We start from the raw sequence: 72,089 nt of genomic DNA on the forward strand, positions 1-72,089 counted from the left end.
AACTTAACAGAACTGAAGAAACGGTAGACGACAGAAGGCATAGGAAACTGCCTAAACCTGTCGTTTATCTACCTACTGTAATGTGCATAAAATCAAGAAAATCTAAAGATGCTGAAATCATAATTGGAAACAGTTCAATTCGATTCAAGGTCATTGATCTCAAAGCAGCTTTACAGAGTAAAAAGAAAAAATATGGAAATGAAATGGCCTCGCACCTCCAGGGTCCGGGTTCAATTCCCGCCTTGGGGTCTGTGTGCATTGGTAGGTTTCCTCTGAGTACTCCGGTTTCCTCAGACAGTAAAATGACATGCAGATTAGGTTAAATAAAATAGATTAAATTACAAATCGAATGCTACATTGTTTTTTTGTTTATTTATGCATAAGGAATTATCTTAATCCTCAAGGCGTCGTTTTTGTCCAGGGAATATCCTAAGCTTTGCTTGTTATGTTAAAAGAAACAAATAGTTATTGTTTACAGGCATTACGTTTCATGTTAGTATTTTATATTTTTTTTAAATCCACTAACAGGCTACCTGAGAACATCATCCATTGTCTACAAAACACACAATTCCACAAATTTCCTCACTCACACACTCATTGTCTATACCGCTTTATCCTTTATCGCCTGGAGCCTGTCCCAGGAGACTTAGGGTGCGAGGCGGGGTACATACACCCTGGATCGCAGGGCACACTTACACACACTCAGTCACACACTACGGACAATTTGGGAATGGTAGTTAGTCTGATCTATCGGCATGTCTTTGGACTGTGGGAGGAAACCAGCGTACACGGAGAGAACATGCAACCTATATACACACACCAGACCCTAAGGCGGGTCGAACCCTGGAAATCCATATTCTACAACAAAATTCTTTAAAAAAAAAAAAAAAGGACTGACACACACGTACACCCACTTTACTCCGACACAACTCCTTCATCTAGCCTTAACTCATCTTATCCCTTTAGCAGTGTCTACGTAGAAGAGAAGATAAACCTAAATCTAGTCTTCAGTGTGTGTATCGGGCTACATATTGAGAAGAGTTTGTTATGAAACTAAATGACAGAAATATTAAAGAAGTGAGAGTGGCTTGTCTCATATGAATCTTTTTGTTTTTCCTGGTCAAATGTGTATGGCTCTGGGATGCAGAGGGGTGGTGGGTGCTAGAAAACTGCTCTGGACTGCAGTTCAACCCACACTCAGGGTTGCCAGATTGAACACTTTCACACAGGGATGAGCTAAAATGGAGTTGTTTTTAGGTTCACAATGAAATCAGTCAAAAATCTGTTCTGTTTTAGTTTTAATCAATGTACCAATAAATATAGATTAGATAAACCTGATAGTGTGTATGATTAGCGTGAACTGGAACTACCACTGGAATGAATAAAGTACTCCATCTATGCACAACAAGATCGTATTTTTAATATAATTAATAATAATTGACATACCTTCTTATTCAATGGTCTTTCCTGATATTAATTTCTTTTTACACTGTAACACAAAGCTGAAGGCGTTCCAAATACACAATAATCTCCTTTGAACAGTTGATATTGAGATGTATCTGCTACTCCGTAAATCCTTCAGAACGGCTCTAATCGGAGGTGCTGTTTGTTAATTAGTGATTTCGGAGGCTGGTCCCTCTCTGAATGGGGTAGGGTGGAGAATTCTTACACTAGCCAATCATGGGCGTCTGTAAGATCTTACAAGTGGAAGGGGCGGATAGCGCTTTCATTCCTTAACATTGCGTAAGCAGCCGTTCAAAAAGTTCCATGTGACGGAAGCATGTGGTAGTCTTCGCCCTCTCTGATTGGTACTGTAGTTGTCATTTTAATGGGAGAGTTTCTTTACAGTGAGACGGGTAGGAGCTGCTTTTACTAAATAAGGGAGAAGATCAGAAAATCATTGTTTTTTTTTGGTTTTCAAATGTTTGGTCTGCATCACACAAAGAAAGTGGTCATAAAACAATCATAAATAAAGATAACTTGAAGACTTGGTGAAGTTGCATGAGCTATGTTAATAGTGAAAGGAAGAACATTTACATACACATCCTATGTGATCAGAACTCACAGCATTGGGACTAAACAGCTACGTGTCCATGAGAAAACCACTTGTTAGTGAGACGCATCAGAAAAAAAGCTTCAGTTTACTAAGGAGCATAAAGATTGGACTTTAGAGCAATGGAGAAAGGTCATGTGGTCTGATGAGTCCAGATCGAGTCTATTCCAGAGTGGTGTCAGGATTTTCAATTCAATTCAATTTTATTTATATAGCGCTTTTAACAATGATCATTGTCTCAAAGCAGCTTTACAAAAATGGAAAGGAAATTTAAAAAAAAATCTTTATGGAAAGGCGAGGGTGAAGGCGACAGAGGCAAGGAAAAACTCCCTGTGATGGCAATAGGAAGAAACCTTTGAGGAACCAGACTCAACAGGGAACCCATCCTCATTTGGGTGATAACAGATAGAAATTATATCACGTCATGTGTGTTATGCAGCTGAAAGTTCAATATAACAGAAGTTATTTAAATTAACATGAAGTCCAGTTCAGCACAGGGACGAGTCAGTAGGTGCAGAGGGCAGATGGGGTCTGGATCACTGGGAGCACAGGAGCAGCATGTGTAGGTCCAAACCATCAGGAAGCAGAATCCAGCTGGAGCTGGTCCTTCTCTGGATGCCTCAGGAACCTCTCAGGGTTGGCCTTTGTCTACTGAATAGGATAGAAGGGAAGCACAGTGCATGCATAGTGTCCACTGTACAAGTCTCTGGAGACAGTGTTATGATCTGGGGTTGCTTCAGTTGCTCAGGTCTAGACTCAGCAATGTTATGTGGCAATAAAATTGAGTCAGCTGACCACCTGAATGTACTGATTGACCAGGTTATCACATCTGTGTAGTTTTTCTTCCCTGATGGAACAGGCATATTCCATTTTCACACATGACCTGGGAATGCCAATAAGCCTAATCTGCATGACTTTGAACTGTGAGAGAAAACCGGAGCCCCCGGAGAAAACTCAAAAAGCACGGGGACAACAGCACTAACCACTAAGCCACCGTGCCGCCATATGATATTATATATGCATATGATACATGATATATGACTTAAAATGGCAAATGTAAGTATGTATTGTATTGTACACCTTGTTCTCTTTCACTCATTATCCCAACCCTGGATAAAATGGAAGAGGTTGCGTCAAGAAGGGCATCTGGTGTAAAACCTGTGGTCCGCTGTGGTGACCATGTGACGGGATCAGCCAAAAGACCAACAACAACTCTCATTCACTTATTCCCTATAGCGCCCCCCCCCCCCCCCCCCCCCCCCCCAGAGGCCTTGCAGAACTAGGTGGACAGGGTGCCAACCTCTTGTAAGGCACAAGAAGGAGGGAATCCACCAAGCACGAGAAGAACATGCAAACTCCATGCACACAGACCCCAGGCGGGAATCGAACCCAGACCCAGGAGGTGCGAGGCCACGGTGCCACGGTGCCACAGTGCCATCGAACCATTGTAATTCAGATTTGTTTTTGTGTGTGTGTGTGTGTAAAATACCTTTGGGAAACCCTTCTCTTAATGACTCGCTCACAAAATAGGAACCGATTCGTAGTAGAATCAAACACGCCAAGAACAGGAGGGTTTATGTTCCAATCTGGCAACCCGGTGTTCATGCTCCACTACATTACACAGGCTCCTCTCGACCAGCGCTCCACCATCTCACATCCCTGCTGGAAGGAACATCGCACTCGTGTGCTTTTAAGCCGACTTCTCTTCCCAAATGCAAGCCATCAAATGCGTGGTGGTCGGCGATGGGTGAGACTGATGCGTTTCTCTGGGGCGGGATGGGGCTTGTTGTTGTTGTTGCAGGGTAGAGAGAGATGCAGCTGGTGCAGGAGAGGGGCTGGGGCTTGGACACACATCACTGTGTGTGTGTGTGTGTGTGAGCGAGCATAGAGATGGGATTGAGCACTGTGCAAGAAAAGAAATGAATGAATCGGGTATTTTCTATAGTGCAGAATTAAAACAGTAACTAATTAATCAATCAAGCCATTAATTAATTGATTAATTAATAATCATCATTATGAACATTTATGCCAGCGCTCGAGGCGGAGGTATGATTAATTATTCTAGAGTTTATTTTGTGTCTCACATGATTGTGTTTCCATCGTAACAGTCATTATATATATATATATATATTTTTTTTTTGCTCTTTACGCTGTTGGTATTTCGAAGGAATCCTCCTGACGCTAGCGGTTCTGCGCCCCCCTACCCAGTTCACACCGCGCATGCGCGAAAGCTTCACGCATGCGCGGTGTGGCGGAGAGCTAGAAGCCCCTCTTATTCAATGATGTCATGCTTTTACACACCTTACTCATTATACCGCCTTTATAGCATCTGGTGCTGTGTTTTGTTTTAATTTAAGCTCGCATTTAAACAAACCAATCGAACAATATTCAATAAATAATCGTTTTTTAAAATAAATTCTGCATCCCTTTGAAATTTAGGGATGTACATTATATAATGCAAGTATGTATATGTTTTGTACTATATGTTTTTTTTCTATTATGTTATTATTATTATTGTTGTTGTTTTTTATTGCAACTACGACTACAATAATAATAATCATATTAAGGAATATAGTATTCAATTTATTATTATTTTTATTATTATTATCATAACCACTACTACTACTGAAAGATTTAACAAAAATCATTACCATAAAAACAATATTGTATCTTTAATTGTTAATATTTTAATAATAATTAGGAATTATTTCTTCTGATTGATTATTATTATTTTTTTATTACTAATACTACTACAAAATGTAACAATCATAACAATTAAAACAATATTGAATCTATATTGAATTATTAATAATTTAATATTAGTAATGATGATAATAATAATAATAATAATAATACGATGAAAAAGCTCAGTCTCCTTTTTTTTACTCCATATTTTGATAATTTTGTCAGTCTCTACTCAATATTTTATCATTTTATTATAATGTCAGGGTTGAAATGTGCGAAAAAAAAAGAAGCAAAATTATATAATGTATATGCATACCTTTCAGTTATTTAACAGTATACAGAATGTTTATTTATTTATTCAATATTGTTAGTATAGCACATTATACCGCCTTTATAGTATCTGTTGCTCTGATTTGTTTTAATTTAAGCTCGCATTTAAACAAACCAAACGATACAGAAACAATATTTTAAATAATTGTTAAAAAAAAATTCTACATGCTTTTACAATTTAGGGATGTAAATTACATAATATAAGTTTGTATATGTTTTGTGTTGTCAAGATGTTTTTACAGTTTTGTTTGAACTATAGATATTTTTTTATCCTGCATATTTTAATTTACATCCTGAAGATCTGGAGTTTATTAATGTTACTGCACGGGTGGGGGGTAAATTGGCAGACTAGGCAAGCTTAAAGTTAAAAATATAAATAAATCAATGAATACGGATTTACAGAAATGTGCAAAAAAAAAAGTTAGCCACTTGGTTTATTTTATGACTTCATTATTAAGTAATAAAATAACATTTCTGATTTCCAAATATTAGAATTCCAGTAAAAGAATTGTAATCTTACAGGAAAATATCTGTAGGCCAAAAAAGATAGCAGGATATAACGATATGTAAAAGAGCAATTTTCAGACAAAAAACAAAAACAAAGAAAAAAGCTTCCGGGTTTTTGCTGCATGAATCCTCCTCAGAAGGCCTGTGTCTGGTTCTGTGTCTGGTTCTGTGTCTGATTCTGCAGGGTGTTCAGTAAAACTTCCTTAAAAGCAGCTCATTTCCTTAAAAAACTGCACAACTGTATGACTTTGTTTATTTAATTACTGTTTACTGCGTTTTATAGTATATTGTTAAATGTAGAGACTTTTTAGTGAAGGCATCCTTATTCTACAGTAGTTATCATGTGCCTTTCGCTAGTCACATACAGTACTGTATATTAAAGTTTATCTCAATACACTTTTCACATGTTCATCTTTTAGAAAGAAAATATGTTCGATTAAAAAAAAGAACTACCATCAGGTATTACATTAACTTAAATAATGTGCAGTAAAAAAGCTGTCCGTGGTCCTCGGATTACTTTTTGTCTACTTTGAGAAACTTTCAGCTTTATATCTTGTACAGTATGTGGTTAATCAAAGATTCACTCGGGACAGAAGGGAGCGAGAGTGTAGGAGTGTATGAGTTCTGGCAACCCGATCAGCCACGTCGCTTCATTTCATTTCCACTGTAACATTCCTCTCATGCTGTCTCTTATCACTCGTCCTCACTTTTCCTTTCCTTCTCTGTTTACAGTGTCCCTGTCCTTCATCCTTCTTTATCTTACAAAACCAAAACAAAAAACAACTAGCAGTCATGCTTCCTGTCTCTCTCATTAGCAGCACACACACACACACACACACACACACAGTCATGTTCTAGATCACTTACATTTATAGGAGCTCATTTACTCCACATAAGACTTTATACCACCCAATATGAAAGCTTACCTCATTTATTCTCCAAAGACTGCTTAAATATAAAAGATTTTTCACTCCCTTGCTGCTCTGTTTGTCTTAATTGTAAAGTTTTGAATAAAAGCATCAGCCTCGTCATTAATTGTAACTGTTAATGTGTCAGACTTGGTCATAAAGGTTACTAGTGATCTTTTTCTGAAATGCAAATTATTTAAAAAAAGAACCAGATCTTTGAAAAAGAAAAAAATGTTTTCAGCTAAAGTTTCAACACATGTCTATTAAAAAAGTTCAGCTGCAAAAAAAAAAAAAAAAAAAACGGCGATTTTAAAAAATAAACATTTTGCAGGCGATGCAACTCGCATGTTTCTGCTGTATCGAAAAGTCTTTATACATGGAGAAAATTAAAACTTCGACAAAATACTTCATTAATATTATATAAATTCTTTACAGTTAGTCTTTAAGAATGCTTTTGAGAAAAGAAAAGCATCCTGTAATCATTCTCGCGGCTCGATCAGGAAGTTGTGAGAAATTTGCAATGGGATTTAAAAAACTGCTAATATGCTAATATAACAATAATTTAATATCATTAGATAAATGCATATGGTGTTTATTTCCACTATATCTGGAGACATTTGTGCCACCCTGTAGATACAGTGGTGTGAAAAACTATTTGCCCCCTTCCTGTTTTCTTATTCTTTTGCATGTTTGTCACACAAAATGTTTCTGATCATCAAACACATTTAACTATTAGTCAAAGATAACATAATTGAACACAAAATGCAGTTTTTAAATGATGGTTTTTATTATTTAGGGAGAAAAAAAATCCAAATTACATGGCCCTGTGTGAAAAAGTAATTGCCCCCTGAGCCTAATAACTGGTTGGGCCACCCTTAGCAGCAATAACTGCAATCAAGTGTTTGCGATAACTTGCAACGAGTCTTTTACAGAGCTCTGGAGGAATTTTGGCCCACTCATCTTTGCAGAATTGTTGTAATTCAGCTTTATTTGAGGGTTTTCTAGCATGAACCGCCTTTTTAAGGTCTTGCCACAACATCTCAATAGGATTCAGGTCAGGACTTTGACTAGGCCACTACAAAGTCTTCATTTTGTTTTTCTTCAGTTATTCAGTGGTGGATTTGCTGGTGTGTTTTGGGTCATTGTCCTGCTGCAGCACCTAAGATCGCTTCAGCTTGAGTTGACGAACAGATGGCCGGACATTCTCCTTCAGGATTTTTTGGTAGACCGTAGAATTCATGGTTCCATCAATCACAGCAAGCCTTCCAGGTCCTGAAGCAGCAAAACAACCCCAGACCATCACACTACCACCACCATATTTTACTGTTGGTACTGTATGATGTTGTTCTTCTGAAATGCTCTGTTACTTTTATGCCAGATGTAACGGGACACGCACCTTCCAAAAAGTTCAACTTTTGTCTCGTCGGTCCACAAGGTATTTTCCCAAAAGTCTTGCCAATCATTGAGATGTTTTTTAGCAAAATTGAGACGAGCCTTAATGTTCTTTTTGCTTAAAAGTGGTTTGCGCCTTGGAAATCTGCCATGCAGGCGGTTTTTGCCCAGTCTCTTTCTTATGGTGGAGTCGTGAACACTGACCTTAATTGAGGGAAGTGAGGCCTGCAGTTCTTTAGATGTTGTCCTGGGGTCTTTTGTGGCCTCTCGGATGAGTTGTCTCTGCGCTCTTGGGGTAATTTTGGTCAGCCGGCCACTCCTGGGAAGGTTCACCACTGTTCCATGTTTTTGCCATTTGTGGATAATGGCTCTCACTTTGGTTCGCTGGAGTCCCAAAGCTTTAGAAATGGCTGTATAACCGTTACCAGACTGATAGATCTCAATTACTTTTGTTCTCATTTGTCCCTGAATTTCTTTGAATCTTGGCATGATGTCTAGCTTTTGAGGTGCTTTTGGTCTACTTCTCTGTGTCAGGTAGCTCCTATTTAAGTGATTTCTTGATTGAAACAGGTGTGGCAGTAATCAGGCCTGGGGGTGACTACAGAAATTGAACTCAGGTGTGATAAACCACAGTTAAGTTATTTTTTAACAAGGGGGGCAATCACTTTTTCACACAGGGCCATGCAGGTTTGGATTTTTTTTTTCCCTAAATAATGAAAACCATCATTTAAAAACTGCATTTTGTGTTCAATTATGTTATCTTTGACTAATAGTTAAATGTGTTTGATGATCAGAAACATTTTGTGTGACAAACATGCAAAAGAATAAGAAATCAGGAAGGGGGCAAATAGTTTTTCACACCACTGTATGTCTAAATGAAAGTTTTAAATGTTCAAAAGGATCAAATGAATGAATGATGATTAAAATTTACATCTGTCCATTACATCATTTTCTGCGCACTGGTGAAAACACCTCTTTACCTTCTCGTATTTATAATAATCGTACGAGTTTCACTCGATCATACAGGATTGACAGTACTGGCTTGTTTTAAAAATGTGTTGTAAATTTGCAATGACACTGTTATTGTGTAAATGTGGCGTTCATTCAAAAATACTGGAACACATGCAGTAGGAAGTATAAATATTTAAGACAATGAAATGGCAGACTAAATAAAATTGAAAAAAAAACTGAATAAAACCAATTAGTTTTTCACGAGGACCTTTAATGCAGCAAGTCACTTCTTAGTCATTTTAGACATTGAGATGGGTCTGAATCTGCATAAACAAATGTTGTCTTTCCACCTCCACTTTCTAACTCCATGATGGTTTCTGATTTTTATTTCTTTCTACATTGTAAAGGAATGCTGAAGGCGTCCAAAAAATGCATTAATCTCCTTTGAACAGTTAATGGTGAGATGTTTCTGCTACTTCTGCTCTGTAAAGACTTCATAACGCCTCTAATCTGAGGTGCTGGTTGTTAATTGGTCATTTTTCAGGCTGATAACTCTAAATGAACTTCTGGTCTGTGGCAGAGGTAGGTTTTGGTCTCGCCCTCCTGGGACGGCCTTCATGAGAGACAGTTTCATTATGGTGCTTGACGGATTTTGCAAATGCACTCGACAATACTGTTCTTGCAAGAACTATTACAGAAAGGCTGACCTCTGTGTCTTAAAATAACAACTAACTGTTGTAATTACCTAATTCCATATGTGTTATTTTATAGTTTTGAAATCTGCCAAATGCCTAAATGTAAATGTAAATGTAAATGTAAATGTAAATCCCCAGTATTGTTGTGGAATGTAGAAAATAAATCACTAAACAAAAACAAAAAAATTTGCAAGTTACCCCAAACTTTTGAACGGTAGTGTATATTGATCTGTTCTCCCTGTGTTTGGTGGGTTTCCTACGGGTACTCTTGTTTCTTCCCACAGTCCAAAGACATGCAGATTAGGTTAAATGGCACCCCGTCTAGGGTGTACACCACCTCGTGCCCTAAGTCTCCTGGGGTAGGCTCCAGGCCCCCTGCGACCCTGTATAAGGTAGAGGGCGGTATAGATGATGTGAGTGAGTAGAATATGCAACCTTTTTGGAAAATTGTTAGAATATGTATAAAAATGAAAGCTTCCGTTTGGAGGTCTGATCACATGGAGACTAAAACCTGCTGATGTGCATTTCTTGTTGTGCAATTGTACTTCTGACCTCCGTTATAGAAGGGATTTATTTATGGTCATGACGATTGGGAGTCTGGTTCCTCTCAAGGTTTCATTCTCACGTCATCTCAGGGAGTTTTTCCCTTTTTCCCTCACCACTGCCGCCTCCAGCTTGCTCATCAGGGACAAAGATATATATATTTTTTTAGAACTTACATTTCTGTAAAGCTGCTTTGCGTCAGTGTTTACTGCACGTGGCTTTTGTGCTCTGTATGTGCGCTCGCTCTCGCTCTCTCTCTCTCTCTCTCTCTCTCTCACTGTTGTGTTCTTAAATTTTATTTTCAACTCACAGCAAAGTTCATTCCCCCCAACACACACACACACATGCGCGCGTTAATATACCATATTCGCCTCATATGTTTGTCCCTTCACCACTGACTTAATCTCAGTTTTCTTAACATTTCTTAACATTTAAGCTTTAATTAATAGTTATATTTTATTGTTTCTACTTTTCCTTGGTTTTAGAGTTTGTTTCATCAGGAAAGTTCATTAAAAGACATTTATTTCTTCATTGTTTTCTTTATTTCTATATCTTTATTATCTTTATGGTGAGTTACCACATGCACAAAATAACATCGAGCTAAATTTAAAAGCTGATAGCTAATTATGGGCTATCGAGTAAATGCGCCATTTTTAATCTGATTAATCTGTGAATTGTTTCAGTAATTGAAACAGAACCGTATGACCATGATCTTTGTCACCTTATGGATGGAGAATCTTGATGAAGTCCTATTTCATATTAAGATTATAGTTCCTATACTTATATTATACTTAGTGCTTGTTTTCCACTTTCTCTCTGTTTCTTTACCAAATACAATAGTGTGATTGATCTCTAAAATATTTCAGTATGTATAAATAAATGAAAGGTCTTGTCTGTACGTTGATCAGGACTCGCTCTTTTAATGATATTCTTTACGTTTCATACACCGAAGGACCAGAAACCCAGAAACCCAGTGTCAGAAAACTTTGTCAGTATGCCTGTGTGTGTGTCTGTATGTCTGTCCAGACAGATTTTGTCACATTATCACACAAAGTTTTCCAGTCCTTTGGTATTTACCTGAGGTTATTAAACGTGCACCATGAATGAAATCAAAATGTTCAGTAGAAGGGAAGTTATAAGCATTTATATACGTCACAGCAACTGGCCTTTTTTTTTGTTTTTTTTGGGACAAATTTAGCGCCTTTTCCCTTGAAGTGGGCATGGCCATACTCATTACTCAACAGAGTTAATCAACGCGATAGTTTACAGTGTATAGACAGAGTATGTGGAAGAAATGACCGTAATGCCCCTACAAGCCACCAAAGTCCTTTGAATTTTTAAAGTGCTGAGATATAAAATATGTATATATATATATATATATATATATATATATATATATTTTTTTTTTTCTTCAGATTTTCTCCCTAATTTAGTCGTAGCCAATTCCTCCCCGTCACTAGGGGGAATTTTAACAAAATCTAAGACAATTTATTATCAAATCTGGATATTTATGCAATTATTATTTTTTTTTTTTATAAATAATTTTTTGGGTTTTTCCAATTTTTTCCCTAATTTATTCGCGGCCAATTCCTCCCCGTCACTAGGGGGCTCCCACATTAAGGCTACTACTACCATTCAGCTGGGAGGGCTAAGACTACCACGTGTTTCCTCCGAACCGCGTGACGTCAGCCGACCGCATCTTTTCGAACTGCTCGCTCACACACCGTTAGGGGCGGAGTAACACACTCGGAGGGACAGCGCTATCCACTCCTTCCGCGTGCGCGAGCTCACAGACGCCCCTGATTGGCTGTAGAGCCGTGATTAATGTGGGAGCACAAAGTACCTCTCATCCCTCCCCTCTGAGAGAGCTCGGCCAATCAGCTCTCTCTAGACCTCCAGCTGTGAGAGGTAACAGCATCACCCTGGGTTAGAACCAGCGATCCCCAGATGATGGGGCGATTTTTTTAAATTTAATTCAACACATTCATTTTGAGAAAGTGTGACATAGCGCTCAGACTCCCAGACCGATAGCTGCAACACGACATGAGAGCGCTAGCTAATAAGAAGGCAAGGGCTACTACAGTACATTTGGAGAAACAATGATACTGTAGGCAAAATCAAGAACTCTAGAGTGAAAAGTTCAGCTGTAGTTTGGGAGTCGTCTCCTTTCTTGTCGTTCTTGATGAACCGGGAGTGTGATGACATCACGACGTCGAGGAAAAGGCTTTATTTCACACAGCGCGAGAGTGAGAAACTGTGATTGCACTCTCTGTGTGAGAAATAGAAAGAGAGTGTGTGTTATTTTCTTTACACACAGATCTCACTGTCCGCATTTTCCATTCAGGACTGAAGCAAATGGACTGAATGGAGGTGTGTGTGTGTGTGTGTGTGTGTGTGTGTGTGTGGAGTCTGTGTAAGGAAATCCCATGCAGAACGACTGACTTAATTAGGGATAATTATCATCTCAGGGACCGAGCACTGTCATTTAGCCTGACACGGCCGTTTAATAAAAACCTCTCGCTCTGTAACGTGTTCATCCTCTGAGGAATTTTGAACCACCACATCGAAAAATAATAATAATAAGACAAGGATCATGAAAAGGCATAAAGCTCTCGGTGAGGTGTTGTTATTTTTACCTCGCGTCACTGCAGTCGCTAAGTCTTTCATGGCTAATAGGCTCTCTTCTCTCCGGCTTTCTGCTGGTTGCCATGGTTTCACTGGTGTTTCTGAGCAGCTTGTGTAATGACTGACTTCTCTCTCTGTCTCTTACTTACATAAAACACTTCCTGATGTGGTATGGAAAAATGATCAAGCACGGTGTTTTGTGACAGTTACCACAACAAAGTGGATTTTTTTTTTCCACAGGAACAGCAAATGCTTTATTCCTCTTTTATGACAAAAGTTCTGTATCAACAATTTTGTATTAATTTAAGAAAAAAAATAGCTTAAAATCCTTTTAAAGACTCGTTTCATGTTAATTAAAGTAGTAGAAAAAAATCTGATCTGTTCAGCTACATATGGGTGATTATTTTGTGTGGCAATTGACTGACTCCAAAACTGATTTTTTTTAAAACTTATAAATATATATATATATTATACTATAGTATATGTATACTGTATTTTCGCATTTGAGGTGGTAAAATGTTGCAGTTCCTCAATCATCCTACAGGTGGTGCACTCTAAACTATTCACACATTGGCAGGCAGCACAGTATCCTGTGTGGTAGGAGCGATTTATTTATTTATTTATTTTTTTTTGAATTTTAACAAAATCTAAGACAATTTATTATCAAATCTGGATATTTATGCAATTATTATTATTATTATTTTTTTATAAATTATTTTTTGGGTTTTTCCAATTTTCTCCCTAATTTATTCGTGGCCAATTCCTCCCCGTCACTAGGGGGCTCCCACATTAAGCTACTACTACCATTCAGCCGGGAGGACGAAGACTAACACGTGTTTCCTCCGAACCGCGTGACGTCAACCGACCGTATCTTTTCGAACTGCTTGCTCACGCACCGTTAGGGGCGGAGTAACACACTCGGAGGAAAGCGCTAGCCGCTCCTTCCACATGCGCGAGCTCACAGATGCCCCTAATTGGCTGTAGAGCCGTGATTAATGTGGGAGCGCAAGTACCTCTCATCCTCTCTGTGCCTCTGGCTGTAAGAGGTTACAGCATCACCCGGGGTTAGAACCAGCGATCCCCGAATAATAGGGCAAGCACTTTACCACTGCGCCACTCGGAGGCCTTTATTTATGCAGTTTTGGTACTTGTACATATGCCCCGTATGTTCTGCAGTTAACTCCCACTACAATAAAGCAATCTTCTTTGTCTTTCGGCTGTTCCCTTTTAGGCGTCACCACACCGAATCATCTGCCTCCATCTAACCCTGTCCTCTTCATCCTCACACCAACTAACTTCATGTCCTCTCTCACTGCATCCATAAATCTCCTCTTTGGTCTTCCTCTAGACCTCCTGCCTGTCAGTTCCAACCTCAGCATCCTTCTACCGATATATTCACCATCTCTCCTCTGAACATGTCCAAACCACCTCAATCTGGCCTCTCTGACTTTATCTCCAAAACATCTAACATGGGTTGTCCCTCTAATGAACTCTAATGATTCTGGATCCTATCCATCCTTGCCACTCCCAAGAAGAACCTCAACATCTTCATCTCTGCTACCTTCAACTCTGCCTCCTGTCTTTTCTTCAGTGCCACTGTCTCTAAGCCATTGAGCATCGCTGGTCTAACCCCTGTCCATTGCCCATGGAGACTCCTGTCTAATTTCATCTGTCATCCTGTCAATCACCAGAACAAACAAGAAGGGGCTCAGAGCCGATCCTTGATGCAGAACCACCTTCCACGTATGTGTAATCGATTGCATTCCATGCGATGCTGGAAGTGCTGTTACGGTGTTCCTAAACATACCAGAACCAGTGAACGTATTTAAGTTTTTTTCTTTATATCACTTACTTTGAGCTCTTGAATGACGATGAATGATGCACATGCCCTTTTTGCAGATCTCTGAGATGTCGAATAAGACATTCCCAGTCCCCTGTGCGAGGCGTCTCAGAGATTTTACAGTACAGGTTGGAGACGAAGTTGCACGTCTCCGATTGTGTCCGACGACATTTATGAGAAGGGATCAGTGCCTGTCGTTTCCAATTTCCGTACCATGCTCTGAATAACACTCTTTGGGGGGTTCGGACATCGCGAATTGGTGACCCAGTAGGTTCGCACTATGAAGATGCGCTGCGTTTATTACAGAATATTCGAAGCCCCTTTTGCTTGAATCACCCTGTAGTATCGCAATACAAATGGAATCAGCACAGTGATATCTTGATAATATCGTATCGGCTGGTCCCTGGTGATTCCCATCCCTGCTATCTGTGTTCACGTAATTGTATTGAATTGTGCAAAGTTAAAAACTTGCAGAGTTTCGATAAAAAATTAAGTATTGTTAAAAAATAATTTGTGGAAATTTATACAAATGTATGCAAGGTGCATAAACATCTCCAACTTAAAAATTTCTATCCTATGTGAATCCTCCGATGAACTCTGATCTTAACTTAATAAAAAGTATTCGGTGCCACGTTGTGTCTTTTCTTCATGTCAGAATCTGTTACCGTTCGCTTTCTTTTCTACTCCATCCTCAAATATTATAATCAGCCCTAATCATGTGACTAAGTACAGCTTAAAGAATTTGCATGTTCAAAAATCTAAACTCATAATTTAAATTGTTATACATATATAGATAGATAGATTCTTTGATGTAAGATATAACCCAAATACCAAAGAAACACGGCTTATCCTGTTACTATAAAAGCACCAAGCTACCTGACTGTTTCTATTTTTTTATACATGTTTAGATTTATATATTAATGGGAACGTAGATCATAGTGTGTATACAGAGTGTGTGATGATGTCATGGGACTCAGCCTGAAGCTTTACTCCTGCTGTATGGATATGGGTGGGGTCTATTGACCTGATGAAAATTTCTAAAACTGTGTGTGTGTGTGTTACAGAGCCGTGGGTAAGACATGCCTGCTCATCAGTTACACCACCAACGCTTTCCCGGGAGAATACATCCCTACAGTGTGAGTTTGCTGAGTCCTCTTACATCTGTGTGTGTTATCATCTAGGTATTTTTTCCCCTATGTCATTACTCCCATCTCTCACAGGTTTGATAATTACTCTGCCAATGTGATGGTGGATGGGAAACCTGTAAACCTGGGATTATGGGATACGGCGGGGCAGGAGGACTACGACCGTCTCCGACCACTCTCTTACCCTCAGACGGTAAACCGCCATCCATCCTCATCTTCATCTCCCTGTTTTATAATCTTAAATCTCCATGTTTCCTGGTCTCTTCGAATCAGTCTGTGTTGGGATTTTAAACCTGAAAGAAAGAATTATAAACTCATCATTTATTTGACAATTGATGGCACCATTCTGCAAGTTGCTGTGTTAAAAAAGTCTTTAATTCCTTTAAAATCTGTTCATATCAATAAGAAATCCAGTGCAGAGGTAATAGAATAGAGATGTTCAGCATTGAGACTTCAGCATTACCAGAATGCTTTGCAGCTTCTTAACGATCTATGAGGTGTAATAAGTGTTAACATTAGGGCTGAATCTTTGAAAGCTGATCTGTTTAAGCAGATTGAACAGATTTAGCAGTTAAAGAGCTTGAACAGACTGAAGCACTTAAGCACAATGTCTTTATGTAGATATGAAGGGACGGCTAAATCCCACTGCTGTTCCAATCAGCGGGTGGTTAAATGGTATTGTGGGTAACGTCGAACAATATTAACCAGACTGTGTCACTAAAATAAACACGTCAACTTAAGAAATCTTGAATTCCAATCTTAAATATAGTTGCAAGTAATGATGAGCGGGCCCAAGCACCCTTGGCATCACCACCCGAGCGCATCAGAAAGACAATGGGCACAGTGGGCACATGCATTTAAAGGGGACATGCCAATACCATTATGACATCATTTTAGAAAGGGGAGAATTTTATGTCTAGACCTCCAAAAAACATATAGACCTCCAAAAAACATTATGATGTCACTCAACGTGATGTCACTTAACAAAATGTCACACAAAGTTATTAAGCACTTTTCCACACCGTTTAGGTCATCATCATGGCTGACCTGAGATATCAAAAATCCCTCTTTTTTAATTATTTGTTTAAAAAACTCTCTCAATCCATCTGTATAAAACAGACAGGATTTAAGTGATGCTCTGTTTTCTGCTTTTAAAGGATGTGTTTTTGATCTGCTTCTCACTGGTGAGCCCGGCTTCATTCGAAAACGTCAGAGCAAAGGTTAGTATGTACGGTTTATCTATGAACATTGTGTTTATGCCTATATCTAGGTACATATACCTTATATTTATATACACACACTGCCTGGGCAGAAAAAAAACGTCGCACTATTGCGACCAGTAATGCAAATGGAGTGTGCTGTTAACTTGCCTCTGCTCCTCACACTGCTTTAATGGAACACCTGTGACGTGCTCACATTATGACATGAAGGTTGGTGATGGAACCCCTGTGACACACCTGTGACAGAACTAACTGTGCAAACAGAATTTCTATTTTATTTATATAGACAGATAGTTAACATTGCTGTGCCTAGACCTGAGCAACTGAAGCATCCCCAGATCATAAGACTACTTCCAGAGGCTTGTACAGTGGACACCATGCATGATGGTTGCATCTCTTTGTGCGCTCTCCTTCTTACCCTGACACGCCCATCGCTCTGGAATAGTGTCAATCTGGACTCATCAGATCACATGACCTTTTTTCATTGCTTCAGAGTTCAATCTTTATGCTCCCTAGCAAGCAATCCTTTTTTTCTGTATAGTCTCACTAACAAGAATGGAAATGCTCTTACTTTCACTATTAAGTGTTTAAGTGATCACTATGTTTTTTTTTCCCCAACTACATTTCTTAACCCAGTTCTAGTAATTATAGATCTCCTTAAAACTCCTTGTTTCATTCCTTGTGATGGCCCAATAATTGGACCTTTCTGAAATGGTGACTTTCTTTGACCAGGAAGTGTGTGTGTGTGTGTGTATACAAGATACAAGGAAAGCAGGATATTGGAGTTACACCTAATAAAATAGTATAATGAGATAATAACACCCTTGTTATATATTTGTGTGTGTGTGTGTGTGTGTGTATGTGTGTGTGTGTGTTTGACTGTACAGTGGTATCCTGAAGTGCGTCACCACTGTCCCAACACACCCATCATTTTGGTGGGAACCAAGCTGGATCTGCGGGACGATAAGGACACCATTGAGCGTCTGAGGGACAAAAAGCTGTCCCCTATCACCTATCCTCAGGGTCTCGCCATGGCCAGAGAGATTGGTGAGAGATAAAATCTTTTCTTCCTATTTTACTGTGTTCTGTTTGACAGCTAATGGCTGATGAGGCCGGCTTCTAACATGTCTTTCGTTCAACACACTGGACATGTAGCTACGTGAGGGAGGAGCTCTAGCTCCCTGATTCTGTATTCATTATACACTCGCTAAAGGATGCCGGTACTTGTCAGAGATTGTCTAGACACTTTTGCCTTCTGACCAATGAGATTGCAAGTTAACAATCCAGCAAAGAAAAAAAAACATAACAGACTACAAAGAGCTGTGTGATGATCTTTTCTTGGTGAAATCACTCCCCTTTTGTAAGAGTATCGCGCCTTCTTTTTGTGTTTATGGGTGGTTGGTGCATTATCGCCACCTGCTGGACTGAACTGTGGAGGCAGTAAAACCATATTATTCAGACAGGCTTTTAAAGAATCAACAACACAAGTTACATAGCCGTGCTATGTTTATTAAATTATTTTAATACTTTAGTTCTTTTTTTTTAACCCTTCATATCATGTAAAAATGACATCAGACAAAAACTATTAGTACTATTGAATCAAATTGATTTGAAAATCACACATACATACACATACCAAAATTGTTATTGAAAGAATCAACAGGCTGACTATGATGTATCCACACACGCAGCTCAAATGCTCTAGATTTTCAACCTAGGCTAGAACCAAAAAGAGTTTAGATATGATTACAGAAAGAGTTTCACAGGTCATAGTTTCTGCAAATCTGGGTTCTCAGAGTGTGTGTGACTCTCCATCATCTGCGTTACCGCTTATAGAATGCAAGTTCATCATTTACGGTACGGTAAAGAATTACAGATAAAATTCACAGTGCAATTTCTAGAAGCTTTTTAAAAATTTAGTTTATTTTTTGATCCTGTGCTAATTTAGGCACAAATGGATTTGATGGAGCTGTTAAATTAATCATATATACAGTATTATTCAGTCTAAGCTTAGATGCTAGTTTTGTCATTCCAGTAACTTAGCTGCTGGATTACACATGGAGTAAGAAAGATGGGATTTTAAAACATTTTTATTTATATTTGGTGAAAATCTTCTCACGTTAAAAAATAAAAAGTGAAATAGAAAATGCCCCACCTCGTGCCCCATGTCTCCTGGGGTAGGCTCCAGGCGCCCTCTTCAGGGCCCACCCTGTATACAGGATAAAGCGGTATAGACGATGAGTAAGTGAGTAAATGAGATTAGTGACAAAATGATAACAGGAATCATTTTGGGTTGTAGATGTCACTATAAATGGATTAAAAAAAATCATGATTTCATTCATTAACATTTAATAAAATACATTTTATTCATGGATGCTGCGTTCACAGGAGCAGTGAAGTATCTGGAGTGTTCGGCTCTGACTCAGAGAGGGCTGAAGACGGTGTTCGATGAGGCCATTCGTGCCGTCCTCTGCCCTCCGCCTGTCAAGAAGAGAGGGAAGAAGTGTACGGTGTTTTAAAAAAAAGAAAAAGAAAAAAGAACACCCCAACACACAGAGTGTTTCACTTTAACACACAGTCATCATACTGAGTTCCTACCGGCCGATTTGGAGAGATGGAGTAAAAAAAAAAAAAAAAAATGTGACAGGTGAAACATCACACACTGGAGTTTTAGATAATAGTGCAGCGGGATTAAAATAGCGATAGGCACCACGCGGGTTCGTGCCAAATTCCCTCTCATTCCTATTTCTGAACTCGATTGCCTTAATTGGTGCTTAATTTGTGGTAATGAGATGGTCCTTGATATACACACCTTGCATGCGCGAATATTTGGTTTTGTGATATATCATGATCTATTTAACACAGGATTTTTGCATTTTGGACAAATTAAATTCATTTACTATTCAACCAGTAATTACAACAGTGTCCGAAAATGAGGTACAAATGTGGTTTCAAAAAAGTGCAAAGTTAGTTATTGTGCTAAATAAAAACTAATACTGGCACACACATATACACAGGTGTTTCTGAGTTCAATGAGCAGAGCTCAAGCTGTATTTGATTATCCAACTGCAAACTTGATCACGTGACATCAAAATAAAAGTTAACCTAATCTAAGTTAGCTTATTATTGAACCTATGACTCGATAAAACGTTGTATCATGTCTTTAAATTAGTGACCAGCTGGTTAAATGAGTTCTGCCTACATTGACCCCGAGACACCTTACGACTTGCAGATGTCCAGAAAACACACTGCCCCTGTATACGTTCCTAAATTCCTCTGTGGAGATTTTCCTCTTCGCTAACACTTAACACTTTGGGACAATGTGGGAATCTTTTTTTTTTGTTCTTTTTTTTTTTTTTGCTGTTGTTTATTCTTCTTTCTTTATTGATCTGTGAATGTGTCTGAAGTCTGTGTAAATAGAAATTGTGAATAACTTGAGGACCGAATTGACGCCGTCTCGTTCTTGACTGTAAGGTAAATCTAAAATAAATTTAAAAAAATATCGCCTACTGAATACAGCTCTTTTAATTTCCATGTTTGTGTGACTACTGTACGTGATGCCGTTTTACAGCACAAGCAAAACGAAAGCGTGATTACTAAAACGTGTATATTTAAAGTCAGTCAGTCGGTGTCTGAAGCTCAGCCGGGTATCAAATTTACAAATAAACTTTGGCTAAAAATAAAATGTGCACTTTTTTCCTCTGATGTTTTCTTTCATTTTAAACCTAAGCTAAGAAGGCTGATCCGCGAGCAAGTAGTTTGTGTTTAGTTGAGCGTTGTGAAATCCACATAGCTCACACGCTGGCTCTTAAAATGGTTTGAAAAGTTGTTTTTGAATGTTAAACAGATTTGCTGATCTGGTTTCTGTCACTGTTAAGCTATAAAAAATAGCAAAAGATGTCACAGAGCAAAAAAGGAAGGAAGAGAAAGTCGCCTTTTTTTTTTTAAATAATCGCTTTTTTCCCCTCTTCAAATGTTATTTGTACATTTGTACTCAATTCAAATATTATACACTGGCTGCTCAAGTAATTAAAGATGTGAAAATAGTGTTGCTAGGCAACAGGGAAACTCTGATGGACGCTGGTTACAAGCTAGCTTATGACCGAGTCATGATTGACTAGCTAACAAGTCTATACATGGACAATGTTAAGCCTTAGTCACTGTGAAAATGAGTACAAAATGTCAGAAATATCAACCTTTACCTCAGATTTGTTAGTGAATTATTAGCAAAATGCACCAAACTATTAAAATGAAGTCAACCTTTGCTAGTTTGTGGCATTAGCATTGTAGCTCCAGTGCAAAGCAAAAGCAAACATCAGACACGAGGTGGAAACTGCGTACATTTCAATTTTAGCCAAAATTTTCTTTCGTGGAATTTCTTTACATTACAGTATTGTATGCCTATTTAATTAGTCTTTTTTCTTTCTTTCTTTTCGTCAACTGGAAAATTTTCCGTCCATATTTTGCAGTATACTAGCTGAAATGTGCCATTGTGGATCGTTTTTGTCTGGCTAGCATGCCAAATTTTCAACTTTACACAAAATACGTGTCTAACTTTGTTTCTACCTTTTTGCCTTTTGATTTTTTCTGAGAGTACGATTTTTGTGTGCGTGAATGTGTGTGAGTGAGTGAGAAAAAAATGGTTAGACATGTAAAAAAATATATATACCATGTGTGTTTTGGTGTTACAACATGATGGTGGATGTCCACCTTAACCTTACAGTTGGCTTCTGTAGACACAATAACAATCAGAATCTCTTTTGAATTGTTACTAAAATGAACCTTGTGTGTGTATGATATGAAGTTTAAAATGTACGCATTAATAAAATTGAGTCCTTGAATGTATGTGGACGTGTGTCTCGTTTTTTCCCTATTTGTGGGTATAGTACATTTAATTCTGTATCTTTTTTTTTATATAGATTTGAATAAAAGAAGAAGCTTTTATTTATTTTTTATGGCACGCTCCAATTTTATTACCCTTATAACTCAGTTAAAGCTAGGGACAGTGCACAGGGGCAGCTATAATTCAGTGTTGCTTGTTCAGTGTCAGAGTTGGATATTGAACCCCTGAACTTCTTAGCCATAGCTGCTGAGTCATTAAATAAGACAATTCGGTTAAATTTAATAAATAATTCTTGTTTATTATTTAGACAAAAATATGAAAGAAAGATGGCTAGGAAGGTATTAAAATTTTATGTTTATGTAGGCAACAGAGTATAAAGTTGGCCCATCAGTCAATCAATAAGTTAATCGATCAGTCAGTTAGTCAATGATAGTCACTTGGGTAACCAATCAGTCAATAAGTCACTCAGTTAGACAACAAAGTATTCAACCAATCAGTCACTAAATCAATTGGCCATACACTCAATTAACCAATCAACCAGTCAGTTAGTTAATGAGTCAGTGAGTCAGTCAGCCTGTTAGTCACTCAATCGTTTAGTGAGCCAGTCAACGTATTAACCAGTTAATTAATCAGTAGGTCAATCAGTTGGTCATGCAGTTAATCAGTTAACCAATCAGTCAGTAATTTGCTTACTTGTTCAGTTAAGGAGTATGTTAAGCAATTAATAAGTCACTCAGTAAATTAGTCACGCAATCAGTTAGTTGGTCAGTTAATGAATTAGTGAGTTAGGAGACCAATCCAAATATTCAATCAGTCAGTGGATCAGTCGGCAAATTAAGTTTAGTTAAGCAAGCCTTTATTTGTCACATATACATGACTGCACAGTGAAATTCTTTCTTCGCATATCTCAGTGTAACTGGGGTCAGAGCGCAGGGTCAGCCATGATACTGAGCCCCTGGAGCAGACAGGGTTTAAGGGCCTTGCTAAAGGGCCCAACAATGGCATCCTGATTTGTCAGTGGATGAGTCAGCCAATTAGATAGATAGATATGTTACTGATACTGAAGGAAAATCCAGAAAACACAGAACTTAGCAGAGGATGGTTTTGATCCATCAACCGCTGGGTTATGGGCCCACCCCAGATGGGACTTACACCCATAATCCCTACCTTAGGAGGCCACTGGGGACGGTTACCAACTTTAATTACCTTATCGGTTGGTCAATTAAATAATCAGTCAACCAATGAGTCATTAAGGTATTGAGTCATTTAATCAATTCAAGTCAACCAGTTAGTCAAATAGTTAATGTCAATCAGCCATGTTAGTCAGTATGCACATACAGTGCAGCATGATAAAGGGTGCAGTCACAGTGTCGGTATGAAATAATAAAAAAGCTGTAAAGGTAATTTATTAAAAAAAAAAATATATATATATATATATATATATATAAACCACTGTCACTGTTTTTTATTTTTATTTTATTACACTGCATTGTTATTTATTTTACAGTTTCATTTACGTTATTCGGGGAAAAAATCTACAAATAATATATATTTTTTATATATTTTTTTAATATATATTTCCACTTTATTGTTCTTTCATTTGGAATTTTTGCAGTAAAAGCAGACGAAGAGAAGGAGCAATCGCGCAAATCAAACAAACGTAAACACGAGTGTTTTGCAGCACACGCCTTAAAAACATGTCTACACTCGCTTCTCTGACGTCACCACGCAGGACTCCTGGTTACGCGCACGCTAATGCCCCGGATGTGTTTGTGTCTGATCGCGGCTGGTTTGTGCAGAGAAGCAGGAGGAGATGCCTCTGCCCGTGCAGGTCTTTAACTTTCAGGTAAAACTCTTTCGACCATTTTTTTTATAAAAACTGAGTCATTTATGAAACAGACTCCCGAATCGTGAATGTAAAGAAGTGTAAACATATATCGTGTCCACGATAATATCATTTTAACTCGTTCCGGTTGGAGTCTTGTTTTTTTGTTGTTGTTGCTAGCATTAGCTTTGGTCGTCATGCTAACCGCTAATCCTGCCCGGTGCGGGCCGCATATGGGCGCGAGCTCTTAGCATGAGCGTGCTCTGTAGCGCTGCATGCTAACATTTTGTATGTAATTTTTAGTCATAAATGCGGACAGCAGCACGTTTTTAGTTATTCGTCGAGTTGTTTATAAGGTTACAGCAGTGTTAGCTGCGCTAATTTGCAGTTCATTGAAGTCAGGTGCTAGTTGGCCAACGGCTTTGCTAACTGACTGATGACTGTTAAAGCTGAGATTCTCTGTAGTGTTTATGGTGCATTATAAAGGAAGAATGATTAGTATGTATGTAGTGCACATATATAAGAAGATGTCTTTTAAATCAGTTGACTTTAATTAGATAGCCAAGTCTTCTAAAATAATGCATTTCTGTACTAATTTTATGGATATCTCTAAGGTTATCAAAATGATCCTGTGTACATTCAATGATCAGTGCAGGATTTTAATTATCTGTCTAATGTATAAAATCAACACCTACTTTATAAGATACACCTGCCCATTCATGCAGATGTCTCATCAGCCAGTCATTTCAAGCAACACATTTCATCCAACCTTTTTTCATCCAAAAAAGGATTTTTTTTTCTCTCTAGAAGTTTTGACTCTGGAGTTTGCAAAGAACAATGTGAAAAGTGATACTGTAAGCTGCACACTGACTTGCACATCTTGTTGGTGAGAAGAATTTAACACTTTAAGTATGCACTTTTTACGAATGTTGTGAGCCATTTCAGAGCATCTGTAAATGCATAGCATATTAGACTGTGATGCGAATAGGTTACAACAGCTCAGAACCATGTCAGGTTCTTCTGTCAACCAAGAACAGGCATATGAAGCTGTCTTGGGCACAGGGTTACTGAAGGGGTTTTTAAGCTACCCTGCTGGCCTGGAGTCACATTATTTTGGTCTCCGTACTCGGGTGCGCTTGTTTGTTTACAGTCTTAATCACAAGAGAATGAGGAACTTAACCTTCGCGCTATGCTCAGTGTTATTGATATTTTTTTTGGGGGGGAGGCTGTCAAGAGTAACGCTCTCGTGTGCCTTCCTTCTGTATTAACTATGGCTGTGAAGGTTAGAGGTTAAGATTGCAGTTTCCAGCAGACACAGTTCTTTAATTATGACTTGTATGTTTTGTTTTTTTTCTGTATCTTTCCTGGTGACTTGAACCAGTGTGGTTATTTTTCTTCTTCAACCCTTTCTTTGAGTTATATTCCAGAATGCTTTTAACCGTGGGTTTTTAAATTCTAAATATATAAAAACATAATAATAAAAGTTTGTCCCTGATGAGCAATCTGGTAGTGATTGTGAGAAGGAATGTTTTAATTGTCAATGTAAAACTAAGCCGAGTGTGTGCTGGCCTTTCAATATTAAACGTGTATGCCTTTAACATGATTTATTGTTATAAACATGTGGGATGCTCTGCAGGTCATTTCAGTGGTAAAGAATTGACTTGTTCAGATTGTCTGAGCAGCAGAACAACAGTGAAAATGACTTTGGTAAAAGGACAGTTTAGAAACTGGGCAAGTGTGTACCATGTTTGTGTCACTGCTGCATCCAAATATAACCGTTTGCTCAGTGCCTTTTTACTTTAGTTATAAAGGAAGATGTAGCTAAATGTACCTAATATAAAGTGACCAGTAATTGTGCAGGATTTTGGATCATGATACAAGTAGCATATTGTCGTTAAAGTATAAAAAATTGTGACTTTAGAAAAGTATGTTGAATTGTATCCTTGAAAACAATGTGCATTGATTGTCTTCTCTCTCTCGTGATGCTTTTCAGTTATAAACTCTGTTTCCTGTGTTGTTTTGCCCCCTCTACACTCCGAATAACGATAAGCGTTTATGAAGTAAACATGCAGTGTTTAAAGCCATATTTCTCTCTTATGAATGATGTCACAAAACACTTGTTTTGCTTCGCACTTCGAAATACATGATTCCTCCTTTAGAATATGTAATGTTGCATGATGTGCCGAGGCCGTGTATTGCAATTTGTGATTACCAGGTCATTTCTCTGTAACACACAAACAGTCGTGACTGCTTTGCTTTTTGCAGCTCAGAGTTCAGGGTCAGGACAGAAGCATTGATAGTTCTGCGTCCTCCTCTGACACGCTCGCTAATGTGAAAAAGTTCTAAATGTTTGAGGACTGAGAAAATCCTTAACAGACCAGTTTGGGCGAGTCAGTGCTCATGATGATCTCAAGTTTCTGTTCTTGGTTGATCGTAATGTGGTCTTTTGCTGTTATAGTCTTAAGGTTTGATTTTCTGTGCATGCTAAGATGGTTTTCTAGTTACCACAGTAATGAAGACTGTTTTTCCTGTACCTTTCCTGGCGTCTTGAACTTTTCCCTTGATGAACTCGACCTCTTATTCTTCTTCCGATCAAAGTCCCACAAATCACACTTTCTTCCTTCTTTCTGATGTTTTATGTAAACCCTACTGGATTGAATTTCATTCCTAGCACACGGTTGATTGGTAAGTAACGACCCTAATGGCTAGATGTACAGCTCTACTTAAAAAGTCGACAGCTAGTGTATATATGAATCTAACTTTTATTGCGTTCAGCGCAGCCTTAATGTGACATTTTTATTTACGACTTGAGCCACTTTCAAATGTTGTATGAGATCAGAGACATGCTCGATACATGAATAAGAATGTTTATTGTGTCATCAGTCATGTTGTCTTGTCTTGCTTCTCCAACCCTTGCTTTCTCTTGGTCATGCTCCACAGCCTTCTCTTTGGAAAGCACATGTTCAGCTCCTGCTTCTTAGTATGCTTGCTAGTCATGGAGGTAACACACACCAGATTTTTTTTACTTGATGTTAAACAATGTTCTGTTGAAAATCAAGCATTTACTCAGTCCTGGGTGAGATTATTTTACAATCCAGTCACTTAAAGGTATGGTCATGGATCAGGACCATGTACAACTTGGATATATGATGCCTTGAATCATTAACCTGCTAGTAAATACAGTATGTAGAAAGTCTTTGATGATGGTCATCATTTGTCCATTAGGCTTACATTTAAATTACGTTATTAATAAATGTATGTATGTGTGTGCAAGAGTAAGTGGAGCTTGTATTAAACCAAAATACTGCGATACAAATTGGTCAAGTAAAATTCTCTCACCAGTATAAAGTGTCGCAGTATTAGAGACGGCAGAAAATCGCATATGCTTTATAGTCAATGTTCTTGAATAATAAGTGAATATGTCATTAAGGTGTAGAAGTGATAGTTTGTTTACTGTTGGTGGTCATGTGCTGGACTCAGTGTTGAGTAGAACATCCTAAGCGTCTGAAAGGAGGTTCAAACCTTTTAGCAGGAATAGTGCATTAAAAGAACTTACCAAATTGCAGTGTCTGTTATGGAGACCGGTGAAGGATGTTTGTAAGAGGAGCAATGGATCACAAAAGATTGTCATGCTTTTTGAGTCAATCTTTTTTTTTTTCTTTTTTTTGTGGATAAATAGATCAATTAATACTTTATTAATGGTGAAGGGAATTCTAGACATCCAGTAGCAATAAGGACAGTAACACAAAGGCAGATGTGTAGATATGATTGTGTGCTGTACTTACATATAGACAGTAGACAAAGGGTAAAGTGAGTATTCAAGTACTAGGTACTAGAGTAGGCAAAAAGGGAGGTAGTTGTATTTTTACTTTCCTTTGCATTAAATGAAAACACAGTTTGAAGTAAAATAAAAATAAACGGAGCATAATAAGTGCTTTTATTTAACTTTTCCAATGCATGCAGGCTTTTTTTTTATTCATTACTTAGATTTTTCGTAAGTAATTCGTAAAAAAAACAAATTTGCAATTCCAATGTTTTAACTAGAAGGGAGAGAATGAAGGTGTATTTATTGCACACAAATAACGTCAAACAGAAGTGCTATTATTTCCACTGCTGTTGTACTTTATACATTTTACTGTACTTAAGGTGAAATATCTTTTGCATTTCACTTTGTTGACAGCTCGGTCATGGCGCTGCATAAGACTCAGCTGGACTGTAGACTGTACAAAAAGAACTAGACAAACATTCTATGACATCATCCGTAGGTTTTTTTTTTTTTTTTTTAGTACCGTTTTGAAGCCAGAATGTGGGAAGAGCTCAGAAAGAGCTTAGTCTAGAAGCTATGGCGGCTAATGTTAATTTATGTGCTAATACATCTGATTGAGCTTTATTATCCATACCCTAAATGTTGTCCCATGTCCTACGATTATAGTTAGCTACAATGATGACCACGGCAATGCTGCTGTGTATCAAATCTGCCATGCTTCTAATTGTGCATAACTTTATGGCTTAATATAATTTTAACTAGTGTGTTTACATACAAAAAAAATCACTCCTGTACAGTCGTCATAAATCTAACTATGGGGACCAAAACCTTTTATTTTTTATTTTTATTTTTTTATACCACACTGTAAACGTGAATTTTGGAGGGTAGTGGACGTTTGAGGAACTGCATGTTTTTGTACATCCACGTTGGTTTCGTTTGTCAAAACAGGTTGATGCGTCTTCAACTGTACTGATGGAGAGACACAATGTCTAATGTAAAGCCTCGAAAACTTGGCCTGGAAAATTTGTTTTAGATGGGTAATAAGAAATAATGCACATTTTAGTAAAACACAGTATGTGCATATGTAAGCGCTGCATCGTGAGTTCTATTACTTAGCCTATTGTTTGACTTTATTTTATTATTATTAGAGTGGGTTGGTTTATAGCATTCGCTAGGGTGGATTTAGTCAGTCTCATCTGGCAACCCAAATTATAGCCAGCACAGGAGAAAGTTTAAGGGAGTTATTTTGCGTACGTAAATATAAATTTTAAAAGACTTTGAGTTGCCAAAAACATAAATGGCACACTTGCAAATATATGCTCAGTACTGATGCGCAAAACCTAATGCCGTATATCTATTTTGTACTATGATGGTACACTTAAATTACATCTGTCGTTTGTGAATCTAGAGAACGCGTCATGGGTCTGTTTCATGTAATACCACTGCTGTTTGTCTAGTTATAGGAAATGGACATCTGGACTTTTTTTAGTCATCAATGGCTGTGGTTCATTAAATCATTCAGTTGTATATTCTGTTAGAATAATAAATTTTAAACAGTATGTTTGCTTTTCTGTGTGTTATTTGCACTCTCTTTTCTGTCTCTCCTTTCTCTTTCATCATTCTTTCAGTTCACAGTGCATCATTCTAACCACAGTCCTGTCTTGTCCTTGTGCAGGGGTCGGTGGAGCCCATGCAGATCGATGCCGACCCTCAAGAAGACCAACAGAATGCCCCCGACACCAATTACGTTGTGGAAAATCCCACCCTGGTACGTTTTGAGTGCACCTGAAAAGTATATTTTTTCACGTAAAAAATAAAGGTTGATCGTAATGTGTACTGCTGCTTGATTGGTCAAAGCATTTTCCTGTAATTATTTTATTATTGTCATTTTATGACTCGTTTTTAAGTTTAATTCTGGACGTTTATGAAACACGGATTAACGTTTTTTTTTTTTTTATCATAAATGTTAAATTATTTGTATATATATTGTTCTGTTCAACTTAATTCATGTGAATTCAAAGATGTTTATGCAAGTTATGGATTTATTATTTTTAAGGCAATTCTGTCAAAATCTACTGTAAGAGGAAGATTTTGTATAGGAGGAAAGATCAAACAGGTTTGCAACAAAGTGTCAGATCGAACACTAATAATTAGAAAGCAGCAAGTTTTATAGAAAATGCAGGTTTATTTGTGTAGGGTGTTTTTAGTTCACTGTGCATAACTACAGAAGCACTTTAAATCCACCATCCACTTGGTTTTCCACAATTGCCACATTTCCTGTTTACTTAGCTAATATTTTTTTGCTCTCCTTTCTTCTCCTCAAAGGCTAAAAGCATAGAAATTCTTGTTTTCTCAAGGTATCAATATTGCACGCTTTTAATTAGAAACAGGTGCCCTCCTCGTCAGAGCTCAGAACACATCCATAATCGCACATTGATGCATTAATAATGATGTTTAGGAAAACAGTTGCAGGTAAACACTAAAATCTGGTTGATTACAGAATTTCCAAGCCTTTCTGATCCATAATGAACTTGCTTAAGGATGTGTGTTGCTGGAATTACAGCAATACAGGGAATAAACTGTCTTACTTTTTCCACTTTGCCAGTATGTGTTTGCTGTTTTATGCATCCATATTCATTTAGTCATTCCTTCTTACAGGATCTGGAGCAGTACGCGTCCAGCTACAGTGGGCTGATGAGGATCGAGCGGCTGCAGTTTATCGCCGATCACTGCCCCCAGTTACGTGTGGAAGCTCTGAAGATGGCCTTGTCTTTTGTCCAAAGAACATTTAACGTTGATGTTTACGAAGAGATCCACCGCAAGCTTACTGAAGCCACAAGGCAAGAGCAGCTCCTGTAAATCCTCTATAATTTCTCTCTATTCTATAAATACAGGTAGTCCCCGACTTACGAACGTTTATGTTACGAATTTCCGCAGATACAAACGGACCGCGGTTCAATCACAGAAGTAGCTCACGTGTAGTGTGCAGAAGGAAATAAACACTGCAGTGCACCAGATACCAATATTTACAATTGTATACAATATTTTGTGTTTAAGTGAATGTATAAATTGTCTAACGTCCGGTATATTGTATGTATGTGTATGTTTGGGAGGCGGGGGGTGATTAGATGATAGAAAACAGCTGTCCTGTAAAGCCATCCTGATGGTGAATAATCCTAATTTCGTTTACAGTCCAATACAGTGGAAAACAGCTGAGATTAAAAGGCGTCCAGAATTCCCCTCGCGATTAAGGGCGCAGAGACAACACTGTTACATTTGACGTGTGAGATTAATCTCCTTAGGTGCGGTTATGATGGACAGATATTTAGTCAAGTGGATGCTACATTGCTATACAATGCTTTACATTGTATATTCATGTCAATGGCGTTTAAGTCTCCCTTTGTCAGACTTAAGAACAATTCCGACTTATGAACAGAACTCGTCCATAAGTCAGGGACTACCTGTATATGACTTAATCATGTGTCAGGAAAACATCAGTGTATTGTGCTATAAATTCTACATGTCAAACCACGCCACATATTATTGATATTATATACTGATGCAGTCAAATTAAACTGGTGCTTTTAACAAAGTGCATGCAGGTCTAAAAGTTTGATGTTTAGAAAATGAGCCTTGTACATAGTCTAGTTATTTGTAAATACAAACAGTGTTTATTGTCCTCAGGGAAATGCAGGGAGTGCCAGACGCCGTTCCTGAAGGAGCAGTGGAGCCTCCACCCCTCGACACAGCCTGGGCCGAATCGACTCGGAAAAAAGCCCTGCTAAAACTGGAGAAACTCGACACCGATTTAAAGAACTACAAGGGAAACTCAATCAAAGAAAGCATCAGGTACTTTTATCTGTCTCCCCTCACATCCCTCTTAAATTTTCATGTGCAATTGTTCTGAACTTTTTGATATCAAAATTTTTGATGCCAGAAGAGAGTTGACACTTGACACGTGATGCTCATTAAATATATTCTGTGGTGTCTTTAGGAGGGGTCACGATGATCTTGGAGATCATTACCTGGACTGCGGCGATCTCAGCAATGCCCTGAAGTGTTACTCCCGAGCCCGAGACTACTGCACGAGCGCCAAGCACGTCATCAACATGTGTCTTAACGTAATCAAGGTGAGCCAAGATCTGTTAGCGACCTCTCCAGGCATTTATTTTGCATTAGGAATATAAACCGCCTAATATTTAAACCCCCATATCGAGATTATAGATGTTCAATGGATCTGTTTTCTCGATTCATGACTTTTTCCATACAGGTTAGCGTTTACCTCCAAAACTGGTCTCATGTACTTAGCTACGTCAGCAAGGCTGAATCCACTCCAGAGATAGCAGAGGTTGGTTAAAGCTGCACAGATGTTGTAAATAATAGAAGGATAATGTGCGAGGAGAAGGTGTAAAATGTTTTGTTTATTTGTTGCTTTTTTTTTTCACAGCAACGAGGGGAGAGAGATAGTCAAAACCAAGCTGTTCTCACCAAACTAAAATGTGCTGCAGGTACAGTGTTTTCTCCATGTTTATTTCATTCGATCATATGGCAGTATGATGTGATTAAAGGACGGATAATTAACAGCGTCAGTCGATTAAATATACTTTGAAAGTTGTTTACATCCAAGATATGAAAAATGTAAAGCATATAACAGTTCAGTGCCCTGATAAAGCTTTTTGGAGGTGTTTTGTGCATGTGATGATTTAGTAAGGCCATGTCGACACGTATCTGGGTATTGTTAAAAAAGGGATGTTTTTATCTGCGGTTTTAAATTTTATCCACATGCAAACACAGTTTTTGTCCTTACTGCTTTTGGAAAACTCCGTTGGAAGTGAAAACTCAGTTTTCAGTGGTGTTTTGTGTGTACGGGGGAAACAGAGATATTTGGGTTATTGTTACGTCACCTTGTGTGCCGATGATGTCATCATTTGTGCGCTAGTGTTCTTGATTTGATGTCAGCTTTGTTTATGGGGATATTTTGTGCAATGGTGGACTTGTGTACAGTAAACTAGTGACCGTGTTAATGTTGCTTACTGGACTTTTTACTCGCGTGTACATACATGCGCAGTTACTCACACATTTATGTTAACGAAACAGAGGTGTACTACAAAGCTCACTGCTGCTACATATAAAACTCCAAAGACAGCGACGGCGATTGAGACCTGACCATTTTTTATAAAGCGCAACCGGTAATGTTTTGTCTAGGCTTCTGATTGGGCCCCCTGTTGATTAGGGATGCCATGTTACGTGTGGACATGGCCTGGATTTATTTAAAATAGTTTTATGGGTTATTGTTGAAAAGAATGCCTACATAACTGGGGCTGGCATTCACACCTTTTACAAAGATTGTTCTACTTTTCCAAGACTGATAGACAGAGGGGCCTCGTAAAACTAACTGTTACAGAGAACATGCTTGCTTCTTTCAGTGACTGGCAGAGATGCCATGCTGCCTTCTTTGGGACTGTTGCCCACAGAGACCATATTCCCCTTTTTAGAAGGCGCACAGTTCGTGGCTCCCCCCCTAGAACTGATGGCTCAGGGGACTACGCCTCCTTACTTACTACTATTGTAGAAGCCACACCTCCTTATTTTAGACTAATCACCCCAAAACCCATGCCAACTTCTTTAGGTCTGACTGGTCAGATTTATCTCTAGGAATAATATAGCAGACACTGTGTGTCCTTGTCCAGGACTGACTAACACAAGATACCCTGCCTCCTTTACTGGAGCTGACGGGAATTTTAAAAAGAGAAATCTGACACTCGACGGTTTTTGTTGTAAACATTTCTTTCTTGCTACAGGATTGGCAGAACTTGCCTCGAGAAAATACAAACCTGCTGCCAAGTGCTTCCTGCAGGCCTCTTTCGACCACTGCGACTTCCCCGAGGTCTGTCTCCTTTCTTTTAATCACATTGATGTGATGTTTGTGCTTAACTAGTAGAATTTCCCAGGATCTGTTGTTCCATCAAAATGTGAATGAGATTTCAGTGCAGTTCATTTTTTTCATTATTTTTTTTTTTCCCCTCCCTTTGCTCTTGCAGCTTCTTTCCCCTAGTAACGTAGCAGTTTATGGAGGACTTTGCGCTCTGGCGACGTTTGATCGGCAGGAGCTGCAGCGTAACGTCATCTCTAGCAGGTACAGAGAAATGTTTGAGCTTTATTAATGATAATTATTTTTTTCTGAGCTTTTTCTTTGTTGTTTAATTGCTAGAAGATTAAGCATCTCTGTTACTTTTGTTTAACAGTACACAGTTATTGATGTCGCATCTTTTATTTTTGGTTTGTTTTTTAGCTCCTTTAAGTTATTTTTAGAGTTGGAACCCCAAGTGCGTGATATTATCTTCAAGTTTTATGAGTCGAAGTACGCGTCCTGTCTGAAGATGCTGGACGAAATGAAGGTAAGTGTTCCTGGTTACGAAGAAGTGTACATCACATTGAGATTACAAGGCTGTTTGCTAAATGTGCTGTGCTGATTGACTGTGCTTTGTGTTTTAGGATAATCTTCTCCTAGATATGTATCTGGCCCCACATGTACGAACACTGTACACACAGATCAGGAACAGAGCCCTCATACAGGTAAAAAACTTTTTTTTTTTTTTTTTTAAGTGTATGTATAGCATCGATCATACCTAGTCTGAATTCTCAATAGTGTAGTAGAAATTTACCATTAAATTACCTATTAATACTCCCAACAATTCGGGTATCAAAGAATAATTTAGAGAAACAATGTTTTTATTGGTTTTAAAGAGACATAAAACAAACATGTAGTGTGCGTTTCAAGGCACACTTGTACAATCTGTATTTATAAACCCCTACCCATCCCTAACTCCAAGGCGAAAAGAAAGAAACAAAAACATGAAGCTGGAAGTCTAGGTTTTGTGTGCAAAAAAAATAAAAAAACAGATAAGAAGGTGTTTAAACTATACATTTATATTTAAAAAATAAATAAAGTGAAGGAAGTACCCTTAACAGCTGTTTAAATTTCAAGCCTGAATCACGGATTGAGTAATAAATCTTCTTCAGGGACAAATAGGACATAATATCCCTGAGCCACTGGGAGTGAGTGGGTGAGTTGGCATCTTTCCACTTAAATAAAAGAGAATGTCGGGCCAGGATGGACGCAAAGGACAATAACCGACGTTTAGCTGGAGTTAGATGCTTATCTCTCTCTCTAGTAATGCCAAAAATCAGCAATCAGGGGGCCTGGGTCAAGATTGCGGTTTAGTATGTGAGACAGGGTTTGAAAGACATTCCTTCAGAATTTTTCTAAATCAGGGCATGTCCAATGCATATGAATAAGAGATGCTTCTCTATTCTTTTTTTTTTTTTACATTTATCACAGCAAGAATTGACAAGTGAGAGAGCTTTATTTGGGAGAAATGAGCCCTGTTTACATACTGAAACTGTAAACAAAACTATAACGTCAATAAAAACATATCAGATAATAAAATGGCATGTTATATATATGCTTATATATCAATTCTTATTTATGAATTATTTTATTTTTTTTCTTTAATATACATATATATTTTTGTGGAAAACAACCCTGTAGTTCTGACGTACGTGTGTGTGTGTGTGTTTGTTTTTCTCCCTCACCGTGCAGTACTTCAGTCCGTACGTGTCCGCAGATATGAATAAGATGGCGTTGGCGTTTAACACCACAGTGGCGGCGCTGGAAGACGAACTCACTCAGCTGATCCTGGAGGGGCTGATCAACGCTCGTATCGACTCTCACAGCAAGGCACATATTCTCTCACATACATGCATGCGCGCCCACTCGTCAGTTATACCGTTCTGCTGTCAGGCAATAGACGGAACAAATTTGTGCTTTTTTTCCCCGTAATTCTGATTGGTTTCTAGTAAATTGCTAAACAACCGTAAGACGCAGGTTGTCTGATGTCCCATAAATGTTTTTGTACTCAAAACCCCGATCAAAAAAAAACAACAACAAGGATTTTAGAGTCTAAAAACCTTTAGTTAATTGAGATGACTGTGTAATTAATATGACAATTTAAAGGGATTACACACTCTTTGCACTATACTAAGTTCTATATGTGTGTTATGGACCTGTAGATTCTGTATGCACGTGACGTGGATCAGAGGAGCACTACGTTCGAGAAATCGCTGCAGATGGGGAAGGAGTTTCAGAGACGAACCAAAGCCATGATCCTGCGAGCAGCAGTACTACGTAACCAGATTCATGTTAAGGTAACTCCCATCCTGTTTTCATTTGTCTCTCTTTCTCTCTCTGTTATAAGCATAATAATATACTAAAGCCAAGACATTGTCCCAGTACTCTCTTTACAAGACCATGTTTCAGACTGCAGATCACAGTAGAATCAGGATTCAAGTTTGTCAATAGGGTGAACTTTTTTTTTTTTTTTAAAATGGGAGAAAATTTCATGAAGGATGGAATGTCACTAAAAACAATACAGTTTGTGCTGAACATCACAGTAATCACATAACGACTTATCGACACACAACTAATCCCTGCTGTGTCTGTATTGTCTCTTGCAGTCTCCACCAAGAGAAGGCAGCCAAGGGGAACTGACACCCGCCAACAGCCAAACACGAATGAGCACCAACATGTGAACGCCCGTCACGGAGGAGCGCACGGGGGCCCACAGAACCATCGTAGACCCTCATCCTAGAGTTCAGTTCTGTTTTCCACACACACATACACACACATCCACAAAAGAGAAACCTCATCACAAAACATGCTTTTAAAATAAATATACATTGAAAAAGATGGTTTCTGACATTTATTTATTTATTTATTTATTTTTCCCCTCTCTGAGTAGATTTAGATGTGCCTGGGACTTAATTCGCGTGGAATTTGATCACACTTGAGTGCATTCTTTAAAAAAAATGTACAGTGCCATCTGTTAACTTTTGGAATTAATTAAAATTTTTACCTGAAGTGCGCAGAACGAAGGTGTGAGATTCTGTTTAATAAGTAGATTTCAATTGCACACACAAGCACTTTAAAAAATCTACTGCGCCATCGGTTGAATTGAGAATGATTTTTTTCAAGGTCTAGATAATATATAAAGACATACAGGTGTTTTCTATTTAAATTTCAATTTAGCATGTCTTCTCTTCCTGATAAAACAAAGGCTCGGCCAAATACACCTGTGAAAACCGCATTAAAATTCCTTCATTTTTTTTTCTTTCTACGTGATGCAAGCACAAACGAACCAAAAAAAAAAGTCCCAAAACAATGTTGTGTTCTATTACTCATCTTGTCGTTTCCCCCAAATTATTTTGTTTCACAAATATCTTGAATGTACAGACATGCCAACTTTACAGTTTTATTATATGTATAGATGAGATTTAACTCGACTCTGTAATATGAGGCGGATTCTGTAAGCAGAGATTAGATAAAAAAAATTATCTTGTGTAGAACAAAATCAAACCTATTGAATTGAACCCATCTTTGCATGATGAATCAGCGAATCTATACTTAAAAGCCTAAAACCTAATGTATAGTTCCATGCAAAAGTGTTGAGCCAACACTTAAAAGCTACGCACACATTTTTACTATCTAGAGAAAATTCTCCAGTGTTCATGTAAAACCCTTTTGTCCATCTTTTACTCGTGTTGATAATTTTTCAAACAAGTGAATCCAAATTTGGTTTTAAAATTCTTAGAAAAAAATAATCTTAAACATCTTATCTAGTTTTAATATCGAATAATAAAAATTGACTCTTGCCATGAATATAGCTGTAGATGGCATGGCGTTAAGTCGTATTGGGCCAGTCCTCATGTCTTCACATTTTGCCAGAATTTCTTATTTTAATGTTATATTTTTCGGGGGTAGCTTTCCAGGCTTCTTACAGGACTTTTGACTTTTATTTTCAGTCCAGTCTCTGGACCTGGGCAGTTTCAAAGGAATGTTTTTGTTTGTTTAAGCCACACAATAACCTCAATTGTTCACGCATTTAAAAATTAATTTAACGTAAGGGATGTGCCAGTGAGAAACTGGTGCAGATGATCAGTACGCTGCTGCTGAGTGCTTGGAGCAGACAAGATGGGGAAATGAGGTTGCTGCGATGCCAGACATTAAGACAAAACAGAGCAGAATGTTAGATAAAAGAATTTTAAAAGTTTTATTCTTTGTAAAAACCTCAATGATAAAAACACAAAGCAGTGAAAAATGTCACAAATGATACTCAAGGAAAAAAAACACACTAAACGAAACAGTTTGTTGTACCTCTAGCGTTTCGAGCTGTGTTCGGATCACTGACGTGACATCCTGATTTCCCAAACGAGCCAACATTCTCTCCATGTCACCGGTGCAACGGTAATCAGCAGAAACTGAAATTTGACTCCGGTGCTGCTTTTAACGTGTGAAAATATTAGCCATAGCTGTATTGGTACCGGTTTTGGCTAAAACGTATGATATAAATAAATTAATTAAAAACAGCTAAAGTCTGCAGAAACAATCCCTGTATTCGGTCTGTTGCATTTAACAGCCGAGTATTAAAGTGTAAAACTGAGGTCCTGAGGTCTACAGTTCATTGTTAACTGTTAGCAGGGTGGGGCTTAGCTAAAATTATGTTGCAGCGCCATGAAAACCCTACGTACAAAATCTAGTCTCTGCTCGATATAAATTTTAATCTGTTTTTTTCTTTTATGTTAAGTACATCTTCCTGTCTAAAGTAGTTAAGTCCTTAGCAGCAATTTCGGGTTTCAATGCATATATGTGAGGAAGATGCACTTGTTTTTGTTGCGCTCACAGCATGAGTTTACTCCACAGATACAAAGTCCGAGCCGGAAGACTCGAGAGGCAGAGATTTAGGACGAGACCGGAGTCTCAATTTGGACAGCTAGCTTCTGCGCCTTCGTCTTGAACCTCAAGCCGTGACCTGCAGTGAAGGGGGAAAAAGATGCTCTAATTTGAAATGCTTAAGAAATTTATTTAAAACAACTGAATGTGTAATAAGCCAGTACACATTGATTACATTTTTTTATTAAAACTCACATAAGTCCACTTTATTATTGTTAATCATTAAACTCACCTGGACAATCTGCAACTTCTTTATAGGCTTTCTTCTTACAGCAGCCGCGACACAGGTTAAAGACGCACTTATTTCCCTGTGGGACAGAGAAACGATACAGATCTAAATACTGTCTATAAATCCTTTCTTAGTCTCTTAACCATCATTTTAAGGGCCCAAGCACTATGACATCGTGTGTGAAGGATCTTTTTTCCCCCCACCATTCGTTTTTTTAGAGGTCTTAACATGCTCAAAACCTCTTGAAATTCATCAGACAGGTTGGCCCTCACATGAGATTTTGCTACATAGCTCATACACACTTATATGCATGCACACGAAACCCGGTACACATTTAGAGCGCATTGAGCTAAACCATTTTCACATTCTACGTCAACTCAACAAGAAGTCAGTTATTTTAAGTGGTTTGCAAAATGCACCCAATAGATTTTGATATACTCCTCCTGGGAGATGTATAAGATCGCCACCAAACCTGGCCTATGTGATCTCAAGACATTAAAGATGCAAAATTGCGGAGGGATTTTTGGTATCTCAAACCGATCAGCCATGACGAAGCCTTAAATCTATGCCGAAAGGCCCTAAAATACTATAATAATAAAATAAAAAAAATTCAGCATCTGAAGCTTTTTGGAGGTCTAGACATAAAATTCCCCCTTTTCTAAAATGATGTCATAATGGTATTTGTATGTCCCTTTTAAATGCATGAGACCATTGGCGACCAAAAGCCGCAGGATGCTTGGGCCCGCTCATCGTTGATTACAACTTTTTTTTTTTTTCATTATTTTAACTCATCATGTAAAATTCATCAGCATGTTATCTATATGACGGTGTAAATACTGTGGAGAAAATGATGACTTACTTTTGGATTCCCACATTGCTCACATTTGATGTACTTTGCTGTAGGGAAAAAAGAAAAAAAAAGATTAATCTTTAGTCAGCTGGATGACTTTTTTTATCCATAAGATTCACAGAATTAATAAAAACGAATCTTGAAACACAATCAATGGCATAAAAACTATATACAGAAATATAGCAAAAATTTAACAATTCATCATCGTCCTACGTTTGAGCTCAGGGCAGAAGTTCTTCTGCGGGTTCCTGACTTTCTTCTTCTGCTTGTTCTTGGAGAGCAAATCGTTGGAGCTGTCGCTGTCCTCAAGCGCCCTTTTCCCGCTCGCCGTCTTCACGCCGTTCTCCATGCTTGGGTCTTTCGGCCTGCGGACACGGTTTGCATCGTGAGTGAAGATGCTGTCGAATATCCAGAGATGGTAACTCCTGCCTTCACTTCTTATCGGACATCACTAATGATTTTCCACCTGCACCATTTGTCACCAAGTCACTGGTTCGTATAATTTGAACACATAATCGGACACAAACTTAACAGGTTGAAGACACAAAGACAACAGATCACTAAACAAACTCCTGTCAATCGTGGAAAATCCATCCTACCCACTACATGATCCCATACAGAGGCAGTGATGGAGTTCACTCTGTAACAGACTGATCCAGCACCCTGTTTTTTCTATATAGAATCTGCAATACTGTATTAATTTATAGTTATAATTACATTCAGCCCCCTCCCCTTTCTTTTTTCCCCCGTACTACAGTTTCTGTAATCCGCTGCGGTAACGCAATAATAATGCAATAAAAGAATCGATAAAGTACATCTATCTTTTTATCTAATAATGTCTATAATTATTATAATTAATTATTAATATAATTTTGTTTTATGTTTTATGTTCTGATATGTCGTTGTTGTCGCACTGTCACTTTGTTGTTGCTCGTTTTGCACATTTGCACGTGCACTTTATGTTGTTGTCTGGGAAAAAAGGAAAAAAAAAACCTGTAGATAGTCTTTTAGTTAGTTTTTTTTTTTTTTTTGGTAATTTATGTTGTAATTTGTTAGGAATATCTGTCTTGTCTCTGCTAGCCAGCTAACTAGGCCTCCTAGCTAGCTAGTTTAGCTTCTCTGTTAATTTATGTTGTAAGTTTATGTTGCATGTAGCACCTTGGTCCTGGAGGAACGTTGTTTCGCTTCACTGTGTACTAACTGTATATAGTTGAAGTGACAATAAAGCCAACTTGAACTTAATGAAACAATTCAGGAAAATCAGCAATACTGGCTATGTTGCATAATATCTGTGGTGATAAACAAAAATTTTGTCTCAAATTGTATTGTATTTAATACTAGGCTGCTAAAATTATGTTTCGAAATTCGTGGGGTTTAAGTCAAACCGGTACTTTTGACTGAACAGGGTAATAGCCTTAATTTCTCTATATACTGCTACACTTATCCCAGTGCATCACTACTGCCTGCTTCATGTCTGGAAAAAAAAAAAGGGCACAGATATAAGTGCATTAGTGTATCAGGGGATTATATACAGAGAGATTTTTTACTCTTAGAACTGTGTTCTGTTATTCTGAACAATCAAATGTCTGTTATTCTGAACAATCAAATGTCCCGGTTTGACTTGAACTCACCTCTTGTTTAAACAAAATAAGTAAATCTAGTAAAATATCTACCAACCATTAATAATTAGTAAAATTTAAAAGTTAGTAAAATTACATGACGGTGACTATAAATGGTAAAAATTAACATTATCTAATGAAAAAAAAGTTTAGACCCTAATTTTTTTTTACATGGAAAAAGGAAATACAAAAAGCTATTTTTTTAAATGAATAAGTAAATTAATTTTAAATTAAAGTTAAATTAATACAAATATTATCATTTAGGAAATAAATAGATGTATTGACATTATTACAATGTTAAATTCACTGCTTTGTGTTTTTATATTTGCTGTTACATAGTTAGATTCAGTCATTTATTTATTGATTTATTTTGTCTGGAGGCCCTACTTGGTCATCCATTAAATGTTGAAGCCATTACTACGAGCTAACAATAATAACAATAATATTATTACAAACAGTCCCTGACTTACGATAGTGTGAAAATGATATGCGATGGTATGAAATCTCATGTTGTGTGATGATGTGTTCTGATTACGTTTAAGGACGGCTGTACAGAATTAAATACATTTTTGACTTTAGATATAGGCAGCGCCATTTCAATTCGGGCAGCGACTATAACTGTCTATTAATATTATTACAAATAACAAATATCAAACTTAATGCAACGGGCTCTCTATCATAAAGACTGACTCACGGTGGTCTGACGTACGGCTGACAGATCCAGTGAGGAAAAGGCAGTCCGGTGTGATGTCGCTCCGATTCGTCCTTACCCATCTCCTCCTGTACAAACCAACACAGACTCTGGACATGTAAAATGTGCTACGTATAAAAACCGCACAGGCATTTATTAATGAGTTAGCCATAAAATATCAGTTTTCTTTTTTTTGTACCATGAATATAAAATATTTTATGCTTTAATGATTTACCAAAGTAAACAGGCAGTTTACATGGACACAGTGCAGTGATGTTGAGATTCTTGAGTGTGTACCTGGCAGCGCTGCTTCAGCTGTCTGTTCACCTCCTCGATTCCTGCCAAGTTTTTTGCTTTAGCCAAATCTTCCCTCAGGTCCTGATGGATCTGCAGCCTGATGAAATGTCCAAAGATGAGCATGAGATCATGAGATACTTTACAAAGTGAAATACTCTGCAATGCAAGTATAACAAAAGGAGAGCTGTACTCTTAACACTGTACTAGCATGAGATAATGTACTTTACAGTGTGCGATACGTCAGAGTGCAGGGCAAGACACTTTACAGATTGAGATACTGTACACTGTAAGATACCCGACAATGTGAGATATTGGACTTTACACTACGAGATAGTGTACTTTAGAATGTGAGACTTTTTTCTAAACAATATACTGTACGTTACACCGAAATACTCGACAGTGTGAAATACTGTACAGTACATTACACTTGGCGACTCTATAGTGAGTCGCACTGTACTTTACACTTTGAGATAAGTGAGATACTGTACTTTTACTAAACAATATACTTTACCCTGAGATACTGTACTTTACACTGTGAGACACTTGATAGTGAGAGACATAGTATGTTATACTGAGATGTTATCTTTGTTAAGTATCAGAAAGTGTAAGGTATAGTCTCACACTGTCAAGTATCAAAGTGTAAAGTACAGTGTGAGATACTATACACTAGGAGACTATAGTAACACTGGATACCATGTTTTAGAATGCGAGACATTTTACTAAACAATATACTACTTTACAATGAGATACTTGACAGTGTGCGATACTATACCTTACAATGAGACACTTTATAGTGATTGACACAGAAGTTACACTAACACTGGATCTTTGTCAAGTCTTAAAAAGTGTAAAATACAGTGTCTCGCACTCGCACAAGTATCTCAAATTGTACCATAATATGTCTCTCACCAAGAACTGTCTCTCAGTGTAAAATACAGAGTCTCACACGGTCAAGTATCAAAGTGTTAGGTACAGTGTGAGATACTATACTTTACACTCTGAGACGCTTTATTGAGAGTGACACTGGACTTTACACTTTGAGATACTTACAGTGTGAGATACTGTACTTTACACTGTGAGAAATTTTACTAAACAAAATACTGTACTTTACATGGAGATACCGGACTGTGTGAGATACTGGAGTTTACACTTTGAGGTAAGAGTGCAAGATACCGTACACTGTCAGGTACTAGACAGTGTGAGATACTGTACTTCACACTGTGAGACACTTCATATTGAGTGATTCTGCACTTTACACTTTGAGATACTTGACACTGTACTTTACACTCTGAGAAACCGGACACTGTGAGAACTTTTCGGGATGAGATTACGCTGGTATGCGACATACGTGTGATGCCAGAGCTTAAAAAGATGAGCTCGGACGTGTGATAGCGAGCCGGGCGTGTGTTCCTTCACCACCTCCAGGTATTCCTCCACCATCTCCCACACGGGTGGGTTACGGCCCTCAAACAGCGCCGGGTTGTGCAGGTTCCCCTCTGTCCATGCGCAAAAACATAAATGGTTTATTAATGGAGCTAAATAAGTAGATACCTCCATCTTTTGCATAATAATCGTTTCTCTCTGATCTACTACCTGCACTCATGATGCCCTGTACTCCTGTTTCCTCCATGCAGCGCTGCACGTCACTCAGGTGCTGGATGTTTCCGTTAGCAAAAACTGGGATGTTTACAGCTTCTCTAATAAATGTTTTTTTTTTTTTTTTTAGAAAATACACATACAGGTGATGATTTTGAAAACATAAAAATGCCGTTCTTTCCTGTTTAGGAAGGAAAACTGGAATTGAACTGGAAAGTCTCACCTCACAGCTTTAATATGCTCCCAGCTCGCCACTCCGGTCAGAGCTCCTTTCTGGTCTTTGGTTCTGCCGTGAACGGTGAGCAACTGACAGAAAACCGGAAAAAAAACAGACTGAAATCTGCACCTAAATCCACTGATGCACAGTTTCAATAATCATAAATCAGTGTAATCAGAGGTTAATACCTGGCAACCTGCTTTTTCAAGCATTTTGGCATATTTGACCGTTTTCTCGACCTCTGGGAAAACCCGGATTTTGCACGTGACCGGCACGGAGAGCTTCTCATTAGCCAATTTAACTGTAACAAAGAATTATAATAAATAAATATCCATTTCATATCATAATATTTTTTAGCATTGTCTGTATGTGAAGAGGGACATACTCATCCTCTCCAGCAGGTCCCACTCGTCCTGCAGGAATACACCATAGTGTCCTTTCACAGAAGGAAAAAGAATATATATATATATATATATATTGTTGTATATGATGTTCTGTTACAATGCAGAGCTGAATACTGCACAGTGTGAGATCATTTACAGACTGAGCGAGATACTTTTACCATGCAGGGTACTGTTCTGAGAGATCATTTCCCGAGTGACATACTGTCCGGGGACAGACACTTTATAGAGCAAAATACTGTATGAAAGGGAACGCTTTACAGAGCATGATTCAACACATACAGTGAGATACTTTATAGGGTGGCGTACTGACGTTTTACAGTCCAGGACACTTTATTTGAGACACTTTGCTGTGGGATAATGTCCTATGTGAGATATTTCACAAAGTGGGGTACTTTTCTTGAGATACTTTACATTGCGGGATCATTTAACGTGTGAGACATTTTTTGCGAGCTACTTTACACCATGAGATAATTTACTATGCGAGATATTTACACTGTGGGATAATTTACTGTGTGAGTTTACAGGGCAAGATACCTTTGTGAGACACTTTACACTGTGGGATAATTTAATGTGTGAGATAATTTACAAAGTGAAATCATTTTTGTAAGAAACTTTACAAATTTCGATTTTTTTCCTGAGATACTTTACACCATTTGATCATTTACTGTGCGAGATACTGAGATACTTCTTATGAGACACTTTACACTGTATGGTAATTTACTGCAGGAGATATTTTCCAGTGTGGGATCCTTTACTTACACTGTGTGTAACATACAATGCTGTACAAAGTGAAATATGGTAGTTTATTTCGATACTGTGACATTCTATAGTTTGTGAGATACTTTACTAAGTGGAATGTTTAAAATAACGGATAAAACAAATATAGAAAAAGTAAAAAATGTATATATCAGTAACAGTTTTCTCTGAAAGTTTACCTCTGGGCTCCGCCACACCATGATCTTAAAATAAAAAGCAACAATACCCCGTTTAGCGATCATCTGAGGGCATCCTAAATTGAGGTCGATGGCATCGCAGTAGTCCTGAGCTAAAAGTGCTGCTTGGACAAACACCTCTGGGTCGTTTGCACAGAACTGTGGAGACAAATGACACAGAAACATTGATGGTATGGTGCAGTCAGAAAGTCAAGCTCAGCTCTGTTTTAAAGTTATTACTTCAAATCATTCGATATCTATATGGTTAATAATTATTAGAATGATCTGAATGTTAACGCTACAGTTATTGTCACATGACGAGAGGTCTAAATGATGAAATGGTGTGTTTTGTTAATGACACAAAGTTAACACTCTGCAGCATGGCCTACAACAGGGACCTTTTCCCCTGAATAGAGTGAGAGAACTTCCCCCCTGAAGGTGAGACAGGGGCGTCAGAGCTCACCTGTGTGATGAGAGGCCGGTCTTCTGGACTCACTTCGCTGTACAGATTCTCTCGCCGGTAGTTGGGGTCGCGTACAAACACCTGCGCGTGCAGCATGGGGGTGTAGCAGAGCTCCGCCCCGTGCCTGCGGCTCAGCAGCCTCCACGCGAGCTCGCTCTGCTCCACCATGGGCGCGAGGACGAAGCGTGCAGCGCGAAGAGTCTTCCTCCAGAACTCGAAACCCTGCAGCTTCTCCATCGCCTGCAGCAATGAATAATTATAATTACGTTCAGCCTTTATTCTTTACATATAGATTACTGCACAGTGAAATTCTTTATTCTTCACATTCAGTATCTCAGCCTTTGTTAATGAGTGCAGAGGTCAGAGTGCAGGGGTCAGAGTGCAGGGGTCAGAGTGCAGGGGTCAGACATCATACAACAACAGTGACGACCTGGCAGAGCTGGGGCTCGAACCACCGACCTTCTGATAACTAACTGAGACTTACTTTAACACACTGAGCCACAACACACACAGATTCACACACATTGCCACACACACAGACTCCCTTTTACACACACACACACACAGACTCCCTCACACACACACACACACACACACTCCCTCACACACACACACACACACACACACACACTCCCTCCCTCCCTCACACACACACACACACTCCCTCCCTCCCTCACACACACACACACACACACACACACTCCCTCCCTCACACACACACACACACACACTCCCTCACACACACACACACACTCCCTCACACACACACACACACACACACTCCCTCACACACACACACACACACACACACACTCCCTCCCTCACACACACACACACACTCCCTCCCTCCCTCACACACACACACACACAGACTCCCTCCCTCACACACACACACACGCAGACTCCCTCACACACACACACGCAGACTCCCTCACACACACACACACAGACTCCCTCACACACACACACAGACTCCCTCACACACACACACAGACTCCCTCACACACACACAGACTCCCTCACACACACACACACACACACACTCCCTCACACACACACACTCCCTCACACACACACACACACTCCCTCACACACACACACACACTCCCTCACACACACACACACACTCCCTCACACACACACTCCCTCACACACACACACACACACACTCCCTCACACACACACACACACACACACTCCCTCACACACACACACACACACAGACTCCCTCACACACACACACACTCCCTCACACACACACACACACACACACACTCCCTCACACACACACACACACACACACACAGACTCCCTCACACACACACACACACACACACACACAGACTCCCTCACACACACACACACACACACACACTCCCTCACACACACACCCTTATACACACTCCCTCACACACACAGAGACTCCCTCTCTCTCTCACACACACACACTCCTACTTTATTTATTAGTGAACTATTAAACATGTTATTCCTATCTGTAGTGAATCTGTTACAGTCCTTTAATCCTCACACGTCATTAGATAATTAAATAATAACAGTCCTAGTAAACAACGCTGTCACACGTGACCGGAAATAAACCAGAATCGCGGCGAGTTTAATATATTTCCCGGACTTTAATCATCTTAACACGATGAGTCGATTAACGCGGGATGTATTATATTATATATTTTATATATTATATGTCATGTGGTGAAGCACAAAGTTGTGGAATGAAAATAAACTGAGACTTACAGCTCAGACTCGGCGCTGCGCTCTCGGCGGTTTGTTGCGCGAAAATGAGTCCGTGTGGCAACAGCGGCTACAGCTAAAGTGTTCCGGGAGGCAAAACTCAGTACAAACTCAATCCCTAAAGCTTTACATTTTACCTGTTATTTTATGTATATATATATATATATATATATATATATATATATATATATATATATATATATATATATATAATGTGTATATTTAGTAGCGTATGTTTGAATATCTGTATATTTAACAAACACGTGAAAAAACAGTAATATTCCAATGTATACTAAACTACTGTGATTTTTATCCGCTGTCCCATCTAGGTCAGATCCTGAGATAGCAATCGAAATTTTGATGTTATAAATCAAAATTTTAATTAAACAATTAGAACTGTGATGTAATGAGTCAGAATTTGCTGTAATATTGATTAATTTTGATAATAGAAGGGTGTATTTCACTTAATAATTCAGTTTAAGATGATTCATAAAATAAATAATTAAAAAGAATTACATTATGATATACTAAGTCAGAATTTTTAGGTTAAAAATCAGAAGTTTAAGTTAAGTTTAAGTTAGTCTCTAAAAATAGTGAGGTCTGAAATTTTACATTTGGATATGCTTAATGCTTTTTTGATAAGTTTGAACTTAATCCTCATATTAAATTATGTTTTCAGTTTTAAAATTTTAAGACAATTTAAAGAAAAAATAATATTTTTAAAGTTTAAGATGATTTATAAAATTATATAAATAACAGAAAACACAATGTTAATTTCTATTTCCTTTTTTTTTTAAATAATTGACTCTACTTAATTATCTTAAGTAAGGTCGCCATTCCAAATTGTAAATTTTAAATGCCATTTTGTCATAAATATTTCAAGTCATTTCAAACCTTACTACAAAGTTCAACATTAAAACTTTAACTTTGCATCTGTCATGGTATATGGCCTTTTGCTGCCCACCTGCACTACCCTCATAGGAAGCCCCCTAATGCACTTTATGTTACTTTGGAAACGTTATTTTGTCTTGATGAGCAAACGTGACATTGCCATGATTGGCCACAAGGTGTCACTAGTTGTTTTATAAAAATACACTGCAGCAGTTTAGTGTGTGTTTGTCTCTGAGCTCGCGCACACCAGCGCGTGGCCGTTCACGTGACTCACCACGAGCCCAACCCTGCCACGTGACTTAAATCTCAGCTTCCTCAGTCATTGGCTGGTCGCTAACCAATCACACGCCGGCATGCAAAATAGACAGCCGATCCGCGTGACTTTAGGCGGTCCCAAACGTCGAGCTTGTGTTGAACAGCCTCGTAAGAACACGCCTACTTCCGGTTCCCAGCCGACTGAGACAGGAAGGAAAATGACTGAAGGAATAAAAAAAAGACCCGCCCCCTATTGTAGTGCCTTAAACAGAACCCTGTAATTTCCTGAAAAGACGTTTATTGAAAACAAAATAACTTTTAAATTGGAATTATTATCTTGTTAAACTGAGAAATTAAATGGCAAAAAAAAAATCTAGAATAGGCATACATTCAAGAAATTGTGTTTAAAATAGATACTTCATTTTAAAATGACTAGAAACATTTCTATCAGATTTAAAAGATTTATGTTACATTTAAAACCAGGTATGATTACAAACCAAAACTTATAACATTTGTGCTTTCCTGAAATTACATTTAATAAAAAAGAAGAAGGAGAAAAAAATAGAAATTGTATAATTTTCTGTAAATACACATATAAAAAATAAATAAATGATCATTAATAATAATAATTATAATTAATTAAGGGTCTGGGTTCGATTCCCGGCCAGGCTCGATTCCCGTCTCTGTGTGCATGGAGTTTGCATGTTCTCCCCGTGCTTGGTGGGTTTCCTCCGGGTACTCCGGTTTCCTCCCGCAGTCCAAAGATATACAGGTTAGGCTGATTGGCATTCCCAAATTGCCCATAGTGTGTGAATGTGTGTGTGTGTGTATGTGTGTGTGTGTGCCCTGCGATGGATTGGCACCCTGTCCAGGGTGTACCCTGCCTTGTGCCCTAAGCCTCCTGGGATAGGCTTCAGGTCCCCGTGACCCTAAATACACGATAAAGCGGTGTAGGAGATGACTGAGTGAGTACACACTTTATTTGCTTTTATACTAAAAAACTAATAAATTGTGTCATTTGCGGTAATTACTCTTAAACGAAGGTGTAAAAAAAAAAGAAATTCAAACTATGACATTTAATGAAAAAAGCAGGAATTTGTACATTTTTCGGAAATTACTTTTAAAATGAGATATTTATTATAATTACTAATATTACTATTATTAATATTAATAACATTATAATAAGAATAATAAAACAGCTTTAGGAATTGTGTACATTTCTCAAATGAAACTTTTAAATGAAGTTGTTTAATGGTAGTGATGTGTCCTAATGATGAGTGTATGTCTGTGCGCCCTCCAATAGATTGGCACCCTGTCCAGGGTGTACCCCGCCTCATGCCCTTAGTCTCTTGGGGTGGGCTCCAGGCCCCCAAAGACACTGTGAACAGGATTAAACAGTACAGACAATGAGTGAGTGAGTGAAAGTGAGTGTCATGATAATCCATCTGAGTTTTCCATCATTAATATTAGCACTATTAGCTAGCACTGGTTAGCACTGTCGCTTTGCACCATCTCAGGGTTGAGGGTTCGATTCCTGCCTTGATTCCTGCCATGGCTCTGTGTGCGTGGCGTTTGCATGTTCTCCCATGCAGACAGGCAGATTAGGTTAATCGGCATTGCCAAATTAATTAATTAGGTTATCTATCTATCTATCTATCTATCTATCTATCTGTAGACTGATTCAGTTGAATGATTAATAATTAAATTTACAGCAATGTTTCAAATTCATTTCTTCATTAGTTCAGTTAACAAAATGGGTGAAATGTACACAATATTACTCTGTAATAGGACCAAATCACACTTGGGGGATTATTATTATTATTTTTTGTCCTCAGTTTTCAGTTCATGTCTTTTCTCTCCGATTTCTGAACAGATTTTTCCCCCACTATAAATTCCTCAAATGCACTGCCTTCTTTAGGTTTGATTTACAGACAGTTGTGGTTCTTTTTGAACTTTTCGTTCTTCTCAAACCCGTCTTTGTTGGTTTGTCCTTGTGGTTTAGCTTGTTGTCACGCGTTGAGATACACCCACACCACACAAGGTTTGACGTTGAAAACACGCTTGATGCAAACCTTTGCACCTAAGATAGAGATAATGGTTCTAACACCACAGTGTTGAGACAGACGCGCCAATATTTTAGAAATAAGCAAAAAGTTACCTAGGACAAACATTTAAAGATTTACTTTACCTGCGATTTGTGGTGTAATAATAAGGCATTGTGTAGTGTACAGGACAGTCAAGTTAGGTCAAGTAGGCTTTTATCAATGTCATTTCAACATTTTAACAATGTCATTTCAATGTCATCAAAGTCAAAACAACATCAAACATATCTATCGCCTGGTTATCATTAACAAATCTGACCAGCAAACACATCATCCATGTTGCTCTTGTCTGTGTCATGGGGAAATAGAGGAGATTAGCATTATTATCACTCTTCCCTGTTTGAGATCTTGTCGATGACTTGATTATCACACTAAGTTTTCATGTGTGGGATTTATCTGCTTGTGATGTGAGTCATTTCAGCGCATCATCACTGACATGGCGCAAGTCCGCCCTGGAGCAATGAGAATCGGCCAGGTTTTTCATTCCAGATTTAAGATTTAAGATTCACTTCTGTCACACAACAACATTGGACCATAGTGAATAAAATGGCAGACAAGAGTACAAGACTGGACGAGTGAGTTTTGCTATAATTCACCTGGGTGACTTGTGTATGTTAAAGGCGAATTATGTTTCCTCATTATCGTTAACAACACAAGTAGACTTGGGAGTCTCATTAGAGTGGAATGATATATCAAATATATAAACTGTTCAGACCAGTCCTTACAAAGCATCAAGATGAATCACTGACTTAGCTGTTCGGAGACAAATTGTCCCTGAACTAAACTTTGAGCCGAGGTCTGAGATAAAGAGTTGATAAGTAGAGATAGAGGTGTAACGGGTGAGAAGGTCCATGTGGCCTTTATAAGGAAAGTCACTTTTTAATCATTTCTGGACAGTCTCTAGTGTGTGTAGATACAAAAGCACTTCATACACTTATAAACAAATTAATTATAAAATTATAAAACCTGAACTTTGAATATTATTCCTGGTGGTATGACCTACCCTTTGGCCCGGGGTTCAGCTTCACCCAAGAGTCTGCATTTTATTATCCCAAAACAGACACAAATCTGTTTTTAATCAGACAATTAAGAGAGTCGCAACATGTCAGTGCCAGAAGAAGAGGAAGTTCTCTGTTTTTGCCTGGAATTTTTTTTTTATTTTTTATTTTGGAATATTGATTTTGTGAAAATACTAAATCTTAGGGCTGGATCTGTTCCGACTGTCTGAGACGCAACCTATCCTATCCATATCCTGTAGCCATAAGTGGTGCTATTTTTAAATGATTGTTTATTAAGCTTGTTTGTTGCATTGAGGCCCACTTTTACTCTAATGTTGTTAACAATAGTTTGTATTGTAGGATAGTAATTAGTGGTTAACACTGTCGCCTTGCACCGCTAGTGCCCGGGTTCAATTCCCACCTCGGGCCTGTGTGCATGGAGTTTGTACTGTATGTTCTCCCTGTGCTTGATGGGTTTCCACTGGGTACTCCAGTTTTCTCAAACAGTCCAAAAATGTTCAGATTATATTAATTGGCATTCTTAAAAGTGTGTGAGTGAGTGTGGATGTGTGTGCCCTGTGATGGATTAGTAACTAGTCCAGGGTGTACCCCGCCTCATGCCCTAAGCCTCCCGGGATAGGCTTCAGACCCCTGCGACCCTGTAGACGAGATAAAGTGATACATACGTAGGTGTGAAACTATTTAAGCCAATTTCATGGGCTTTAGTAGCAACAGATGCACTGTGTGTGTGTGTGTTTGTGTGTGTATTCAATTGTATTTGTATATATATTTAACAATTGACATTGTCTCAAAGCAGCTTCACATAATCAAAAGAATAATTTAAGTTTGTATGAAATGTAAATGTGTATGAATCAAAATGATAAGACCTGATGAGCTGATGAGATGTCCCTGATGAGCAAGCCAAGGACAATAGCAACAGTGGCAAGGAAAAACTCCCTGAGATGGTAATAGGAATAAACCTTGAGAGAAATCAGACTCAACAGGGAACCCATCCTCATCTGGGTGAAAACGGATAGCAAGGATTTATCTGCATCATACTGTTCAGTTTAACAGGAGATGTGTTTAAGTTAAAATGCAGTCCAGTTTGTTCTTGGAGGTTCATAATATGAAGTGTCTGCATCCTTTGATTAAAGTAGGTGTGGCAGATCGTAAGACACTAGCAGTTCACTTAGATACTGCGGCGAGACAGGGAGCCAATGCAGTGTGGATAAGATAAGGGTGATGTGCTCATATCTGTTCGGTTCTAGTGAGAACGCTCGGTGCTGCATTTAGGACTAACTGAAGCTTGTTTATGCACCTAGTTGTAACAGTAAGGCGTTACAATAGTCCAACCTAAAGGTGATAAAAGCATGAACTAGTTTTTCTGCATCCTTTAGTGACTATATATTTCTTATATAAAGTGTGTTTTTTTTTTTTTTTTTGATGATATTCTCTAATAACCGCTTTAGTTATATAAAATTTAAAAATGAGACTGATGCACAGGTACATCTCCAGTCTGTTTCTTACATTTTCTTAGAAGGCTAATCTTCCCTTCATCTGTTGCTCCAGATTTTACACCGGGAAAAATGGTCAAGAGGAGGAAACACACCATGGATTGGACGCTAGTGCATTGCAGGGCACCGAGTGCACACACACACACGCAAACACACATGAACTCTCATGTTAGTGCCAGTTAAGAGAAACATTTCATGGCCTGGCAACTGTTCTGGAGGCGAGATGACACCAGAGAACCTGGTAACCCACCTCCACATATCCACCCAGTCACAACAAGGAGGTGTCTCTTTACCTCCCTGTCAGTTACGTTGTGTTCAGACAGTGTGTGCACTTGGGTTTTTCTGGGTGTGGCTGTATTTGTCTAGATTTAGAGTTTCACAGTGCCTAGCCTTAGGTGACTGTAGACTATAAACACTTGTTGTTGTTCTTTTGCTATTTTAAACAATTCTGTGTTAATCTGATTTGAATTGTGCACATTTCCTGCTAGATTACAATTTTTTTCATAAAGGCTCTACACCACGCTTTGAGTAGTATCTGGCTGCATGTCTAGACTGTGTACATTACTGATTCATTTATCATACCAAAAGCTGCTTCCTCACTGACACAAGGATGTGCTGTTTTTACAACAGGTTAAACCAGTATGAACTGGGTTCAACACTATGGTTTTGCATAGGACACACCCTAAAGAGCATAAACACCATAAGTCCTTGTCCTCTGTAACATGAGCAGCTTAAAGCTTCCATACAATAGACCAGGCAGATGAGATGACTGCCAAATGGCTTATAGGCTTCTGTCCTGCTTTTGTATGACAGATAAATAAATAGATTACCTTCTGCGTTGATGAATTGTCTATAACAGCATCATTGATAGTAGTGCTGCTGCATATAACATAACTTATTTATTGCAACAACACATTATTGTTTCTAAAGAGACTTGAGTGAAGATGCAAATTAGTCTAGTTGTGGCTTGAAAAGTGAAAATTTGTATGAAGAACATCTATCAGTACGTTTGCAGGTCACTATACATTTCACTCCTTCTTTAAAAGAAGGAAAAAGAGGAGTTTATGAGTTTATGAGTGATAACGTTCACTAGCTTGTTTACTGAATATTCCACATCCTGTTGTTGATTATTTTCCTATAACAGCAAATCCTGCCATATTTTATTCAATATTTATTTGTTCAGTAGTTTTCTGTTTTATTATACAGTTTAAACTGTTAATAGAAGTGAAGATATTCAATACAGTATTAGAACTTAGCTGTGATTTGAAAAGGGGGAATTTCCATTACAGCACATGACAAGAGTCCTGTGTAAAGCAATTTAAGCCTAAAAATAAAAAAAGGAGATAAAATGGTGAATTGGTGACTGTTTTGTGGAAGTTGCTGGTGATTCATACATTTAAAAGGAATCATTTTTGGTTGTATAAGAGCAATAAAACACACAGGTTAAGATTTTAATGTCCTTTTTACATTTTGTAAAGGTGCGTTATTTTTTCTACACTTAACAAATACCCTCCGGCCTATTTCAATTTAAAAAGTTGAAATTGTCAAGGTAAAAGCAAGGTAAAATGGTGAAGTGATGACTGTTTAGCTTCTAAAATGTAAGTGATAACAGGAACCAGCTTGTTCTGTGGGAGTTCCACCATATTAAATGTAATTAAGGCGGCATGGCGACCTAGTCATTAGCACTGGGACCTCGCACCTCCAGTGTCCTGGTTCGAATTCCTGCCTCGGGTCTGTGTGCATTGAGTTTGCATGATCTTCTCGTGCTTGGTGTTTTCCTACGGGTACTCTGGTTTCCTCCCACTGGCCAAAGACATACAGGTTAGGTTAATAGACATTGTCTGTAGCGTGTGAATGCGTGTGAGTATGTTGAACGAATGTCATACCAAGGTCGTGAAAATATGAATAAATACACAGATCATCATCGGCCATTATTCCCTACAGACGCTCCTAAATGGATGTGTGGAAATGTAATTAAAAATGTATAAAAAGAACATATTGGTGATTAATAAATAAAAAAATGTGTACATAGCTGTTTTATAAGAGAAATCAAACACGCAGGTTAAGCTTTTAATGATATTTTTTACATTCTGTGAAAGTGCTTTGATTTTCTCTACACTTGACAAAATACTTCAGTCTATTTTAATTTGAAAAGTGGGAATTTTCATTACAGGACATGACAACGTGTGAGTTAATCCTAATCCTAATTATTTTAAAAGAAAGGTAAAATGGTAAAGTGATAACATCAAGCAGTTTGTTTTTTCATGACTCACTCTCACTCACTTAGTCATCTTCTATACCGCTTTATCCTGTATACAGGGTCACGGTGGGCGGGGTATACCCTGGATGAGGTGCCAATTTATCGCAAGGCATACACACACATACCCACACTCACACACGACGGGCAATCTGTGAACGCCTATTAGAAAAATCTGTATGTCTTTGAGCCATGGGAGGAAACCGTAGCACCTGGGGGAAACCCACCAAACCCACCCATGCACCAAGTGACAAGCGCTAACCACTAAGCCACTGTAACGCCTGAGTTCCTCGACATTAAACGTAACTAAAAACATAAACACAACATGTTGGTGATTAATACATCATTAAATTGATTAATACAATTTTATAAAGGTGTCATTTTTTTGGGGGGTAATTAGTGGTTGTATAAGAGGAATAAAACACACAGCTCGTGCTTTAATGATATTTTTATATTCTGTAAAAGTGCTTTATTTTCCTCCATGTTCGACAGATTGTCTCCAGCCTACAACAATACAGCTTTTTTCAAGGTTTATAGCACAACAAAAAGTTTCTAAAAAAATATTTTAATGCAGTTGTTTAAAAAAAGTGAGATTCTCATGACAGGACTGACTGAAACGAACAAAAGGAACCTAGCATCAGGCGAGCCTTTTGTTGTTGTGTAAGTCGTCCATAAGCGCCCCGCCCCCTTTTCTAAAAGAAAAATCCCCAGCCAACCAATCATGTTCGATCTTCCCCGCTGTTGCTATAGGAAGTGACGTCGGCACGTACACGTCGTAAAGACGTCAGACGTAGACGGGCTGTAAAAACGGCAGAGCGACGGAAGTGGGGTAAAGAAGGTTCCGGTGTACACATCTAAATCTGTAATTTTCTTCGCTCTCCAATGTAAAGTAAATCCGTATTCATCCTTTTTAAACGCTTCGTTTTTAACAAGAAAACACCTGGAGCATAAATTTGACGCTTCAGACTTCATGTCGAGACCGATATTGTGACGGTGCGATGTTCGGAATGTGAAAAAACAAATGGTGAAAAAACTCGGACAATTATTGAAGGAGAATTAGCTTTAGCGTTAGCTTCTGTGTAGCTTAGCTCAGCTGTTGGAGCCTGGGATAGGGGCTTTGAGGACGGAACAGAACGACAGAGAATATATATTTCACGTATTATTGTTTTTTATATATTTTTTAATCAGTGTAATTACATAAACGTTTCGATTTATATATTTTCTGCTAAAGCTAGCTGTTTTGCTAGCTGTGTAATTGAGTTATTTTTATACGATGGAGTTGAGAGTCGGGAACAGATACAGGCTCGGGAGGAAAATCGGCTCGGGCTCGTTTGGAGACATTTATTTGGGTGAGTAAATTATTTTTTTAAACATTAAACTCATGTTAATTAAAAACACTGTATGCGTGTTTGGTTAGGTTAACGTTATCTAGCTTGATATGTCAGATTAGTTGAAACGTCTAACGAACGCTCTCGAGCTAGTTTTCTGTGTGTCCGTTAACATTTTAAATTCAATCAGATTTCTGTCTTTCGAATCATTTCCTGAAGCCAATCTGGTTTATTTAGCGATTTTTCCTAGGCTCCAGACTACACCGTGTTACCAACTCAGTCGAGCTTCTTTGCTTAGCCTTCCTTCCTGTTTGTTTAACCAGGTTAGCTGGCTAGCTTTAAGGATTAACACTGCTAGTTAGCAGCTTGAACTATACACATATTCTGGTAATACTCACGACACACTGTCCTTTCTACGTCATCAGGCGTTCATAATGTTAGATAACGAAGAGGGAAAAAAACGTGTTCAATAATAGTAAAACAGCACAAGATAATGTGTTGGATATTTCACACACAAAAAGGTGTTAGTGTACATGAAACTGCAATCATACACACTTGCACACCTCCTATACATATATGTATACACCCTTATTCAGCTTCTGGAAACATGAATATATAAAGCTTTTATATGCTCTCACACCCTTTTTTGCACATCACAATAACGTCTTGTATACACTCCTACACAAATGTCTCCTACATGTGCCTTATACACTCATGCGTTTTTACACTTTCATACATTTATAAATTTTTGTATATACCCTCTATGCAACTGTTATTCATAATCATGCCAACTATTTGCACTGCTAAACATTGATTCAGCAGTTAAAACTTTTTATAGAGACTAATAGTGTTTATAAAAGTTTTAAACATTTATAAAGCTATTATGCACCTTTTATGTTTATTCCCCTCTTTTACAAACCTAAACACTTCTTATACCCTCTTAAAACTATTATATGCACTTCTTTACCTCTTCTACAGACCTAAACACTACCTATACATTTATAAAGCTTCTGTACACACTTATGAAAAGCTTATATGCTGTTATACAGTTATACCCTCTCAAACATGGATACCGTGCTTATACACTCATTAATACATCTATACGTTTATAAAGCCATACATGACTTAATTAGCTCTTCTACAGCCATAAGCAATGTCAATACAGTCTTTTACGTCAATATTTCTTTTACATGCTCATGCAAGCTTATTCAGCCCTGATACACCCTTCGTATACATTCATAAAGCCCTTGTATACACCTGTTCACCCTCCTACTGATTTAAACACCAGACACACTCTCTCATACATTTAATGCCTTTTAAATAATTGTATAGCTCTTGTACAGATGAATTTATAAAATATACATTTATAAAGCCTTCGCATGTTCTTATATATTCTTATACATTTATAAAGGACTGAGACATGCTTGTACATGCCTATATGTACTTGATCAGCTCTTTCACAGATTTAAACATGCCTTTTATGCTCTTATGCATTTATAAGCCCATTACACACACACACAATTTATACACTTGTATGTGCATTTGTACATATAATGCATGCTTGTACTCAATTTTGTTTGCACTTTTGTACAAATCAGACACCTAAACGTGTCCATACACTTTTTAAACTGTGGTGTGGTAATGTGCCAAATTTTATGCTGCAACACAAAAAATGAAACGTGAAAGTAGCGTAGATTTAAAAATTCTTTTTTATATTTATAAAGTTACTGTGTAGTGTAAAGGATCCTCAATTGTTCCAAAACAGTTACTGTAAACTCCCTAATTTTTTAACTGTTTATTGAATATACATCATCGATTCTTTTACAATTTTTTTTGTCCCTATCCCCACATTATTGCTAAGTTACAATGACTTTTTAATAAGACTAACGTTTAAATACCCTTTACAGTAAATACATTGTGTGCTGACCTCAGAGTCCTAGTATGCACTGTGGATCCATGAGGTGCTTGAGTTCATGCTCTGTAAGATGCATAATAAAAGTTTGACAGTCTAGTGCAAGTTTGAAGGTAATAACTCTTTCTCAAGGTAATATTAAAGTGCTGCTGCATCCCTCTGTTTCAGTAGAGACGATGAAGCAAGGGCTAAATCCCACTTGCCACGCTGTCCGCATGGGAGTTTTTTTTTTTTTTTGTTTTTTTTTTGCGTAATCTCTAAGCTAGAGAAAGTGAATACGACCAGCCTGCAGAAGAAAGACTTATATGCCTGCAAAGCTCATCAATTATCGGTTAAATATACAAGCCGTTCCTAAACCTCATTTTGACTTGATTTTTATGCTAATTATCTTAATCAAGGCTAACAAGATGTCCCTAACCATTACACACATCTCCCTCAACATGCGGCACTGACGTCATTAAGAATACACTAATACAGCTTTGCTTTAACATATTAAAAGTATTTGAGACTTGTACCAAGCTAGAAATTTGTTTAGGTAAGCAGTATTTTTGTCGGTGAGGAGTTTTATTTTTTTAAAGTCCTGAGATCACTGGCTGAGAGTGAGTCATGGGAAACAGGATGTGTACACACACTCATGCATGTGTCTACACATACACACATGCAAAACACCCCGTGAGGAAGTCAGTGTCAGGTACCAAGTGATACTCGTTTTGTGGAAATCAAGTTGTTGAGTGGTTGTTGTTGATAAGTGTCGTATATTTTTATCTTGTAAATAGGTTCGTAAATAGTTCTTGTCTTTCTTTATAGAAATATTAAGGTGTGTGTTGTAAATGTGAGTACATCAGAGTGTTTCTTTATCTAAAAGCAATCTTTTGTATGAAGCTCAGTTTTTGTCTCTGTTAAAACCCATAGAGTTTTCTTACCTAAAGTCGTTCTCTTTGTGGGACACCTTGTTGTCCCATTGTTGTAACCCTTAACGGTTCATTGTAGAACAATCCTCCAGGGTGTTTTCCTAAATAAAAGGGTTAATTTGTAGAACGCTTGGGTCGTGTTAAAAAGGCAAAGCTCTGGGGGAACTTCAAGAGGTCTACCAGTGTACGTTCTCATGTAGAAAGCTTAGGTTTTTCCTTCTGGTAGAACCATTAAGTTAGATATGTTTTTTCCTCTCTTTGGTGTGTTCTCATAGCTGAAATCCTTAAAAGTTCTGTGTAAAACCGTACTTCATAACATTTCTTCACCTCAAAGGATTCTCTTGTAGACAGATTGGATGGTGTTCTACTCAAAGTTACTCAAGAGCATTTCCTCACATGGAACATGTAGTCCCCATCTCTTTTGGAGAACTGTTCTGTGAAGAATCTTGATCCAGAGCGTTTTTCTATCATCTGGCAGGGTTCTATTGGAATCTTTGTTTGCGTTTTTCAAAGGTTTCTTGTTCACCAAGAAGTGTTGGTTCTGGTGCACTGATGATGTAATTCAATCTCCGCTATCATCACTCGCCTTTTCAACCAGCTGCTCCTCTCTTTACTTGCCCGATCCGCCCTTGGGAGTTCATTAGTGGAGACCAAAATGGAGCCCCTGGTCAGTCCTCAGTGTGTGGGGTTTGCACAGGTGGGATGAGGCTAGTGTAGCTGATAACGAGGCATTTGGAAACTTTTGGCATGTCTTAAGGCAGTTCCTCATACCTGCGTCACAAATCAGCAGAGATAGTGATAAAGTTGAAGCTCTGTGTCTATTTGTCAACATTTAGCGATAAAAGCATGTCGCACGGTCAGAAACCACGTCAGGAAGTCGATACGAGATAAAGTAGAGGTTTGTGTCGTGGTGGATGGAAGCTATAAGCTTGCTGTATATGCTGGCTCCCAAAGCGGAGTCAGAAAAACACCCTAAATTTTATTTTGCATCGCTGTTTAAACAAATAGCTAGCATAGCAGAACGTGCACTATTTTCCACATCATCTTCATTTTGTTAAAACTCTTCCCGTGATTACTCAGTGTCTGGGTTCCTCTAGAAGGAAAATTATTGTAATTTATGTCAAGATTTTAAGTTTTTCATTTGATGACCGCTCAAAGCTGTGGTGCAAATCAAACTGAGTAAATGTTTGGCAGAAAGCATGCTTTCACTGATTGAGTACATTGTGTTGTGGAGATCTGGACCAAGAAACTGATTTGTGTAATTTATTACTGTTGATTTCACTCTGCTGCTGTACTGTTTAGGCTTATCAAATTTGTATAATTTTCTCTGTGCACTTACGAAATACTTTGCTTGCGGTTTGTGTTTCTGAACAATAGTTATAACTAGTGATGCACCAGTGGACTGTCCCGTGACCGCAATAGGCTGGTCATCACCGGTCAGTTTTGTATATAACTAAATAGGGATGCACCGAAATGAAAATTCCGAAAAATGGCCGAAAACCGATACCGAAACCGAAAATGGCTTCATTAAAAAACATGTTTAAAATATTTTCTTTTTGTTTGTATTAAAAAAACTACAAATTGATTAAGCAATCAAACTAATATTGATAATAAATAACAGTAATAAGGCTGTTTAACAATAACAAAACTTGCTTCCAAGTGCTTCCAAACCGCCGACATACTCCGTGTTTGATGCGTAATGACAGCGCGAACGAGACGGGAGGATGGGAGATTTCGGCTTTTATTTTCGGCGCTTTCTTATCGAAACCGATAATGCTATTTCGGCCGAAAATTTTCGGCGGCCGAAATTTCGGTGCATCCCTATAACTAATTGTTCACAAGCCCACACAATGAACACATCTGCTCCCTCATGCGGGGGTCACCTCGTAATGGTGAGTGTGCAGTAGTTCAAAAGGTCTTGTATACTGTCAATTATAATAGTTCTTGTAGGGGAGGGGGAAAAAGTTGCATTCAGACAAAAAAATAATATAAAATTGGTAATCGGAAACCGGTACAGACCAAAAAAATTCAGTTCAGCTCTAACATTTTCAGAGTCATCTAGAGAGGAACATATAAACTTGAGGTAATATTGAGAACCTTAAGGTGTATTTATAAAAAAAAAAAAAAAATTCCAAGCCTAAAAATACTGTAACTAAATGCTTCGTAGGAAATAAGGGAGACAGAAGGAAAATGAGACAGTTTGTGACAGCCAAGGAGGGAATTGGTTACAGAAATATGAAAGCAGAAAGATATGTATCCAAAAAGTCTATTGTTCGAGTTTTATTCATCACAGCATCGTAAAGTTACAACATACTATGAAACCGATTATTATCAGCTTATACCCATTTTCAAATTTTTTTTTCCTGCTCAAATTTTCACCCTGGTGCTTGACCACTTTGAGCTCATCGCTTGGCCGTCTCTCTGGGATTTGAGTTCCGGGATGATTTTGTCCAGAGCGCGTGAAACGTGTGTTTTTTTTCTTTTTTTTTTCTCGGTTCTGGATCATTGTAGCCACACGGCAGTGCCAAGGAAATGTCCCAAAGGGCCGAAGAACTAATCCTGTACAGATTGCTCAACATGAGCAGAAAGGCCTGGAAAGCACATGAACAAAATGCTCCTGGAGTTTGTGTTTAGATATACTTCCTGATTAATCAGTCCTGGCCAACGTTTGACATAAAGCTACACTCGCGCGCAGTGAGAGCCTAGAAATCAATCAGCTGGGGATGCAACAAACCACGCAAACATGGCTCTGTAATTTATCAATTTTTTTTAAGGCATTGAGACTCCTCACAGTACTTTTTAAATGTAAATTTTTTTTTTACTTTATATAAAAAGTGTATCCATGTGTGATGTGATGTGGGCCTTGACAGAGTGCTTTAAATCAGTTTGTGATGATGTGCTGCAACTCGTGTTTTTAGTGCGACTGCTCAAAAATAAAACCCCTTAAATAACCAGGGCATTGAAAAATGTGCCGGTGCAGGTGATGCGTCACGGTGTCCTTAATTGCCACAGAACAATTACGAATTACAAAATGTTATGCAACGCGGAGATTCAGCACGCGTACTGGAAACAATCACAACCTACTTATTGTGGTGCTTATGTAAAAAGCCCCCATGCTTTCCTCAGGCTCCTCACACCGAGGGACGACTCTACTCTGAAGTGCAGCTGGGGCGTGACTAGCTTGGGCAACACACACACACATTGCCAAAGAGTTTTTTTTTTTCTTTTCCCCCTGAAAAAAAAATCACATTAACTCAACATTTTTGTGCTTAATAATTAGTTTTACCATCATGATGTCAGACCAGTTTTTTTTCCCTTCTACAGCATGTAGATGAGTATGTGTTATGCTTTATTGCATAATAAAGCTGCAGTTTTGCTGATGCCATCTAAAAATGATCTGTCAAGCTTACATGCACACGCACTCAGTGGTGTTTTCTGTTTCACCCACTTTTAAGCCAAACTAGCAGAAACACCGGTTTGGAAAGTGTTGACATGTGCCTCTTGATCTGATCACAAGTACACCTTGCCAAGTACAGGCATGTGCACAGTGCGACGTGTTGCACTTGATCATTCAGACCACGTTTGGAGATGATCTGGAATGCACGTCGCCATTTGTAGAGTGAATGTGTCAAGCGAGGTGGTTACCTGCTATATAGTGTGGCGGTATTTTTTTGGATTTTTTCCCTAGTCATGCCAACCTTCTTTACTCCTATGCTTGTGTTACTAACCAATCACACAGTACTATAGTCATTTATTCTTTTGTTAAACTTTGTTTTATGAATGGATTCCCATCGTTATCAGTCTTGTTAATTCTGTGTAAAGCTAACTAGCCATGCTCAAGTTTGTTTTGAACCAAAACGTAATTTTTACTCATGTCAACCAGCCAAAATGAAACCTTAATGTCTCTGTACACAATGCTTTTGCTTGATAAATATTTATAGTATGTTTGCATCAAAATGATGAGGTGAACAGTAAGGCCTACATAATGTGATGTATGACATAAGTGATGTGAGGAAAATACTGCTCTGATCTACTTTAAATTGTCCACGCTGAGTTTCTGGGCTAAAGAGAGAGCTTTCATTTATTCTGTAATGTTTATAAAATCAGTGAAAGTAAACTTTTATGAAAGTTAACCACGAACAAAGGAAAATCTTAATATTGATGGGCAGATAAATTATCGATTTTAAAGTACGTCTCAAACGTTTGTAAATACTAGCTGGCCTACGATGATATACTTCTACTTTGACAGCTCTGTCATGTTTGTCATGTTACTATATTTAGTAAAAGACTCTGATGAAAGTAATCACAGTTGATGTACCTGTACATAAATACACAAATTTGTGTATCCAAAGTTAATTGCTGCTCATCTGGTTTGTTTTTAAATTGAACCAAATGTATACAACATAAGATTTAGATGAGATGTAATTTATTTACATTATTTCAATACTTACTGCTCACCGTATATTGTATTGTCCCTGGCTACAGGTGGCTAAATTTTATATTTATATATATCAACCATCATTTTGTCAGTAACACTTGGCAATGATTTTCTGTTATCTTGGTTGCGGTTCCTTTTAGATCAGGATTTGCCCCCATTCCCCCTACGCCCCCCCCCATGCCCCCCCACCCCCCAGAGTCGAGGGAGGAGGAGCGCAGCTGCTTTGGGTTTAAAATGGACGAGCATATTGATCTGCTTCCTGTAAGAGTCATTGGGTTTTTCAGTCTTGTTTTGCATCCTGAAAAGTCATCTTTAACGCTAATTTACATTTTCAAATTCACGTTCATCCTTGGAAAGTCAGAAAATGTAAATGTGACCCCCCCCCCCCCCCCTTTTTCTTTTTTTTTTTTTTGAGTTGGGACAAATTACAATGTTGTCTATAAACCAAGACGTATTCCGATTTATAAAGGAGCTTCATATTGTGTCATTGTTTAGCTAAATACATGTTTTTTTTTACTGGCGATATCACTGATCCAGTATCTGACATTGGGTTATCTGGTTGATACCAACAAGAAAATATAAAAAAACTTTATATTTACAATATTAACAAGAGTATAAAATAACTTCTCAATTAATAGAAAGAAATAGAGCCAAATTCATAAAAAGCTTAGGTGATAAAAAAATAATAACAAGAAATACAAGGAAAGAACGTAAAAAATCCCAAATTTTGTAAGGTTAGGTGTAAAATTTATTTTATTGTGGGGAATTTTTAATTTTTTGCAATAAAGTTACGGTAACGATGCGTCAAGATGTGATGTTTTTAGTTATTTCTCCCCTCAATCTATAACCATATATTTGTTTCAGTTAAAATCCCAGAGAAAATTGCTTTCGTACTTAAAAGGTTTTATATAAATTTTTTATAACAATTTCCAGCATTATTAAAAAAATGATAAATATTTTTTTTTGTTTGGTTTTTCTATACAATTTACATTTTTTCCTAATATTTCTATTATAAAAATATTTAATTTTGTAGATGCTTCTCAGAGGTTTATTGCTTGACAGTTGTTCACAAACCTGTTTATCTTGTAAATTATCAGTCGTATTGCGATACAGTATTTTGTCATATCACCTGCTGCTTTGTATTAATACAGAGATGTTTTTGCTAGTTTTGGCATTCTTATTCTAAGGTGATTTATTTTTAATATTTAAAAAGGGCATCGTTGCAAGTGCAAGGTGTCATGTTAAAGTCCTAGTCGCTTTGTTGCTCATGTTTGTAAAACAGGTTTAAATATTCAAAATAAGCGTTCAGGAAAAGAAATTCCACTCAGTCGTGCTGCACATAGTTGACTTTACACTCTCTCTGCTTGTCGGAGGAGAACGCTGGTTCCTTGCGAGTGAAAGCAGAGCCGTCACAGGAACGTGTCTGAACTTGTCTCGGGGTTTATCAGTTTCGTCGTCGGAAGGATTCGCCCTACTGAATGTGTTTCTACACATCTACGTTGCGCTGCCATGCTCCTTCACTCTTTACACTGTTCTGCTGGCTTGAAAATTTATACGACGTGCGTGTCAAAATTTACAATGTAGGAATAAATTACTTTTTTAATTTTGTTTTTCTCCCCAGTTTGACAGCTTATGTTTCATATTGGGTCACTTCCTGTTCCAAAGTTTTATTAGATTTTACTTTAATATGCGTTGGCCAACATTATTGTTAGTATGACACTTTTTTCCCTGCCCATGTTTGCGAATTGTTTTATTTAGGATTTTCTGTTCAAGTGTTGTTTAAGCCGCTGACATGGAATTATTACTTACTTGTCCTGTGGGTCCGCTATTTGCCCTCTGAGTATCCCCACTGTGACCCTATATGGATGGTTTTTTTTCTTTTTTCTTTTTTTTCTCGACAGTCTTGCCATGAAAGATTGACAGACAGGAGTGCTGCGCTTTGAAGTTTTTGTTCACCTGTGTGTGTGTGTGTGTACATACTTGGGCTGTGCCCTTGGCTTCCGTTCTGCCCCTGAAGTTAAGAGTATGTTTTTTTATTATTATTTTTATATATAATGAACCCAAACTGTTGATGGTTAACAGCTGTGACAGTCGTGTCAGTTTATCTAAAAATTATTTAATCACTACCCCTCCCCCCCCCCAAAAAAAAAAAACCACAAAAAAACCCGTCACCGGTATAATCCCAAAGCTCAACCAATTTTGAACAATTTAGATAAGCAAGCGTGAAGTTCTAGTACACCTTAGAGGGTGTGGGCGGTCATTTTGGCTTGTAGGAAGCGTTTGAGTCATGTTAAGGCCGTTGTGTTGTGCCAGTGATGTCAGGAAGCACTTTTATTAGAAAGTCTGTGTGTTTGATGAGCGACGGTAGCACTGCGCAATAGGACAATAACGATGTTCTATGGAGACACTTTCTCAATAATGATAAGAGAGAAATGTTTTAACCAGAACGGCTGGTTAAAAGCAACACATAAGGACACAACTGGTGTGTCCCAGTTTTGTATATAAAAATAAAACAAAAAAAAAAAGCAAGTAGTAGTTTGTTTAACCCAAACTGATGATGATTAGACGTCTCATTGTTGGTTCAGTCTTTGTGGTCACATACTCAGTGGAGACGGTGTACTCCTCGACCCCTGAAATGAGACGCACCCAAGAAACAGAAGCTGTGTGGAACGCGAGAGATGAGTGCAGAAGGACTGAGATCAGAACACAGCTGTGTGTAACTCGTGCAGAAAACATCCAAACGGAATCAATGAGTTGTACAGTTCACTTAACACTGTGTTTGAGTTAGAGTTTATATTTTTAATGTTTATTTATGTTCGATCAATGTACCAGTTCAGTTAGAACTTGCTTTCTTTATTTAATATGTCTCAAAGTATTTAAGGCATTTTAATGTGACTCAAACAATATGGGGGAAAAATTGCATCATATCCCCCGCCCTAACAGACGATCCTGGAACTGCAGGAATCTGTGTACTTGATGATGGTTTGCTGTTTGAGATACATGCATGGACAAATCCAAGGCATGCAGCATTATCCTAAAACCTGATAAAAGACACACATAGGAGGTAGTGAGGATACTTAAATTTTAAGTAGACCGTTACCGTAGATAATGCTACCTGGCTTAGTCCACTTCACATAGTGTACCACTTTATGCTTGTTCTGTGCCTTAAAATAGATTTAGAAAATAAAAAGTTTTTTTTTTTTTCAAAAGGAGTGATGCTGCTTTGGTAGTTGTTGTCGTATTGTTTGCCAACATAATTTCAGTTTGATCTGGTTTTCGTTTGTCTTTCTGGCTGTAGTATTGGTTATCAAGTTGCATGACTACTTTGTGTTGTGTTTTTTTTTTTTTATTTGCATTTCCTCATTCCAGAGTGTTTTCTGATTTCTGAAAAGATCAGTCATGTGCGTAAGATCATTAATCCATCCTGAAAAATGGTTTGTACCGCACCTCGAGAACAAGTACGTCTAGTTGCGAACATATACCTTGTATTAAAAAAAACTCTCCTGTACATGCTGCTGTTCTTGTATAGCATATGCATTTGCTAGACTTTGGGTTGAGGTGGCGGGTTCTCTTTAACAGCTCGCTCCTCATTACAAACGACAGCATTTTCCAAAATTCGTCGCCCCTCCCATCGACGATACCAACCTGACGAACATTTCATTTCCACAAGAATTTCCTTGTAAAAGTGCCATGTACAAATCGTGACGCATCCCAGAGTTTGTTGCGCAGACATGTCCATCACCAGGAAGAATAAAATTATAGTTCTTCACAAATCTTTGCGTGACGTGGCTGGAGTGCAGTTCCTGTAAAGATTGGTTTTGTTAATTTTGGTGGATACCAAACCTGGAACAGACTGAACAGTTTTTCTGTACTTTTCTAGAAAAAAGACAGAACTAGACATAATGTTACGGTGCCATAACTGCTTTACCGTTTCTCCAAACATAAAGTGCACCTTTAAATGAAATTGCATGTTATGTAGCACTGTAAGCCCCTGATTGGTCCGAAACGGACAGAGTTTACATGTAAAGTGTTTAAAATATATATCATTTTTTTTTTTTATTTGCTGTTAAATAATAATAGGCAACAGGAGCTAATTTACTTCAAGAATTAAGTGTAACCCTAAACGTATACAAAAAGCATGACAAGATATTTTAAACTAATTACTATGTTGTAAGAGGATCAAAACACTTCCTGTAACAGCACACTCCTTTTGTTTTGTATGGTGTCTATTGTGATGTTTCCGCTGAACGCCAGGTTCACACACACAGTTAGATTTTTTTATTATTTGCATTTTAAATATCGCAAAAGCGAAGGTCTGGGCAGGGCACTGCATGCGTCTGGCCTGTGATGGTGTGTGTGTGGGGGAGGAGAACGCACCCTCGCCCTTCCCCAGTCCATTCATCACGTCCCACAAATTTGCTATGTGTGTGGGTTGTGTAGAAGGTCGTTACCGTGTTATTTGGAGGTCTTGTTGCTTTGACTCGAACTCGTTTTTCTTGCAGTGTCGCATTACACTCTAGCAGCTTGAGAACGACTGGTTTTAGAGACAAATGCCGAACAGGAGGCGCTCGTGTGTGTAACAGTGGAGCCTCAGCGCTCTCAGCTGGAGCAGGAAATATGGCCTCTGTATATTTCTTTGTGCAGACTCTGAGACTCGAGCAGCTGCTTTGAATATCCTTCGTAATTTCTGCCTTAGGTCTCAGGGCCCGGGTGACGTGTAAATAACTGCACGTTCTTATTTTGCACGTGGCTTTTGTTTTGCTTATACGACAAGCGAACAATGCCAACAATTACAGTCTCGCATTTATTAATGGAACCACACATTGTATACACTAATAGATTATAGTTGGGCTTAATGTTGTGGAACATGTGAGGGAGACAAATTATTTTCTCTTCTTGCTTTTATAGCCAAGATAAACAGTCAATCTGTTACCCTGCTGTCTCTCTTTTCTCTCCGTCACTGTCTCTCTTGTCCTGTCACTATTTCCCTTTTTTCTATTTGCCTGTCTTTCACTCTTGTTCTGTCTGTCTCTGTTCCTCTTTCTAGCTGTCTCACCTTATCTTTCTCCCTCTCTCTCACGCTCTCATTTATTTTAATGAGAAGCCTGAACTCTCATCCCCCCTCTCAGCTGGAAAAGCCTTGTGAATATTTATTTTAACAAAGATATTTTGCTGACAAACTCTTTCGTAAGTGTTAAGCATCTCCTTAAAAAAATTTTGATCAGTGATTTTATGTTTTTGAAGGATCCGAAGTGAAGGTTGAGAATGTTGCCTTCATATTTATCAGTAATATGAAGGTGTGTTAGTGGCACAGAGAACAACGGATGAGAACAGCAGATAGTTAACATGTGTGAAAGAGGCGCGTGAACGTGTGCCATTCTGATTCAGCAGAGGGAAATGAGATGCCTGGGGACGGGGTGTGGTCGCCATCTCAACATTGAGGCGTAACCTCTTACCTGCTAGTCGTGTCCTGTCACGAATATATTACATACGAGATACTTTCTCTCCTGGGACCCCAAACTCTACTGTTGCGTACGTCACAGCTTTATTGTTTCTCTTAATGATTGCCTGGTAACTATGAAAGTTGTTTGGCACAAGATCAGCACTGAATTAACTTAAAATCGAAAATGCGAGTGCTTGTAAAAGATATGAGTGGTTTTGTATTTTTACATTAACATTATTGTTAATTAAATTTTATGTGAAGTTGGTGCAATATCACCACCTACTGGACTGGAGTATTGGCAGAAAAAAAAAAAAAAACAGACTAGAATATTTATATATTTATATAGCAATATTTATGATCAAATTCTTTACGTATACACGTTAGAGTTTATTTTTGTCCTAGTTGAGAATAACTTCGAGAAGCTTTTGATTGGTAAAAAACAATTTGCAGTGATTCTTATGATAATCTTTGATTAAATAATATTTTTAAGACATTGTAAGAGTCAAATGTTTTAGCCATGTTTAATTCTGATTGGTCGAGGTTTTTTAAAGAACAGCAACTTGTACAATCGCTAATTTATTTATGATATAAAGGTTTATAGTATTCACGCAGCGTCCTGTTCCTTATTGAGTTTGTGTGTTCTCTCTGTCTGCTCTCCAGGCACGGACATCTCGGTCGGAGAGGAAGTCGCCATCAAGCTAGAATGCGTGAAGACGAAACATCCTCAGCTGCACATCGAGAGCAAAATCTACAAGATGATGCAAGGAGGAGGTAGGGGGTCCCGATTTAAAAAAAATATTTTTTCCCCCAAGCATGCTTCGGTTGTACAATAAAAGGAAAAGCGCCACCCCGTTGATCACTTGGGTTCTCTGCATGAAGCTCCGCCCACTGCACTGTAGCCCCGCCTCACGGAAACCGAATAACGTTTGGCTGTATTCTGAGGCACCAAATTTGGATTCGTGTTGGAGTTATTTTTTTTTCCTGTTTTTCTCCCTAATTTATTCGTGGCCAATTTCTACCCATCACTAGGGGGCTCCCACATTAAGGCTACTACTACCATTCAGCCGGGAGGGCCGAAGACTATCAGGTGTTTCCTCCGAACTGCGTGACGCCATCTGACCACATCTTTTCGAACTGCTTGCTCACACAACTTTAGGGGCGGAGTAACACACTCGGAGGAAAGCGCTAGCCGCTCCTTCCGCGTGCGCGAGCTCACAGACGCCCCTCATTGGCTGTAGAGCCGTGATTAATGTGGGAGCACGAATTACCGCTCATTCCTCCCTTCTAAAAGAGCTCGGCCAATCGGCTCTCTCTAGACCTATGGCTGTGAGAGGTAACCGCATCACCCGGGGATCGAACCAGCGGATTGTTGATCCGGCTGATAGGGCGAGCACTTTACCACTGCGCCACTCGGGGGCCCGACAATTGCTTTCTTTTTATCTTTTTTTTCCCCTCCATATTTTTTCCTCTTTTTTTCCCCTCTCTTTTTACATTTTGTTTATGTATTTTTTTGCTCAGACTCTTGGATACTGTACTTTGTTTCCTCTGTCTGACACTCTCTCTTTACCTCTCCCTCCCCCCCTTCCTCTCTCACATCCTTTATTTTATTCTCCCTTTCGGTCTTTGGTCTCCCATTTCTTATTCCCTTCTTTCATAATTTCCTCCCATTTCCTCAAGGGCTTGGACTGTTTTTCTCCCATCTCACTCCCCCAATGATTTAATCTCTCTGTACCCCCATGTGTTTTCTCCTTCCTTCCTTTAGTTTTAGTCTCTATTTTTTTCTTTCCACTTGTTTTTTCCCCTTCCTCTCTTTCCTTGCATCAATCTCTCCTTCTCTCTCTCTCTCTCTCTCTCTCTTTCTATCAGTTCACGGGATTGTTTCCTGACTGTACATATTTCCTGAAACTCTCTTTACAGATGAGTGTTCTGTGCTGTCTGGACGTGTTCAGTACCAGTAGTGTTTAGAGCAAATGTTACCATGACAACAAGGCTTAAGTTTAACAAACTTAGCTGTTGGACTTGCACGTGCAGAAGAGTTTTCACTTTTCTCTGTAAATCTCCACTCGCATTCAGTTTTCAGAGCCATGAGAAACGATGGGACATGTCCACATCAGCCTAGCTGCAACCACTTCCACCTCAATCTTTCTCACACACGGTAAATGTAGAACTAAAATGACCAAGAATCTCAACTAAGCACACAAGTTGTGAAAAGTTTATATATATATATATTAGGGCTGCAACTAACGATTATTTTGATTATCGATTAGTTGGTCGATTATGTTTTCGGTTAATCGATTAATCGGATAACGCCTAACCACTTCTTTAATTTGATATTTTGCTTATAACTATTTAAAAAAACATAAATCAGGTATTATTTATGTATAAAAAGAAACTTTTAAAAATGCAAAAGCCACATATAGAGTTTAATAATCTTTAATTTTGACATTTTAAATGAACACCTTAAATGAAAATATAATATATACAGTATAAATATATACTCTCTCTCTCTCTCTCTCTCTCTCTCTATATATATATATATATATATATATATATATATATATATATATATATATATATACACTTTAAAAAATACACTGATATATCCAGTTAATAAGATATAAACAGCTAAAATAATGTAATTTTGTATAATAAAATGATGTATGCATAAGTAAAACCACAGTAAATTACAAGTTAACTTTGTAGTAGACTATAAAAAAACTGTAGAAATGCATAAAGCTAATAGTCACAAATATACTGTTATTTGCATTCGCTGAAAACCACAACATTTACTAAATGTTATATTCTACTGTTATTCGCACTGTGTAAATTAAGCTACTCATTTAACTAATCACTATTGCTCGTGAGGTGATTGCGCAATG

The 72,089-nt window shown here is 38.1% G+C and overlaps 4 protein-coding genes across 6 annotated transcripts in view; 3 read left to right on the forward strand and 1 right to left on the reverse strand.

Moving 5' to 3' along the window:
* The first annotated feature begins 3,658 nt into the window (after window positions 1-3,658).
* On the forward strand, window positions 3,659-21,739 carry rac3a (Rac family small GTPase 3a). The gene is made up of 6 exons (XM_053514346.1): window positions 3,659-3,800; window positions 15,594-15,665; window positions 15,750-15,867; window positions 16,832-16,894; window positions 17,782-17,941; window positions 19,283-21,739. The coding sequence occupies exons 1-6, from the start codon at window positions 3,766-3,768 to the stop codon at window positions 19,411-19,413; spliced, it is 579 nt and encodes a 192-aa protein (XP_053370321.1). The 5' UTR covers window positions 3,659-3,765; the 3' UTR covers window positions 19,414-21,739.
* Window positions 21,740-23,480: 1,741 nt separating this feature from the next.
* Window positions 23,481-36,083, forward strand: gps1 (G protein pathway suppressor 1). Of its 2 annotated transcripts, none has more exons than XM_053515462.1 (14): window positions 23,481-23,583; window positions 29,004-29,096; window positions 29,987-30,183; window positions 31,013-31,177; window positions 31,323-31,458; window positions 31,599-31,676; window positions 31,776-31,836; window positions 33,130-33,215; window positions 33,370-33,464; window positions 33,621-33,726; window positions 33,824-33,904; window positions 34,932-35,069; window positions 35,402-35,536; window positions 35,846-36,083. In XM_053515462.1, the coding sequence occupies exons 1-14, from the start codon at window positions 23,551-23,553 to the stop codon at window positions 35,918-35,920; spliced, it is 1,479 nt and encodes a 492-aa protein (XP_053371437.1). In that variant the 5' UTR covers window positions 23,481-23,550; the 3' UTR covers window positions 35,921-36,083. The 2 variants fall into 2 exon arrangements, with proteins under 2 accessions (XP_053371437.1, XP_053371438.1); XM_053515463.1 differs by having other exon boundaries at window positions 29,987-30,168; window positions 35,846-36,081.
* A 1,330-nt stretch (window positions 36,084-37,413) lies between these two features.
* Window positions 37,414-47,234, reverse strand: dus1l (dihydrouridine synthase 1-like (S. cerevisiae)). The gene is made up of 14 exons (XM_053514079.1): window positions 47,165-47,234; window positions 45,416-45,655; window positions 45,003-45,111; window positions 44,002-44,052; window positions 43,805-43,917; window positions 43,623-43,705; window positions 43,397-43,500; window positions 43,152-43,299; window positions 41,804-41,900; window positions 41,510-41,595; window positions 39,410-39,561; window positions 39,206-39,243; window positions 38,350-38,425; window positions 37,414-38,196 (listed from the first exon to the last, which is right to left on the reverse strand). Exons 2-14 carry the CDS (start codon window positions 45,650-45,652, stop codon window positions 38,126-38,128), a joined length of 1,365 nt encoding a protein of 454 aa, XP_053370054.1. The 5' UTR covers window positions 45,653-45,655; window positions 47,165-47,234; the 3' UTR covers window positions 37,414-38,125.
* An 8,766-nt stretch (window positions 47,235-56,000) lies between these two features.
* The window catches only part of csnk1da (casein kinase 1, delta a), a 31,177-nt gene continuing 15,088 nt past the window's right edge, over window positions 56,001-72,089 (forward strand). For both annotated transcript variants that reach the window (XM_053514579.1, XM_053514578.1), the window contains exons 1-2: window positions 56,001-56,527; window positions 69,871-69,981. In XM_053514579.1, coding sequence (XP_053370554.1) covers window positions 56,452-56,527; window positions 69,871-69,981 — 187 coding nt within the window. In that variant the 5' untranslated portion in view covers window positions 56,001-56,451. The remainder of the gene's footprint in view (window positions 56,528-69,870; window positions 69,982-72,089) is intronic.

Source organism: Clarias gariepinus, chromosome 16 (assembly GCF_024256425.1).
Source record: "Clarias gariepinus isolate MV-2021 ecotype Netherlands chromosome 16, CGAR_prim_01v2, whole genome shotgun sequence".
Taxonomy (NCBI): Eukaryota; Metazoa; Chordata; class Actinopteri; order Siluriformes; family Clariidae; genus Clarias; species Clarias gariepinus.

Excerpts from the sequence above, each read along its gene's own strand:
- rac3a (XM_053514346.1), top strand. The coding sequence starts at position 3,766 with ATGCAAGCCATCAAATGCGTGGTGGTCGGCGATGG. Across the intron at positions 3,801-15,593 it reads TGCGTGGTGGTCGGCGATGG|AGCCGTGGGTAAGACATGCC; the intron begins GTGAGACTGATG and ends TGTGTGTTACAG. Across the intron at positions 15,666-15,749 it reads GGAGAATACATCCCTACAGT|GTTTGATAATTACTCTGCCA; the intron begins GTGAGTTTGCTG and ends CATCTCTCACAG.
- gps1 (XM_053515462.1), top strand. The coding sequence starts at position 23,551 with ATGCCTCTGCCCGTGCAGGTCTTTAACTTTCAG. Across the intron at positions 23,584-29,003 it reads TGCAGGTCTTTAACTTTCAG|GGGTCGGTGGAGCCCATGCA; the intron begins GTAAAACTCTTT and ends GTCCTTGTGCAG. Across the intron at positions 31,677-31,775 it reads CCACTCCAGAGATAGCAGAG|CAACGAGGGGAGAGAGATAG; the intron begins GTTGGTTAAAGC and ends TTTTTTTCACAG.
- dus1l (XM_053514079.1), bottom strand. The coding sequence starts at position 45,652 with ATGGAGAAGCTGCAGGGTTTCGAGTTCTGGAGGAAGACTCTTCGCGCT. Across the intron at positions 43,918-44,001 it reads GGACCTGCTGGAGAGGATGA|TTAAATTGGCTAATGAGAAG; the intron begins GTATGTCCCTCT and ends TCTTTGTTACAG. Across the intron at positions 39,562-41,509 it reads CAGCCGTACGTCAGACCACC|GCCGAAAGACCCAAGCATGG; the intron begins GTGAGTCAGTCT and ends CCGTGTCCGCAG.